General features: G+C 38.2%; 4 protein-coding genes and 1 long non-coding RNA gene across 6 annotated transcripts; 2 read left to right on the forward strand and 3 right to left on the reverse strand.

Moving 5' to 3' along the window:
* Window positions 1-1,656: 1,656 nt before the first annotated feature.
* Window positions 1,657-21,552, forward strand: usp53b (ubiquitin specific peptidase 53b). Its single transcript, XM_056372518.1, has 17 exons — window positions 1,657-2,075; window positions 3,612-3,808; window positions 4,522-4,682; window positions 5,211-5,303; window positions 5,489-5,623; window positions 6,002-6,115; window positions 6,436-6,518; window positions 7,333-7,438; window positions 8,459-8,605; window positions 8,881-9,030; window positions 9,126-9,294; window positions 12,688-12,810; window positions 12,966-13,692; window positions 14,550-14,611; window positions 16,414-16,492; window positions 16,584-17,410; window positions 17,905-21,552. Exons 2-17 carry the CDS (start codon window positions 3,709-3,711, stop codon window positions 17,979-17,981), a joined length of 3,153 nt encoding a protein of 1,050 aa, XP_056228493.1. The 5' UTR covers window positions 1,657-2,075; window positions 3,612-3,708; the 3' UTR covers window positions 17,982-21,552.
* Window positions 21,553-21,629: 77 nt separating this feature from the next.
* On the reverse strand, window positions 21,630-23,447 carry fabp2 (fatty acid binding protein 2, intestinal). Its single transcript, XM_056372519.1, has 4 exons — window positions 23,307-23,447; window positions 22,545-22,717; window positions 22,105-22,212; window positions 21,630-21,837 (listed from the first exon to the last, which is right to left on the reverse strand). Exons 1-4 carry the CDS (start codon window positions 23,371-23,373, stop codon window positions 21,787-21,789), a joined length of 399 nt encoding a protein of 132 aa, XP_056228494.1. The 5' UTR covers window positions 23,374-23,447; the 3' UTR covers window positions 21,630-21,786.
* Window positions 23,448-25,179: 1,732 nt separating this feature from the next.
* On the forward strand, window positions 25,180-44,824 carry LOC130166413 (uncharacterized). Of its 2 annotated transcripts, XR_008827140.1 has the most exons (5): window positions 25,180-25,470; window positions 34,027-34,155; window positions 37,431-37,521; window positions 42,720-42,861; window positions 44,719-44,807. It is a non-coding gene; the product is annotated as an uncharacterized LOC130166413 (long non-coding RNA). The 2 variants fall into 2 exon arrangements; XR_008827141.1 differs by lacking the exon at window positions 42,720-42,861 and having other exon boundaries at window positions 25,221-25,470; window positions 44,719-44,824.
* Window positions 26,693-42,719, reverse strand: gucy1b1 (guanylate cyclase 1 soluble subunit beta 1). Its single transcript, XM_056371996.1, has 13 exons — window positions 42,597-42,719; window positions 42,213-42,286; window positions 40,346-40,446; window positions 40,095-40,213; window positions 39,164-39,361; window positions 37,767-37,997; window positions 37,419-37,535; window positions 36,302-36,435; window positions 33,998-34,195; window positions 31,822-32,059; window positions 30,944-31,084; window positions 28,658-28,812; window positions 26,693-28,352 (listed from the first exon to the last, which is right to left on the reverse strand). Exons 1-13 carry the CDS (start codon window positions 42,597-42,599, stop codon window positions 28,205-28,207), a joined length of 1,857 nt encoding a protein of 618 aa, XP_056227971.1. The 5' UTR covers window positions 42,600-42,719; the 3' UTR covers window positions 26,693-28,204.
* Window positions 44,751-52,061, reverse strand: gucy1a1 (guanylate cyclase 1 soluble subunit alpha 1). Its single transcript, XM_056371995.1, has 8 exons — window positions 51,564-52,061; window positions 51,224-51,291; window positions 50,352-50,440; window positions 49,524-50,239; window positions 47,463-47,948; window positions 46,646-46,789; window positions 45,169-45,323; window positions 44,751-44,889 (listed from the first exon to the last, which is right to left on the reverse strand). Exons 1-8 carry the CDS (start codon window positions 51,801-51,803, stop codon window positions 44,751-44,753), a joined length of 2,037 nt encoding a protein of 678 aa, XP_056227970.1. The 5' UTR covers window positions 51,804-52,061.
* Window positions 52,062-56,437: the final 4,376 nt, after the last annotated feature.

Below are 56,437 nucleotides of genomic sequence, written 5' to 3' on the forward strand. Positions count from 1 at the left end.
CAGTCTTTGTGTGACAAAAGTCTAACAACTAGAACAAAAAAACTAACTGAACAAAAACTACCATGCAAACTCTGACTCCTAAGAGTCATTATGGTGGTAATTGAAACTACATCCTGGATATTAGAAAAGAAAGAAAACAGATACAAACAACAAACTCCAAAAATAACCTTAAGAACAGTTGAGTCTTTTTATAAATAATACCAAGAACTCTTCATGTATCCCGAGGGAGATTTCAGTGCTATTGCTAGAGCAAAGCCAGGATTAGAGTAATGCCAAATACAGTTATACCGTATGTATTCAGTATATATATATATATATATATGTTAATGAACAGAATAATTTCCCTGAGCCCAAGGTGATGTCTTCAAATAGCAAATAGCTTTTTGTATTTGATGCAAAACCCAAAGATACTTACTACAGCACAAGACTGGAAAAGGGGCAAATGTTCACACTGGAGAAGCTGGAACCATTACAAGTGTGCTTAAAAATTGACATGAACAGTTATTTGATTATCAAAATACATGCCATGTATTTTTCTTTCAATCAACTAATTGATCAATCAACTAATGGTTTCAACTCCGCGTTACAGTGCATCACTGAATTGTTTTCTCCATGACTGTAATAGAAGAAGTGCCTGCTGAGTATCACTGAAACAGATTTCCTTTTGGACTCAGAATCAGTGAGAACCTCTCCGTGTAACAACACATGAAGAGTGTTTTCCATTGTTTTTCACAGGCTAACCCACACGCTGTGGACACACACACACACACACACACACACACACACACACACACACACACACACACATATACAGTACTGTAAATAATCTACTGGGATCCCCTGTGCACACTATATTTACAGGGAGTGAGAATAGCAGCAGCTGATGAACACTCGGCATGAGGCATGCTGATGGTAAACACTGTGTTAAGATCACTGCGTCACCAAATCACTAATTTTATCCTGGATTTGTTACAAATCTGAGACTTTTTTTTGTTTTTTTTGTTTTTTTTTTTGTTTTGAAAAAATGTATGGGTTTACTGTATAATGAAAACATCTCAACTGTTTTCTTTGTCAGACTGGGACAGATCTACAAAAAACTTGTGTAGAAAAAACTGGGAGAGAGACACACCAATTAGTGAGTATAATTTTTGCTGACGCTGGCTCGCATGCACCATCAGCCTCTTTTAGTCGTCCTGTCTACTCTTAAAACCTGCTCAGCTCTGCAGGCTTTCCCCTGCCAGGCCCTCCATCTGCCCCGATTTTTGTCATTCCATGTCCTGTTCACTGCAGCGTCAGCGTCACAGATAGAAATGGTGGATTTAGAGAATGTCTGTGATGTTATCAGATAACACTAATGCTTATATTATGTGTTATTTGCGTCACGACTGATAAGAAAGAATCACAGCCTCTCTGTGGCATGTAAAGATAATCATGGCATATTTACACATTTGGTATTGCAGTTGGACTCCAAACAAAAAACATAAAACAGTGTTCTGTTCTGGTATTTGACATTTACGAAACACAGGCAGGGTTCAGTCCCCACAGTGCTGCGTGATTATGAAACCAGTGCAGTCATGTGATGTCTTCTCTCATCATCATCATGACAAGTTGGAAGTCTGACCTTCCGCCAGCACACAGTTTGCCATGCAGGGATTGAAGACTGCAATACAGCAGCAGTGGACTTGAGGCTACACTAGGGGCGGAGTTTGACCTCTCAAGTCTCAAAACATCACTAATCCGCGTCGGACATTCTGGCACAGGCCATCACCAGCCCCACTTGTACAAGAAAGGGACACATTTTCACCGGAGAAAAAACAAAACAAAAACACTGTCCGGACCGGGTCTGTGTGGCATCAAACACAGACTCGGGCTGCCGCCTGTGTGCGCGTCGGAGGGATTGGTAATGCTGCACTATGACAGATAGTGCGTTACATGCGTCTGGACATATCTGCAGTCATTTCTAGCCAGTTTTATTCGCAGGATTCGGCGAGAAGTCGTGGGATTTGCGCGTTGACAGCTGGACCGCCCTGCGCCTTCATTGGAGGCGAGCAGCCAAGGAACCGCTTCCCTTTAAGGTGAGTCTGCAGAGCACTTGTTTTCTCAACGCCTGAATGCAAGTTGCGGCATATTTATGCTACTGTAGCTGACCGGGCGCCGTTCCCGTATACAGTTGACTGAGAGGCTGGTGGAGCACTGGCAGCACGCCTCCTGCTGTGGAAACGCGCTCGACGAAGATTGCGAGGTTTTCAAGGCAGGAAAACAAAGGATTGTTTAAAAAAACACAAAAAAAAATCAGTTCAATAAAGGATTTATGTCCTCGTTATGAACCCTTCTGCAAAGATGGGTGCTTAAGTGAGACCGTATAGGCCTATACAAGCGTCACATGGTGTTCAGAGAGGTTGGTGCAGAAACACATGTGGGCACTTGTAAGCAAATGTAAGCTTTAAATAGGATTTTTAAATATGAAAAATGTTTGAATATTTATGCAATTTTGTGGTAGAAATGACGACATACAAACATACAATCAGTAATGTTTTGAACATATAAATTAAAGGCACATTTACAAATATGCCTCTAACAATATAAAACATAGTATATGCCTGTTCAACATCAAAAATAAGAATTTTTTCCTTGTCATGTGATCGTAAGTGAAAATATTGATATCTCTCCACCTATGTATGAATATTACAAATGTACCCTAAACAAACTAGAAGAGCATCAGATGAGGAAAAAAGTGTCTTCAGCTCTGTGTTTTCATTTTATGGTGTTGGGTTGAGCTTTTGGTCCTAAAATTTAATGTAATGGAATTTCAAGACAAAGCTACTGTTTATATTTATTATTACACCCCTAAAGTTTTATTTATTATTTATTTTTATTATAATTGCACATTATCATATTCATAAGAAAATAGTATTTCAGGGCAAAGCCGAACTGTACACTATCCTTGCAAATTTGAATTTAAGCAAGACTGCAGCATTTTGAGTTTAAAAATAGCCTAGCATTTGTATTACGTTTAAAAAAAAAAGTAGTATTGATAAAATGTAACAATAACAATCCAATAAGTGTAATGTTTAGGATTCATTGTAATGTTACCCCTTGCATTATTATTCTGTTACTCTACTTATGTATATTTAATTTTTACTGCAAACAATGTATAAGTGATGAAGCAATGGCTGGGTGAAAAATACAATTCAAAACACATCTAAAGGTAACAGAACATTTGTAAGTCTTAAAAGTTGAATGGGGTTTGTCGTTTCTATATAAGCCGTTGTAAAGTATTAAAAACAGTTCAGATGTTGTCATGTTCTTGCATCAGCCGTTGTGGTGGTCAGATTGGAGATTGTGGAGGGTTGTGAAGGCGGCTGATCATAGAGGTGGTGCCGAACTCAAAGCTCAGGTCTTATCTCTGTGGTTCTCAGATATGATATTCACAATTCATAGTTTCAGAATGAACTGCATGCATTGTTAATTTTAGTTTTTATCTGCTATATTGAGTAGGAGTGTTTGATCTAATGAAGAAAAGTGTATTATTACATTATGTCTTCCAAGCTGCACTGTTGACTTGTGTAACTACATTTATGGTGTGCCTCGCCCTTTCTTCCTTCGCCCAGATTTTATCGAGTTGCCATTCAATGTCCAGTAGCACATGGCTGAAACTGCCCTGTGGCTGATCCTGACAATGCTTTCAACAAACCGCTCTGGAGGTGCATGGGGATGAAATGGATGGAGCCCATGGCCAGACCAACGCACCAGCTCCCACCTCCCAGCATGTCCAACTGCAGCAAGTCTCCTCCAAACTCTGGAGAAGGTAGATGACACAATTCATCTGTCATCTCACCAAATAAGTCATTTGGATTAGTGATGTAATGAAAACTGTGTCCAAGATGAACTCAGTTTTTATCCATGGCTGCTTATTTTATCTCCACGGTGCCATGCAGTAATAATCCTATTTGAACCATCGGTACATCAGTGCAAACTAAAACAAAATGAGAATGCACTGAAGTTTACAAGAATGAATATGTCCTGTATGTTTAGTTTGTATGATTTCGTTAAATCAAGTTTAGATTACTCAAGAAGAACAATATATAATGGGATATACATGGCATGTAAATGACCCAAAAGAATTCAGTTCAATTCAATTCAACTTTACTTGTATAGCACCAAATCACAACATTCATTGTCTCAAGGCACTTTACAGGGTAAGATCAAGACCTGTCAATATGAGAGAAATCCAACAGTTTCCACAATCAGCAAACAGTTGGCAACAGTGGAGAGGAAAAAACAAAATTTTATCAGGAGGAAACCTCCAACAGAACCAGACCTAGGGTGGGTGGCCATCTGCCTCGACTGGTTGGGTTGAGACATAAAGAAACAGACAAGCACCCTCTATGTGAAACACAAAATATACGATACGATACGATACGATACGATACGATACGATACTTTATTGTCCCCATGGGAAAATTTGTCATGGACTTCAGTGCAGCATACATGTCAAAACATGAGGATTTGTTTCATCAGTTGCAGGCTCTAACTCCATGGCATGGGTGAAGATGTTCAAAAAACCTGGAGGAGGCCTGAAGAAGTCCTACCAGCCTGGGAGCATGCTGTCTCTCGCGCTCACCAAAGGCCTGCTGAATGAGCCGGGGCAGAATAGCTGTTTTCTAAACAGTGCTGTTCAGGTGAGAACCATTTTCTACCAACTCTTAATTACTGAAAATAAACTTAAATTTTATTATATTACTTACTTACACTGAAATAATTACAAAACTATGTCAATGCTCAAACAAACAATACATTCTTCTTGTAACATTTCTGCACTTAGTTTGAAGCACCACACTGAAAAGCAGCATACACAGCATTTTTGATCTCCAGAGGGCAGAAGTACACCACAAAACCAACTCCGCAAACTGTAAAACTACAGCACACAACAAACATCTTGTTTATTTGGCAAACATTTTAGGAGAAGTCTGGACTCAGCCACATGGATCAGCAAACCAAAATAATGAGCTGAAAATGATTAAAAGCTGTGAAAAGTTGCAGAGTCCAGTGTTAATTTTCAGTTTTCACTAGCAACCCTTTTTAATTACACAAAGGCATTTAATTCAATGTTAATATCAAAAATAATTTAATCTGTCTCCGCAGTTCCAACTTCTGAAACCCTTGAATAAAATATCTCGATCTCAGCTGCTGTTGTGAATTCTTGGCAGGTGCTTTGGCAGCTGGACATCTTCAGGAGAAGTTTGAGGCAGCTCTCAGGTCACTTTTGTCTCGGTGATGCCTGCATTTTCTGTGCTTTAAAGGTTTGTAGGTTCGGTTTTTGCATTTAAAGCTAAATCAGTCTTTGTTTTGTTTTTATTAGTATTGTTTATTATGTCATATTTCTCTTTGATGATTCTGGTATTAAACATTTCCAATAATAATGGTTGTCAGGGATAGTTTTAACAATTATCATGAACTAACTAATCATTGTTTTCTTTTTATTCAGAGTATATTCAGCCAGTTTCAGCAGAGTAGAGAGCGTGTGCTCCCCTCTGACAGCCTGCGTAACGCCCTAGCTGAAACTTTTAAGGATGAGCAACGCTTTCAACTTGGCCTGATGGATGATGCTGCAGAGTGCTTTGTACGTTGACACTCAAAAGTAATAAGTCCTTTCCACAGTGACTGTTTTATTGAATAATGTTATCGTGCTTCCTCCTCTCACTTGGAGGACTCAGACTCTATTTTATCATATACAACCATTTTAAATCCGTTTGAATTTAGTTGGTTGTTACAGAATTAAATAACCATGAAGATGTAGATGTTTCAAGTGTTTCACATACATGTTTGAGTGATGACTGATTAATTCACAGTTTGTAAGGAAACACAGAATTTTTAAGGTTTTAACATAACAATTCAATCTTTGTGTTTCTAACTGTGCCATAGTGCATATGTAGCACGTGTACGTATGTGCATGTATGCAATACTGGTACTGTATCTGCTCTTACCTCTTATCTAATAGGAGAACATCCTCGAGCGAATTCATTTGCACATAGTTTCAGACACTGCAACTGATGCTTGTTCATCCAAATCCTGCATCACCCATCAGAAGTTTGCAATGATGCTTTATGAGCAGGTAACTATTATTATCAGAGCTGTTTGTCATTTCATTTGTTCAATGATGTGGAAAAAAACTGTGCAGTACTGTTCTAAGATATGCATTAATGTGAAGTACATAGAGACGATAATAAGATGCTCAGTTTTTACAGGAGGAAGAAAAATGAAGGTGATTAAGAATAACAAAGAACGACTCCTACAGCTGCCATGACTAAATGTTAGAGTTGCGTAGTGTAGTTGTAGTGAGTTGATGTTGATGGCTTTTTAATGTACATGTCATTTGCTAAAAGGTAAATACAAAATGTAATCTGTTAAATAATCTTTCCTTTTCTTTTGCAGTTTGTGTGTCGCTGTTGTGGTGCATCTTCAGACCCACACCCGTTCACAGAATTTGTTCATTATGTCTCAACCACTGCGTTATGGTGAGTGCTGAATAAATGTCAAAAGTATTAAACAAGTTTACTAGAAAATGATGTGATTGCAGTTTTCTTAGTTGAATATCTTTCCCTCACTTCAACAGCCGTAGTTTGAGTCTCTTTTTATATGTACAGTATATCGGAGTGTTTTCACTGTTAGTGTTGTGCTGCATAAATTTGTACGTTCAGGATCCTAAACTTGACCTTTAGAAGCTTGATGTGTTTTTTTGACACCTGAGTGATAAAAACGCATCACTGACATGTGCACTGTCGTGACATGTTCTGTAACACGCTCCACCATTAATCACTTGTGATACTGGATTTTAAAGATTTAGTTAAATCATCATATTACTTAACAGCCAGGGTTGATTATCATCTCTGGGTCTGCCCTGACGTTTCCCAAAAGGCTGAAGATGCCAGACGATTGTTTGGTTTTATATTTTCATAATTTCCTCAAATATGAGGCAGCACATGATGCCTGCTCAGTTCACTTTTTGCATGCATGTGTACTTGAGTCCTGCACACTGCAAAAAGTAATCGTTATTAAAGATTTGGTTTAATTCAAACCTCCTTGTCAGCGTGTACAAAAACTGAACATTATAATCTTCCTAAATGTATGAATTTGTGGAAGATCTGTGTTATTGTATTGCATTTAATTGTATAGGTGTACGGAATAAAGTGGCCAGGGAGTATATATCCCAGTTTCAAGCAGTTCTTATTGATAACAAGTTTGTTACTGCATGAGTAAAGGTTATGTGTGGAGGTTGTGGTGATTTTATTATTTATGAGCAGTCTCTGTGTTTACACGTTGTATGCACAGCCAACAGGTTGATCGCATGTTGGGGAAGAACGAGCGGCTCAGGTCAGACATGTTTGGAGAATTGCTGCAGGCAGCAAACAACACAGGTGACCTCCGAAGCTGCCCGGTATGTGATTAATTGTTAATGTTTATTTAATTGTGATGTTTTTCTTGAATGAATTAACAAATCTTTTCAAAGTGGTGACTCAATACTTTTCCCTGTTCAGCTGTTTTGTCAAAACATCTGTCTGAATTGGACCATTAAATGCTGATTTGATACAGGCAGTTATTAATGAATAATTTAGCCGTTCAGCCGAACAGTTAGCATGTTACTGTAAAATGGACACAAAAATAATTCTTGCAACTATGCAGAGTACACTCTGTGCTTTCTGCTGTGACACTGCACTTGAAGCGGCCGGAAGGAGACGGTGCCAGACTAGTGTTAGGATATAAATAGCAGTAAGGGCTTATCCACTGTTTTTCTCTCATCTGTATTTGCTGCCACTGTCTTCCTCTTCAGTGTGCATCTCTGTGGTGAAGCTGAGTGCTCTGTTCCAATGAACCCATTATTCTACCGGAAACATCAAACTGCAGTACTGACTTTACAATACTGATGTGCAGATATTACTGGCTCTCTTCCATCTTTGCAATAGTCCTGATTGTGGCATTTTGAAGTGATGAGTCACATGAGTTTTATTTCAGTCTTGTCTAAGTGTGTGTATGAGAGACAGAGAGATTAAGCCGCAAAGTAAAGGACTACTCTGACATTTAGGAAAATTTGCTCATTTATTTCTTATTGAGACTTGAAATAAAACATCAATTCACTTTTATCTCTTTGGATCCATGATCCATGTTTAGCCTTCCTTCTGCACAAAAACTGGAAGCAGGGGAACAGCTAACCTCAGCCGTGTTGTTTACACACTGACATCCTATTCTGTTTTATACGCTGCAGAGATTTTGACATTATTTCTGGTCGACTGGTTTCTGTCTTGTTTACTTTATTCCGGTATCTTTGATGACATTATCTATGTAGTGTAAAGCACTTTGTAACAATAGTTCTATTGATTTCTGTCTGACTTCAACGTTTTTCTGTTATGAATGTTGATATTATTATGGGCCTTCATATATGTTCCTACATATTTTGCAGAGTGACTGTGGCCAGAGTATCAAGATCCGCCGTGTGCTCATGAACTGTCCAGAGATTGTGACTATAGGATTTGTGTGGGATGCTGAGCAGTCTGATCTTACGGATGATGTCATTCGTTCACTTGGCCCGCGTTTGAACTTGTGTGGGGTGAGAGCATCATCTCCGTCATCATCATTGTTGTACTGTGCAGAGAGATTTGCCGGTTGAGGCTTGAAAAGATTTTACCTAAAAATTGCATATCCACAAAATTCAACCAATCACATCTCTCTTTTTTTTTTTTCCTTTTGGTTATGATATTATAAAATCAAGGTTAGGAAGAAAAGGGTTATCAAAACCACACACATGAATTTTATTCTCATAGGATTTAGCATCTGCCCCCAGAGAAATATGCAGAGATCAAACTTCAATTTGCTCTCTTTCAGCTTTTCAACCGTGTCACTGATGAAAATGCCAAACGGAGCGAGCTACATCTGGTGGGGATGATCTGTTTTTCGAGTAAACACTACTCAGCTTTTGCCTATCACACCAAATCTTCAAAATGGATGTTTTTTGATGATGCTACTGTGAAGGAGGTTAGGAACTCTGCTATTAATCTGCTTTATCCCAAAGGTCTACTACCTGTTACTGTCTGTTACAAGCTCTTATATCATACTTTTCTTTATCACAGATTGGATCCAAATGGAAAGATGTCGCCTCTAAATGTATCAGGGGACATTTCCAGCCACTTCTTTTATTTTACACTAATCCTGAGGGAAGTCCAGTGTCTAATGAAGATGCACCAAGACAAACCACGATGTGTCCCCGGTACAAAGCCCAAGTAAATGGTGACATGACAAGTAAGACAATCCTCCAGTAATCCGCACATCTTTACATCTTTATTTACATATAGAGGCTTTACAATACCTTTACTGTTATATCAAACAATGTGACAGATGCAGCTGTTCTTTGTACTGCTAACTTTGAAAAATTATATATTTCAGTGATGTAGGGGCCTATAAAAATTGTTATTGCGCCATCTTAAACAACAGGTAACCACAGGATACCTCAGGATAAATGAAAGTGGAGGAGGAGTGGAGGAGGAGTGGAGGAGGAGTGGGGGTGGAGGTTTAAACACGAGCCGCCTTCTTTCCTTTGAAAAGTGAGAATGGTAAAATCCACTCTGCTTCCAGATCATTACCTCCAATATCATTACTGCTTATTAAACACAAATTTTTGTGTTTAATATTTTGGCCACAGTCAGTTGCCAAAAAGAAATAAATCACTCATTTCCGTCCGTTGTAAGCTCTGGACCGTATGTATGACAAACAACTGCCTGTTTTTCAGATAATGAATGACTGAATTTAGAATTTGAGCTGAATCGAGATAGACATAATCCATCATAAGCTGCGTAGTCACACAAAAAAAAAAACTCTGAGAAGTTATTTTTCACAAGTGGACGTGTCAGAGTGGATTAACTTGTTTATCCCATGGCTATTGGCCTGCAATTAAAAAAAGTATGCTTTGTTTATTTTGAAAGCAGCGTCCTTTTTAATTAAAACTTTGTGTCAGGTACACACACACACACACACACACAAGGTCTTTGACCCCCCTGGGAATAAATATTGCTTTACTGCTTCACAGAATAGAACATCCACAGTCTATAAAACACTTCATTTAGAACGGCGATAAGGCCTTCACATCAGCCTGTGTATGTAGTACATGTATGCCACATTTTCCACATGCATTCTACCTCCACTGAGAAACAAGTGTGGAAAGATGATCACTTAATTTGTAAAGAGTATGCAAATAGACATCCCTAGAGAAGGAAGTGTGTGAGCGTCACTGTAACACAAGTGATTTGTGAACTTTAAGCAGCTAATATTCAAGTCATTCTTCACAATATTTAACCAATAAAATGACTTACGTGAAGGCGACTGTACACGTGCACACTCACCTTTTTATCAAAGGTGCACTTTTAATTATAAAGGTCAAGTATCTTAAGTCACCATATGCTCAATTAGGGTCTGATTAGCTTCGCCAAGGAGGTTATGTTTTCCCTCGTGTCTGTTTATTTGTCAGCAGAGTTACACAAACAGGTCAGTGCTGATTTGCACTGAACTTGGTCATTTTGGGGCAGATCTGAAACATTTACTATGAATTTGAATTTTTGTCACTAAGGTTTGGTGTATCTTGTTTGACACTGGCAGAGATCTGCGCTCTCTAACTGCACTTCTAGTTGGTGTACAGGTTATAAACAATCACACAAATGAAGAATAATTTTTGTAATGTGTCAGGTGAAATGAGACAGCAACATGGTAGTATTATTAATGACTAATAAGAGCGTGATAGGAATTACAATATTTATATTTGTCTGATAATGTATTTCCAAAAAAATCATATCTATTATAGCATTTGAACAATTTTTCTTAAAGTATCATTAAATGAAATGAAATGTCAAAAAATGCCAGTACCTATGACAATAATGATGTCACTCCAAAAAATTACAGTTATGGTTTGCATTGGGATTGAGAGAGTGTTGTTAAACCGCGGGCAGAAAGATTGTCCTGCCCTGTGTGCTGGCTTGAACTTGACATGAGGATGATGCCTCTGTTTGCACGCAGATTACCACCCACGCCTCCCTCCCTAATCCCTGCTCCTGTGGCAAAGCGCACTCATGCTCCTGCTCCACAGTTCTCACTCCTCCCCTAGACATTTCCGATGTTTGCCTCCATTAATATATCTGGTTTTTATTTTGGTTTTTTTGGCAATGGCGCCTTGCCCGTTTAGATGGATTGTTCTGCTTTAGTGTGGTGGCCAGACACTTTGACTGGCATGGGACGGCATTCTTGTTTTTATGAAAATAAGCGTAAGTAAAAGATATTTTTTTAGTATTAGAGTCAAGCATAGCTCAGATTGAAACATTTATTGTTTTTTTTTGCTATAATCTCATTTGTTAAATTATTGTTGAGGCTTACTGAAGTACTGTTAGTTTTCCCTACAGTACATAATGATAGGAGTTTTAATTTCTTCCAATTTAATTTATCCACTCCAACTACAACTAGCCAAGACAACTGCCCTGCAGCATTATACTACACTTGCATTACTAAGCTTGAGAGTGTCTCTGTAACTTCAGGCAACGTGATGAAGTGTGTATTAGTTAATTACATGGCAGTTGTCTAAATCTAGCATGCTTTTTCAGTAGAGGTCTTGTACTTATGTCAGCATTAGGCTACATGAATAAATCTGAAAATCCATAATACTACAGCTTACTCACTGCTGTTACTCACCACTGTTGTAACATCCAGCAGCCATGCACATGCACACAGCTTCATGCAGTTTTTATACCTTGTGTTTAAGAGAGCATTTCCTTCACCTGTTTCCTATTTATTATACTGTCATTATATTTTACTGTAGGTTTTCACAAAAATGTGAAGCATTGTCTTGAAGCTCAGTACTGCTTAAAAATTCAGTTATAAAGAAGGAAACAGTGCTGCAGAAAGTGATCTAACCAAGACGCAGAAAGGAGGTGTTGAGATATAAAACTGAAAGACAGTGGCAGCTGTTAGGTAAATGTGCTGATTTGGAGGCAGATGTTCGCACTTCACTGCAGCTCTGTTTCTCACAGTGACCTGCTTGCTACAGAGGCAAAGAGGCACACTACAGTGTTGGCAAATCTGTAAGCAGTAGTGTATTTTAACATGCATGATGCACTGGCATCTGTTCTTAGGTAAAGAATTTTTGTTTTGTTTTGTCTGCATTTGCAGAAAGGATGCAAGGTTACCAAAACATCTATTATAGCGGCACTGGAATTTGTAATGAGTGACAGAGTAGTTAGTAATGACCTGACTGATGAGCCTTGGTCAGAGAGTTGAGGATATAATGATGGTTTCTGAAGCTCATTGCCTGCAGTGCATAGCACACTGTAAATTAGTTTGAACCCAGAACAAGTTGCGGGGCCATCAGATGGCTAAAACACCTCAGGTTAACCTCATATTTCATGTTGTACCCCAAAACAGTCAATGATGTACACAGTCATGTCAAACACTGATTGTTTTTCAAGTTCATTGATGTCTTCTGCAGGTAAAGACAGGGCCAAATAATTATTTATTATTTGGCCCACTAATGTCAGCAGGCCTGAGAAAATGCTATTTATGCACCAATAAATAAATCACAAGTTCAAAAAACATCAAGTGCAGTTTTCTGCATTGAAGCACAGCAACTCATCTGCCATTTCATTTTTTTCCCCTCAGCAAAACATCCCCTTGGCAGTCCTAACAAATTCCAGGAACCTTTCATGGAGAATTTGCAGAGGCCAGGTGAAACGTCAAAAAAGGACAGAGGGCATCGGAGAACTGACCCATCACAACACAAAGGTAGGGCATTGTGTCAGCATCATAGGTATAGGGGGAACACTGATATTACAGAGGCAAAAACAAAGACATACAGGGGCGATACAGTGCAGATAATTGTAAGTCACAAGATGGTGGAAATAGTCATTCCACTAATGATCTGTGTCTGCTTTGTGTAGAGATGGCTCATGCAAGATCATCACCTCCTCCAGAGAATGGACTGAGGCCTCCTGCGGACCAAAAATTAAAAAGCTATCAACGCACTGAGAAGTCATCAAACCATTCAAGCAGAGGATCTCAGGAGCCACGTGGACAGTCCTTGGTCACACATGGTGGTGGGCATGGTCAGAAAAACAACACCTCCCCAAGTCGCTATGATCAAGATAGCTGTCAGGAACAATGGGAAAAAGGTGGAAGTGGAGGAAGCCGCAATAAATCTAAGTCCACGTGGAGACCCATCCGGGAGGTGTTGAATGTGGACACTGTGCTGAACGAACTGGAGCAGCGCCGGCAACAGCAGCATGACAGTCCGCGGCGCAGCAAGCCTTCCTCACAGGAAAGGGTGCACGCTGAACCAAGTCGAGACCATGAGAGGGAATATGTACGAACCAGAGACGATCGAAAGCAGAAGTGTTTAATGACGATTTATGAGGATGAGCAGAGGCTTGAGACTGAGAGCCACAGCTCTGTAGAGTCAGAGAGCAGGGCCAACCAACAGAGGGGCAGCAGGCTTAAAGGTGGCCCCAAGACGCTGCTGCGTAGTGACACCTGGACCATTCAGAGGACAGAGTCTGGCTATGAGAGTAGCGATAGACTCAGCAGTGGCTCCACCAATCCTGACTCACCTGGGGTTGATGGCTTTGCTGTTAAAGACCAGAGATCAACACCAGAGGCACCGTTGCAAAGGTAAGACACAACTGTGAAATTTTTCGGGGGACTTCTGCACAAGGACAAATGGAGGTGTGGAGTAAATACTGGATTACTGACAACTACAGATGTGGTAACAGCCTGATGTTAAGAGCCTATTCCCATTCCCAAATTTGGAAGAAACCCTTGAATTAAATAAAAACAACATGTTTGTTTTGAAAATTCATACCAGTAACAGTCCAAATTGTGGATCTTAAATACTGTCCTATAAATAATTCTCATTTGATAATTAGTCATGGCCCTACTGTACAGAAACAATGAAACTGTTTTTATGTTTCATATGTTTTCAAGTGAAGGGATTATGTTAATAGCTGATGAACCACATGCTTTTCTTCTATTTCTTCTATTTCTCAGATATTTAGTATATGTATCGAGGGGTTTGCTATTCTCATCATCATCACCCAGGAATACTTTTGATTTCCTTGGAAACTATAAATACAACACGTGTTCCCATGACATTCCCTTTTCAAATAATGTGTATAAGATCAATGTCAGGAAGATGGTTGACACTGTACTGAACTGTAACTGTCAATTTACATTCGGTATTTATTCGGTATGATTTTAAAAATAAATTGCAACATCTCATTACAAATTATTCCTTGAGATGAAAATGATTTGTCAAATTAACTAAAAATAGTTATATATATACGTATATATGATTTGGAAAAGTCTTTGTTTCTGCCAGTGTTTTTCATGGGTTTCTGTCCATTATTTGTCTTTCTTTTGTTTGTTTGTGGCTGTGCTGAGACATTTTACATTTACTGTATTAACTGATGAATCAGCTTGAAAACATAGTAGTACGTGACATGAGAGTAATTTTTGTCTCTTATTTCCAGCCAGCTGCATCAAAAGGGAGGAGATGCAAAATCAAGTATAATGTCCTCACCTTCATACAACGGTCAGTTCTGATACTTACTGAGCTTCATTAGTTTTTCCTAGCACAGTAAAAATCACAGCAGGTATTAAATGCAGTGCGTGGAATACCCACATCCAGTTACCTAGTTCTGACTATTAAATATTACATTTTTATTTAGTTTTTGGATTGTGATAAGTTAAGTAAATTTAGTTTCAATTATAATGTAGCCTGACGCAGTGTTTGACATAATGGGATGCGAATAATTATCCCCTGGCAACAAGTTCACTCAAGTGAACTTAAAAACCACAAAGCTGAAGTAAAAGGATAGACTGAGATACCAATAACAAAAGTATGAAACTTTAGAGCATAAAAGAACATGTCACTGTTTACTGTCAGTTACATCTCACTTCTAATCCTCAAACCTCCAGGAAAAGATTTGCAAAGAAAAGAATTAAGTCTTCGTAGATCCAGTATGTAATTACAAGGGACACACCCTGGGTTACACACAATGGCTTGAGTATATTAACACATGACTCTCATGTCCTATATTATTAAGTGTAAGAAAGGTTATTTCATTTTGCCCTGTGCGAGTAGGTGCCTGCCACAGGAGAGCAATTTCCAAAAGAAACTTCTCTCTGTTTACTTCTGTCTATTTTGTTAGTCTTTAAAAACAAACAGATGAAGTGTCATCCACCTCTTCTGCTGATAATGTGAGAGTAATTGAAGATTGATTAATGTCAGAGTTGATTTCTGAGCTTGTTCTGGTTTATTTAACCTCTTCACCCAGTCAGCCCTGCAGAGGCATTAATCTGATAATAATCCTACAAAGCTCGTTCAGATAGCACAGCTGGACATGGCTGCTGGCATTGTCATGAATATCTTTCTGTTTCATGCGCTGCTTTGAGTCTGCTGCACTTGATACTTTATCGAGGCTATGTGCATCTAGAGCCAGTGTTTCCAACTGGCAGCTTTTATCCTTGCATGGACCTCTCCAGGGCAACAGCAAGGGAAAAAAATAACACGTCTATTTTTAAAGGGAAGGAATTCGGCACCACACTGCTTCTCGCTGCGCTGGTGCATGGGGCGAGTGCACTGGCTGGTTCATCCAGCTGTGAGAGAGTCTAGTGAGATTAACACTCTGCTGCCACCTTGTGTCCTGAGAGGGCAACAGCTTCTTAGTCAGACGTGTCGGCCCCTTTGTCTTTGCTTAGTGTCTGCCTTTAATTAATTGTGTGTGTGTGTGTGTGTGTGCGCCTGTGGATATGCAGATGCCAACTTCATAATTAGTGAAGAAGATTAGGGCAAAGTGAAAAAAACAGTATTTAAGCTTGGATATTAATCTCAGAATTCACAGAAAAATAAATCTGAATTATGAGATTAAAGTCTAAAATCTGCGATTCAGACGAATTCTGACTTTATTCTCAGGATTCTGAATTAAATCTCAATTCTGAGAAGATTAATCTCAGTACTTAAATCTGTTTTTCACTCTATTCCTCTTCCTGAGATTGTTTTTTTTAGGGCAGATGAATTCCCATTTGTTAATATTATTAGGGATTTTTATTTTCTGTCATAGTTTAGAATATTTCTACTTGTAATCAATTGCCCTATAGGGCACAATAGTAGTTTTGTGCATTAATACATGTTCTGCATAATTTCATTCCAGAGTTAGCAAGGTCAGAAGATAAAAACACTTTTTCCAGTAATTACAGTATGTAAATAGCTACTTGTCACAGTAGTGCAGACCTGTCCAAAAGGAGGACTGCTATACAGACTGTATTCTCAATTTTTAAATTGTCTCACTTTCTGTCAATATGTTTTGATCACCTTTATTTCATATTTTATAGGTAAACATCAACCCAAACCTCAGGGAAAGAACCATGACCAAGTTTCACATTCGCATCTAAAGTGCAGTCCAAGTTCGAGGTAGTGTACATTGTATTCAAGTATTCCCATTGTACATGAATAATCACTTCCATTATTCTCTGGTATAAACAATTCTCTCTCTTTTTCGTAGACGGAAATCAAAGTACAGTTGTTGCACCTCCAGGAAAGCAGTGTCTTCAGACAGGGACTCTGCTGGTTCCGATAACAGGCAGAGTGATCAGCAGGAGCTGACAAACTGTAGAGAAAGTACAGCCCTGAGGCATATCACAAAAACCAGCAGCTCAGAATGGAACAGCTCTGATGATCTTGCTCTCTCGGAGCCCGAGGAAAGAGAAAGCACTTACCGCTCCAGCAACAGCGAGGCCGTTGCCTCTGATTCCCAGCGTCCTCATATTACCCCGCCATACCACCCTCCCAGCAATGTGACTGCAGAACCTCTTCAAGTGAACAATCAGCGTCAGCTCGGCACGACAGGGTCACCTCACCTTCGATCCACCCAGCGGATCTCTCCTCACCAAGGCGAAACAAGCCATGCCGTGTTTCGTCCGAGGATGCTTCAAGAACCCTTTCCATCATCTCCTCGCCTTTCATCCACATCCTACGTTAGTCCTCACAGGAAGCCTGACATGTCAGGCCTCCGAACCTTCTCAGATGCAAGCTCCAAGTCTGGCTCTGACCCAGAGAGGAGTACCCCATCGTCATGTGAAAGCGAGGAAAGACTGACTGGATGCAGAGTGGAGCAGGCGGTGCCAGCTCAAGAGGTTTCTCTAACAACATACTTCAATGTGGATAACTGTATGACAGAAACATACCGTCTCAAGTACCACAACCAGAGGCCTCTTGTCCTCTCTGCCACGGTGCCACGGACAGTGGTTGCAACTGAGCGAAGAGATACCAGCCACACACTCCCCGCTGACACACACTCACAAGATGTGCCAAAAGCCAGACCTGAAACAAGTGAGCCTCCATCACTATGCTTGCAAACCTGAATGTACTGTGGGGCTGTGCAGGACATAATATATGTACTGTGAGATGATTTAAATTCAACCACCAGAGATCCTGCTATACTGTTGATCCTGTAGCAGCCAGTCCTTTTAATATGTCTGGTTGTTTTATGAAGCAGGACCATTGTATGGAAGGTTTAGAATCGTATATGATTTCTGCATCAATAATGAAGCCCCTTGTTTTGTCAGGCATTTAATTAGTTGTGTCAACTCCAATCATGAACAATTTCCAAGTTAATTTTGAAAACTTTACTCTTCCACCACATGCATCAATATCGCAGTATAAAATTGCATATTACCCTAATGGAGGGTTATATTTATATCTGGAAAAGACAAAATGACAGTATTCAGTTGTCTTCTCTGTCGTGGTGTAAATGTACACAAGGGGAAGCTCCATAAAACACAATGTTAATAATATTTTTCTTCTTTTTTGTTTTTTCTTTACAGGCCATAATAGCAATAAACCCACTGCAAAATGGAACCCAGTGTCAGCCAAAGGACTGGATGATCATGGTTTTTTATGAGTGTTACTTGGTAAGTTTTGTTTACAAGGATGGACAGTGGTCAGTGGAGTACTAACTGGATGCCAAAGAGTTTAGAGAATGGAAAGATGTTCAGAAGCCCGCCATCTCCGAATAGAGCGGAATGTATTTATGCAAGGTTGTCACATAAGTTAAACCTATTTCTAAATGCTGTCATGTATTGTGTGACAGATAATCAGCTATTACATATACTGTCTTCCATTGTCCTGCAGCATTGCTGCAAGAAGATTTAGTTTTAACCAAAATCTGGACTGTTCTCAGTTTGCACAAAGAGTTTTTTGAGTCTTTTAATCACCTTATGTCAAGTTAAAAATGTTTATTTTTTTATTTGTACAGTAGTTCTGCAGAAGTGATGCAGAGTTGAAGATATATACCGATACATGTAAAGTCAGACATGAGAGATAATGGTGAGCCACCATTAGATTGATTGTACTGTGGTTTGCACAGTAATTATACAAAGATGACAGAAGGAAGTGTGATAACAAATCACAGCATGATAACATGAAAGGATATGTGAAAGATACTTTATCATAATATGATGTCATTCTATAAAAAAATAAAATAAAACCTTCCGCGGCAGGTTAAAGGTAGTTCATTTAATCACACCAAAGGAGAGTGAAGTAATAATATTGGAAAAGTTTTTTCTGGGCAGCTTACTGATTTTATGCACATTGAGGGCTTTGGGTCACCAGGGAACAGATGTTGCAACATTCACTCATATTCGGTTACTGATTATTTGTTATCATTTATCAGTTCTTTTACAACATTTATCTGTTAATGAATGACTGCAGGCTGCCCCGTGACAGCCAGCCTCCCATTGGCTGTGAAAATCTGCCGAGAAAGATAAATAAATCATTGCTTCAAATGATTTGTTCATTTTGCTGGAACATTATAGGCACATTTCATGCCATCATTCATAAAAATGTAGAGATCTTTGAGAGAAACAGACTGTGTTCAGTTTCTGTCAGTTACAAAGCCTATCATTTGTAGACTATGACGTTCTGTAGCTGGGGCAGCCCTAAGGTTATTCAGCAGGTCACTATATGCGATCATGTAAACTTGTGTATTCTACCTTCGATTGTGCTGGTTCTTGTAATCCTTTTTTGTAATTCACAGTGATGTCAAATTGTATTTTTTCAGTCTTCCTCTTCAAGTAGAAAGATTTAAACAGGTCTGTATTTGCAGGTATTTTCATAAAGATGCCAATATACTTAATATGCCTCTCTGATATTATTATTGACCATACAACACAAAAACACAAGTATTCTTGTTAATAAGATTAATGTTCTGAAACCTGCATGTGGCCTTTACAAAGTCTTACTAGCTGTGTGTACAGCATAAGCATGAGCATGAAAATATTGGACTGTGAGTCCAACAGACATAAATTCTATTGGATTTTACTGAATTGTAATAAAATACATTAATTAAACAGCATTTTGTAACAACAGTTGATTTGGAAACTTTTTAACACTTGAATGATGTTCTATTCTCTTGCTCATGCCAGAACACGTACTTTTGTTTCTGCATCCATTGTAAATATAAACGGATGATGCAAACAATATGCTGGAATTTGCCTGTCCAACACATACTATGCATTCACTAAAAGTTACTTTAAGATTACTTTAACAGCAGATTTTGGTGTTTTTTAAAGCTTTGTATTCTGTGCATCAGACATTCCTGAGAACACATAAAAATCAGTGTTACTCAATTTTCAAATATTAATATCAATTTTATTTTCTGGACATTAAATCGCCAAGTCTTTTCCTAAACATCCTGCCATTTATACATTATACATTCATGTGTGTTTTCACTTGCTTTGCATTTTTTTTGTCAAGGTATTGCTCTACTATTGTCACTGCACATACTGGCTCACATTTGCTGTTTGTGTGTGTTGTGTTTGAGTTGTCTGACATCAGAGATTTATGTGTGTGTGTGTGTGTGTGTGTGTGTGTGTGTGTGCGTGTGTGTGTGTGTGCGTGTGTGTGTGTGTGTGTGTGTGTGTGTGTGTGTATGTGTGTGTGAGTGTGGGTGTAATCACACCTAAACATGTAACCTAAGCATCTACTTGCATTTTTCACGGTTTATTTATTGACACTGTTAAAATTCAAGAAAAAGGAAGCATCTTCTAATAATGTTTCATTATTTTCACTTTCATTCATTATACAACTCATGCCTTTACAAGCTGATTGTGCTGTAGTTATTATAACTCTATTTTTTTACTGTTATTTTAAGATATCTAATATACTAAGTAGATAAAGAAATCAAAACTACTAAATCATTGGATTGGCTGAAGCTGAACTGAGTATATTAACCAGGTTATCTCAATGTTGTCTCACCTGCAAAGTGTTTTTGTGGTTTGTTATGTGACTAATGGTTCTATATTTTATCTACAGTATTTTTCCTGTTAAAATGATTTCCTGTATCTGTAAGAAAAAAATAGGAACTTTTATTTTACGTTCTGATCTGTGTGTCTTCAGTTGTATCAAGAGTGCCTTGACATTTTCAGTGTGAAGAGTGTGTGTTCGTGTGTGTGTGCGTGTGTGTGTGTGCGTGTGTGTGCATGTGTGTGCGTGTGTGTGAGAGTGAAACCACACTTATGGAATGAAGGAGATGAATGAATGGGATGGAGGAGGTCATGCAAAACTTTTGAATATGCAATGCTAATAGTGATAATAGTGACATATCTGCTGACACTCCTTTGTGTGCACCCTTGTACTGTGTTTGTGTGTGTGGGGGTGGGGTTTGGGGGGGGGGGGGGGGGGGGTTGGGTGGATTTGGTGCCAGGTCTAATCTTCCTAAAAGCCCTTTCAGACTTGGAAGCTACAGCCTCAGCGGCAAGCAGCAAACTCAGCGGTTCACTTTTCATCTAGCTGCAATTGGCAAGTTTGACATGTTCAAATGTCATCAGCAAAAAGTGGGGCAGTCAGTGCTTGTAAGTGGCAAGTACATCCCACCTCCTGGGTGGCGAAGCTGGGTGCTTCCAAGTTTGAACGAGCCTTAATGTACAAAAACAAGATTTTTTTTTCCAGTGCTTGTCCTGGGTTATTATATGTATATGTGCATCTGTGTGCTTGGAAAAGGAAGCTGATAATTGCACCAATGATCCATAGCTTTCATTTGAAGGCTTTATATACTATAGAGGCCCATTTGATGAAAGGTCTTTTTGTCCTGTGTCACATAACGTCACAGCTGGTATTGCATCAATCCGAATCTTTTATCTTGTGCTACATATACGGGGTCAGAACCTGATTACACTGTACTGCATCAACACTCGAGAACAAGAAATAACTTTCCACTTTATGTCACTGATTTTATCTGATATGGCCTGATGTGAAAGCCTCACTGAATCCTATTGTCATACCTCTGTGTGTGGTTAGGACTCAGCTTGACATTACTGCTGAATTGAGTTGTCGGTGCTTCAGTGATAGACTTCATGACTTGCGTAAGTATAGACCAATTTAAAGAAACATGTCAAATCTGTCTACACTTTATATTTTTGTAGATAATATATATTTATTTTTATTCATTGTTGAATAAAGTTTAAATTATTGTATCACTCTAAAATGAGTCATTTTAATGTGTCTTCTTTAAATTCACATTCTCACTGAAAATGAAGATTTTGACAAAGAACACAGGCAGAAAGGCTTTATTACTGCAAGTATCAAAATCCATTGTAATTCAAATATATGGCATTACAAGTAGTGCACTTTTTACAGGTTATGCTGGTATGCGTAGTTGATAAATCGAGACAATACTGTATGTAATCCTGTGGTCAAACATTTGTGGTCTAACCCCTCTTGAAAACTCTTTTTGCGTCCACACCTTCGTAGTTGTAGCTCTGTTGGAGAAAGATGGTAACAGACACAGTTATTATATCATGTCATAGTTCTGCATTTGGCGAAATAGATGCTTTACTACATTTGAGGTCCTTATCCATAACGCATTGATAAAATGTAAATCAGTATAACATACAGACATATCGTTTTGACTGCCGTATGAGTATTTGAAACATAACAGTATCTCGTGACTCAGACATAGAGAGAGAGTGGCAGCTGGAATATCAATTGTTGGTGCCCTAATTTGCATAGATACAAATTCATCCTACCTGTATGAGCTCATCTCCTTGGATGATTCTGGTTGTTGTCAGCTGTTTCCCATTGTCCTTTCTGTTGAAAACTCCCTTCATCATGTCTCCGTCCATGGTCCATGAGCCCTGCAGAGTGAAACATGAAACTTAGTCACGACATGAATACTAGGTAGAAAAAGCTCTGCAGAAGTGCTGTGCTAGTTGACAGTTTTATGTCTCTGACAGTTCGTGGTACTGGGCACAAGGATATTGATTGTTTTCTCAGCTAACAAATGACCTATCTCTTGCAGCTCAAAGATTCAAAGTGAAATACCCAGCTAAAAATAATACAAAATACACAAAAAATAAAAAATAACAACAGTCTGACTGGGGAGAAACTTGGATCTTGTAAAGCTTGGTTCTGAGTAATTGACAGGTTAATGATGGATAAAGGCCCATTAGATGCCGCTTTTGCTTACTGATAGTTCTGTTCCATCTGCAAGGCTGTACTCAAAGGTGACCCCCAGGGTGAAGTCTATTTCCAGGGTGCGGAAATTACTGGTCTCCTTGACATGAAACTTGTCTCCAGTCTGTTCGATGATTATCTTGAGGTTGTCGTGAGCAGCCAGCTTCCTCTTCACCATGTTAATTCCTATCAACAGACGACTTGAACATGTTCAATAGGCTCTGAACAATCACAGGAAATTTGTCAGGATTTAGTCACATTTCATGCGCTTGTATTACAAAGGTAGTTCCTTGGTTTGAGTATTTGTCAAGGGTAAGTATGTACAAAAGCCAAATCACAAACCTGCCAAATGTACAGGAGGTCATCATGCCACCAAGTCTTTTCAGTTGAGACCTTAGCTCCAGTTTTTGGTTCTGTTTTCTGATTTAAGTGTCTAAAGACTTGATATATTTATATAATTTATGGCTTAAATTATTACACCATTTAAAAATAATTATAAATGTGACCAGATAAAAAAAAATCTCTATTATCAGTTTGTTGCATGATTGACATTCTGACTTAGAAATCTTTATATGATGTGACTAGCTGCACTTTATCAGTGTTATATCAACTGCCTTATCAGCTCTTGATAATATTTATTGTCATCATTTTACAGAAGGAATAGATATAGTAATGAAACACACTATAGTGTCCGTAGCATTGCATCAAATACCAGCTATTTAAGAAACATCTTTAACAGTCTAAAGCAGCTTATCAGGAGTTTGATATCACTCACCCATTTGTTCCATGAATTTCTCATAGTTTTCATTGCGCTCAATTTTCCAGGAGCCGTTGAAGATCATGTTGACTGTGGGGTATGAGCTGGACAACTCTGCAGCAAGGAGTGTCTTACCCAAAGTCTGCCGCTGCTTTTAAACCACACACTTCCTTATCTCATCATCTATCTGAATGCTGATGTGGCCGTTTAAAGCTCATATTGTCTCAAGGCAATATCCAGCGCTGCAGCTGATTGGGAAACTCAGTGGTTCTGAAAAGAAAGAACTGTGCCATGCCCAGTAAACCACGCCATATGGCATATTCTTTTTGAATAACAGAACCATCCTGTTATACCTGTATCTCTGTTTACAAAGGGTGTTGGTCTTTGCTTCACACATTAACAGTACTCAGTGCAGGACTGCAGCAATGAAGCAGACAACATTTGATATAATGAGAATTATATAAAAATATATAGAAATGTTTCTAAGTTTAACTTGAAACACAACAATTTAATGTCCTGTACCTCAAGCTGAGACAAAAACATAATAAACTAAACAGACCTGTTGAAGCATATGTGAATACAATGTTTGCACTTCTTTAAATCTGACTGTCTTTGATGTAATTTTACTTCTTGTCACTCATTAGACAAGACATTATTACAGTTGATGTAATTGCTTTATACAAATAATGCAGTGATCAGTTGATATTGTGTTTCTGATGAAACCTTCAACCTTAATCTGGCCATTGTTGATAAGTGAGACCTTTGATATCTTAAGTTAATATTAAACACACACTAGTGTACACAGTCATCATTTGCAACACATTGTGTGTAATTAAGATCAGCTCAATTGATATCCTTTATAGTCTCTGGGTAAACACAAAGCTTATGCCAGTGAGAAAAGGTTTTTGTAGAGTGTCTCTTTTTGTTTTTGAGTTTGGGTTTTAGTCATTTATGGTCAATTTGTCATAACAGGATGATAGACATTAATTTACTGATACCAAGCTAACTGAGGTGTCAAAAAATGTTCATAAAATATTTCTCTCAAGCAGAAGAAAAGCAAAAAACACACACATAAAAAATGATTTATTAAATATCCCCTGCCAAATCTGACAAAGAGATGAATAAAACATGCACAGCATGTCAGTTATCTCTTATCTGAATTTCTTTTCATCAATATGTGGCACGAGAGACCTTTGCCTTACCTTCACTTCCACCTCAATGAATCTGCCGCTTATCACATGAAAGACCTTTCTACTATGACTTCAGTAATGAAATTAACAGATGTGCTTGGGACATAGTAGATTAAGACCTTCTGAGGCTAATCTTTAACACAATTATATCACACAAAGTTTGATCCCAGTTTTATTTGATGTAACACTACATGCAAAATGATAACATAGTGTATGAACTGAACACATTACTCCGCATTCAGCATCACTGCACTTGTTACTCATTTATTTTAGAATTAATTTTAAGAATTTATTGATATCTTTTGAGGATTGGTTTTAGGATTTAAGTGCTTATAAGGGCCAGGGTCGAGGTTATATTCAGAAACATAGCTACAACTATAAAGTCATTTCTTACAGTTCACATTTTGTCATATTACGACAGGAAACACATACATAGGTGCAATTAAAAACATAAATAATACAACCATAACGCCATATTATTAGTCCCATATATACATGAAAAATCCTCCAAAATGAACCAACTCCACAAACACGGCCGGAAAGTCACGTTCATTGACCCCAATTATCTGAGGTGACGCCTGGCAGACAGCTAGCAGCCTGTGACGGCACCCAACTGTCACTTATGCCCCCAATTATGCATAACTTTAAGCCTTAATAAAATGTAAATCGGTGAATTTTATAAAAAATCTCTAGAGACCACAACCCTTTTTGTACCAGGCAGTAAACATGTTTATTTCTGCTGTAAAGTTATAACGTGGGAGTCTACGGGTATTGACTAGTTTATGGAGCCGGCCTCAAGTGGTCGTTGGAGGAATTGCAGTTTTTGGCACTTCCGTATTGGCTTCATTTTTCAACCCCTGAGATGCCGCTTGACGCCAACACAATAAAGTTACAAGCTGGGTCCAGCTATGCTTATTTTTTATTTAATAGGGCAGTTATCTATGGAAAGTCCGACCAAAGGTTCCCTGGAAGAGATGAAGACACTTTGCAAGGTAAGGGGACAGGTGCACGCAGGTGTTCTTGTGGTTTTGCTGCTTAACATCATGGTCCACAGTTGCAGCAGCGGCAACGGTAAGTAAGGTAGCCTAGCTTAATGTTTTAAAACCGATAGCGCACGATTGCAACACTTTGACTGTTCATCTGAGCACAAAGATATGATGCACGTATTTAGGTTCCTTGTAACTCAGGAATATTATTATTTCTAATTTCCACAGATCTAATGTCCAGAAATCAGAGAAAACAGACGCTCCTTGTAACTGCAGAACCTGCCTGAGAATCATGAATCAAAAGTTTTCTTTATTAGCAAAGTCATTTGTTGCTAGTTGTCTGTACATCCAATGGCACACAACAAACAGGAACCGCTAATATTGAATTGGTCGTGCTTAATTGTCCAAAATGTTTGCAAATATAGGTCAAAGCGGTGGTAGCTCACATTTGGCAGAATGGCTGGGGCATGGAGTTAGCCCAGCTCTATGAAACGTCTAAGGCTAAAAAGGAAAAGGAAGACAAAGGGGTAAAAAGAGAGAAAGAAATTAACCTGAAAAGCTGAGTGGAGCTTGAAAGTTATGTCTTATGATGTGGTGATTGGGAATTTGTGCTGTGCATTTAATAAACAAACACCGAAAGAAACAAAACCTTCAGGCATTAACTAAAACTCAAGTCAGGATGCATAAAAAAAAAAAAAAATAATGCCATCAAGTTTTTATTTATCAGTTATCAAAGCAGCATGGAATCTATACTGACGAAGCTTTATTGGTTACATAACTGGTTCATGAGACAGTTGAAGGAATGACCTGTTCCAACTACTGCATGTCTTCAAAAGGGTTCAAACCAGGAGAAAAAGGCCCAGCCCAACCATTTGATATAGCAATGCAAAGCGGAGTTTATCTTGATTGGTTAATGAGAACCATAGACAAGTAAAAGACATGAAAAAAAGTTTTTTCAAAAAATCAACTTTAGTTACCATGACTACAGCAGTTGTGTCTGATAGGCACAGTCACAGGGTGGAGATGTCAAATTTATTTTTAAATACTTACTGTAATCCTCTGACTGGCCACTAGAGAGAGCACTTTGCAAAATAATCTACATTCTCAAAGTTATCAATGCTCTGTATCTAATAACACTGATGTCGCAGACTTACACTGAATAACAACACGGCCTTCAGTAAAAGTAATGACCTGTACTGTACAAAGGAAAATATCATGTAACCAACACTTCTCAAGACTATTTTTTATTAGTTAACCTCCCAACAGAAACAATATTAAAATAAAACTATCACATCTTACAACCACAGAAACGCACTCGAACAGTAAAAGAGGCATCTGTTTGTGTCTTGCACAAGAGGATTTCCTCCAGTGAGGTGTCATAATAATGACTTTGGAAAAATTAGACAAAGTACAGTACATATACGCATGTGAAATTAATCAAACACATAAAGCACATAAAGTTTTACTTTAATCATAAATATGATGGAGGCACATACAGTAGTTTCATCCATAATTAAATGTACTATATTTTTTATTTTCTAAAGGTGAACGCTACATTTAAAGTAATGAGTTCTTACAAATGAAAGAATAAATACAAAGTAACATGATGTTAACAATAAATATGTAGATCTTTAAGAATATCTCAATAATGTTCTGTAGAACTGAAAATTGCGCTCAATATTATTTCACACAAGCTGACAAAATGTGAATGTGCGCTAAGTTGAGAGGTGCAATAAATATACTAAATAAAATAGTGTATAGTGCTCATTTTTACTTATTGGAGTATTTTGTGATTTAGTGAGAGCTACATGATGGTACATGTCTACTAATGGCTCAACACTGTATCATTTGTAACTTTATAACATTAATTAAACATGAAATACATCTTTGAATTTCAACATGAATCAAGTTAGAACAATAGCTTTTGTGCCAAATAACTAATGAACATGGTGATATAAATCTATATAAATACAATACAATTTCTTATTTCTTTGAATGGTCTTGATGCCAGTGCAACATGTTCAGTGTAAAACTTTGTATATCTCACATCCAATGAACAAAAATGCCCCCCTCAAATAGTGACAGTAATATAATGGCACTAATATGATACCTAGCTGAATTATTTGTGTTTTTTTTCTTTTTAGTATAAAGCAAGCCAGAGCACATCTGTATTATACTCGTGAGTCAAATCTTTCACTTTAAATCAAGTATTTATCATTGTCATTCTGAAAGTGACAATGAGAGTGGTTAAAAAAATACTGTATTTTTTTCATCTAAAGTGAAATAAGTTATTTTGGCTGACAGAGTAAAGCCAAAAGATTCTCTGTATTTTTGGCAGGCTTCAGAACAAATACAGAATATGACAAAATTAGCAACTATAAACATTTAAGGTAGATGGAAAATGGTTTGCTTATGACATCTTGTGTGTACTTTGTCCAAAACTCTATCAAACTTGAATATACCATATACTGTATCACTAAGCATATTGTGTGTATGCTAAAAAAATATAGTGAGGTCATGACAGATCATTGTCAAGCAGAAAACAAGGAGGGAGAGAAATGAAACGGGTTCATATTCACTTTTAAAAACTGTGGTTTATATTAAAATATCTGCAGGTCTGTGGATAAATTATCACTCTTTATACATCTGATCCATCTCATCTGTGCCTCAAAATTCCCCTTGAAGGTACCAAACTGAAGCTTTCATTAGATGACACTCGTGATGTTTTAGTGTTGAATAGTTAAGTTTTAACCATGGAGGACTCTGTGTCAGTGGGCTTCCTGGACAGAAACCACACCTTCATCGGCTCCTTCTTTCCTTTCATGGTGATGGGGCCCCGATACTCCAAATGAAACTGAGGGTCGGCGTTCTCAGCAGACTGCAAACACCTGGAATACAGCATCAACACCATCGCAAATCACTCACACTGTACGGCCCTGTGTGATATCTTATCTCACTTGCTCAACAAAGAACATAAATAGTCCATGTGTAGACCTTTTAAATAGATTCCCACTTCTTCATATCTAATACTGATACTTCCTTACACACATTACAAATCTATTTTAATTCTGTTTAACTTAGTTGTAAAACTCCTTCAGACCCACCTAATTTCTCTACATGCATTGACAAAACCCAAACATAGCTTCACATGAATTAAAAAAATGGTATGAAACAAGGGAGTACTTTGACTTACCGATAAGTATATTCAGAGACATTTATTTTTCCCTTTTCACCAGTAGTTTCTGTACGACTTGTGAGGTTGACTGTATTTCCAAAAAGGCAATATCTTGGCATCCTCTGGCCAATCACCCCAGTGACCACTTCTCCTGTGTGGATCCCAATTGTAATCTGGAAAGAAAGGAGAATAAAAAAAGGAGACTAATGCTTTGTATTTGGTAATAATTTGATTAAAGCACATAAATATGCCAAATATATCCCTACTTCTTGTCAAAATACTGGCAAAATAAAGCTTAAATATTTATTTTAAGATATCCATAATATTTATCATTAGTTATCTGAGGTAAATTCATTATTTAAAGCAGCACATTAAACCTGATTTATCTATTTGAAAATACACCAACAAAAATAAAAAGCACAGTTTGAGAAAAAACTATCCTAGCATTTGAACTAAACCTCAGTCAATGTTAAATCAAGGACTAAGTAAATGATTTGTGTGCCACAGAGAGCAAGATAAAAAAAAAAAAACATGCAAGCAGCTATCCAACTGAATGCTACTCTTAGTCTGTTGGCACTAAATCTTAAAGCTATCGACTGAAAAGGTGCAACATTTGGTGGGTGGATGTAAGGTTAACTTTGCCAGAAATCACTCCATGCACAAAATTAGATTTTTTTAGGTTTCAGGTTTGCAGTAAACTAGCAATTCCAAAAGCAGCCCCAGGCAATCTGCAGACTAATATTTACACTTGAACTTGAAGGCACTTCAGTGCTTATTTTCTTCAGAACATGAACACGTGGTGAGTGTCTGGGACAAATGAGTATCTATATTTAGCCACAGGATCGTGAGATGATTTGAATCTGTTTCTGCTACTAAACCGGACTCCTCTTCAGCCAGTGCCATGTCCCAAAATAAACAGCCTTTTGTTAAGCAGACATGATTTTCCAAAGTTAGGTCTCAACAGTCATTGATACAATAACAATCTCTAACAGTCAGTTAAACAAAAGTCTGCTGTTTTTTCTCCATCTTTTCACTGCTTATTACTTCACTGTGGAAATATGTCCAGATGCACAGATATCAATCAGCAAAAAAAGCCCGAGGCTAAAGAGTTGGTCATACTAGGTTGAAGCAGTATTTGTCAGCTCCCGAAGAGGTCTGACACTCAACACTTTAATATGTGGAGTTTCAAAGCAATATTAGACATTTACAAAGCTCCAACAAGTCCAAATTCTCTTTGCCAAAATAACAGATGCATAGCTTAAAAAAAACAGCAAAATAATTAAATATATGATAGAAATATATGATAGAAAGCAGTCTGAAAATCATGACAACATGTGCCAAATACAAACAAACAGCATCACCAAAGAGAAACTATCCAACAGGGAGATAAAAGACACTTACACTACACAAGGGGCTGGAACAATCAAGAAACACCGCTAATTAGAATTCATGTACAATGCGCACACACACACACACACACACACACACACACACACACACACACACACACACAACAACTCTGCCAATATAAAGATTAAATTGTGAGGTTTTTGAGGGCAAAATTAATCTATGATACTATGTAGAGAGTTAATAAAATAAAGAATAAGTTGAAGCTTAAACTTGCTATTATCATGAAATTAAAACAACATTTACAGTGGATGATGTTGCATTAGAAAAGATTCTCGCTTTTTCGGTCAGGACCCTTTTTCTTATTTAAATTTATGTATATTTGCAAATTGTCCAGTTTTTATCCAATGTTTCAGATTTATCCCAATTTGCCACGTTAACCATGCGCCACAGTCCTCGTCACTGCTCAGTGAACTGTGGGGCACAGACAGCAATGTGCTATCTCAATAATCAGCATCATCTAAAGGAGGTAATCCACAGGATGCTCACGCTTCCCTGCCACCTCCACCCATTCAAACCAAACGTGCTGCAGCACCGTTGGCACCTTCTTTAAAACCGAAACATAAACACACTTTGAGTCACTGAATTCATTTCAAAAGGCCCTAAAGGTCTGTTTCTCCACTTGTCACCATGATAGCTGTGTTTTCCTTGCAGCTACACTCATTCCAAAAGTGTAAGAGGGGTCACCCTTATGATTAATGGCTACAGCCAAAATATAGATATAAAAATTTACTACATATGGGTAAAACTAGCTTAGCTGGCGTACCATCTGTCTAACCTACAAATGACAGTATGTATTTGACAGCCTGATTTAGCACCACTTCAATCATACACAAGTATATAGCTTTTGTATAAAATACAAAAAGTATGTTCTGAAGCCTGAGATTTATATCACACCTGTACTGGTTCATCATCCACTTTGACTTGTCCAGCAATCTCCATCATATCAAGAGCGAGGTGGCAGATTGACTTGGCGTGGTGCGTGCAAGGCTCTGGCAGGCCACTCACTGTCATGTACTTATCACCCACTGTTTCCACCTGTATGAAGAAAAACATTTTGTCATTCTTCACATGAAGGATATCATAACCACTTTTATTTTTGCTTTACTTTCATTTCATGTAAAATCAACTGTTCCCACTGTGTTACATAGAGACTTCTTGAATGCACTGTGCCGCTAGAAATAAACTAAAACACCCTGAGATAAACAGTTAAACACTTACATCAGCTTTAAGACATTCGGGGCCTCTTTGAGCCCTGCTAAAACCCGAGGACCACCAAGCCATTCAGCTTGTAGAGTAAATATTACTTCTTTTGGTGACCCAGTGCCTGAAGCCGATCCCCTGGAAGTGCCGAGGTCTGTTTGACTTCTTAAAGTGCATTCTTGTCTGAAAGCCTGGAGCGTAAATCTGCTGCACGAAGCCTATAAAATGGTGCAGTCCCTCTGTAAAACTACACTGTGTTTAGAAGTTGGTACTACTCTTATGGTGAAAAACTCAAGTCAATTGATATAAATACACTCTTGCTGACGTGTATGTGCATAATTGCATAACATGATTCACCAGAGAGTCAGGGGGCTTCACTCATGCATTTAAGCTGGAGAACCAGCTGAGAACATGGTAGATAAAAGCCCTCGAGTTCTTCATTTCAGACAATACAATTGTAGTGTCTTTTGTACTTTGTTTCAGTATCACTTTGCTGCAGAATTCCAGTCCTTACTGAGAGAAATTTACAAATATACATGATATACTGTCATGGTACAATTCTTGCTTCCCACCTTGTATACATAAGGGTTCTTGCGAGAGTCTGTCAAGATGTCAAAACGTGTGTAAACATCGTTGAGCAGGTTGACTATTTTGATGGCTCCCTCAGCCGAGGCGTGCTTGCTGCAGAAGGCATTAAACCCTACAATGCCACTAAAGAGGATGGTCACGTTGTCGTAGCGTTTTGCCGGGACGGGCCGTTTGTGTCGCAGCTCGTTGGCAACAGATGGCGGCAGAACTGAGTAGAGCAATCTAAAAGGAAAAAGAGAAATGAACATTTTGAGCGAAAAGCATAGTTATGGTGTACCCAAGCAGCAGAGTAATGGGCTGGGGCTGCCGGACTGAAGTCCATTCTTTGGATCAGCATTTTATTTGCTCACCCACTACCTTTTGGTCATTTCGCTATACAAGCTGCTCTCAGATGGGAGGGTGGTGTTTCTATGGTAACTGGTTAGATCATGGCTGCCTGTTAAAGGCAAAATACCTTCCATGGTGCATCATAATTTGAGGACACATGATACATACAGATAAGTCATTACACAAATCTACACGTGCATGTAGGGTATCTTTACCTAGTAGACAAGAGTGTACACATTTATCTAAAGCATCTTTCACGATTCACATTCAAGGGCGTAAAGAGTGTTTTCTCTAATGAGGCAGCAGCAAAAACAGCTGCTTTCGTGATCAGAAAACATAGTGTTGTAAAATGAAAATGCAACGACAGTGGAGCAACAGCTCTCTTAACTATTAAGAGAGGAGTCATGAATTCTAATCAATAGTCGGAGCCCAAAGCACTTTGAGAGCAGAGAATGGCGAGAATAATAATACAGGGATCCAACAGGAGAGTGAAAGTCTTTTCCTATGAGAAGATAGGGCTGCTACAAGCAGTCTTAATAAAGACCATGCTCCACCTCCGTGCTCCTCTCCAGCTGTCACCCACTGCTGTGCCAAATTACTATGACAGGCCCTTTTCTGAAAGCCTAAGTCAAAACTAACTAGGTGTCTTCACCATAACAGGGACTGAAGAGTAGCTTAGGCAAATATCAACTTGGGTATAACAATAGATTCTGACCCTAGGTGGTCCTACTGTGACGTAGCTTCAACACAACCTCAGCGGACTGAGACTTGCATCTTTCTTCAGTGTTTCTTGTCTAAAGTCCCATAAAAGGGAATACTTAAGGAAGAACTATCTTCACCATTTATTTTTCCAACGACAGAGAATTACAGAAGAATAACAGCAGTGTTATTACACATATATCATAGTGAGGTTGGAGTTGACTCATAACCTACAGATAATTACAGGGCTGTGGCATATAATTATACATAATTATGACGCAGTTTTCTCAGTAACTAGAAGGAATAGTTTGTAAACACTGCTAAATTCAAGTGTGAATGAAAAGCTGGGTTATTGCTTAGGGTCATGGTTCTCAACTTTGTGGTTGGGATGAGAAATCTGATGGGTGACAAGATGATAAACAAGTTAGTAAAAAAGGAAAAAATATATATTTCTGCTATATAACAGTAAGGCATTTCTCCTGTCTACATCTTTTACTTGTTAAATATTAGGTAATCTTACCTCTTCAGGCCTCTAAAAAAAGGCAAATTAAACCATATGTGTCATATGAGTAAAAATCATTCTTTGCTTGAACTGCTAATAGGTCATACAAATGTGTAAGCTTTTATGAGGGGTCGCTGACTTGTTTTAGTGGATCACAAGCCAAACATGGTGGGAATTACTGGCTGAAAGGGCTCATTTTTGGCATTCCCTACATGCTAGCAATTGTGTGAATGCTAGGGATGATCCGATTGATCGGCTGCCAATCATTATCAGCAGAAAAAAATAGGTTGTGGCATCCCTAGTGAATGCCATACGTTCAGTGGGCCAAAAGTTTACATATTAATGATGTTGAAATCTTTGATTTTGTACAGTTTGGTGACAGAAGTGTAGGATTGGCCAGGGCTGAGGTATGCACTCTACCGAGTGGCATTGTAGTTTACAAGTCTTACATTGCTTAGGTTGGTTCAAATAAATGTCTGGCAGGTTGGAAGATCATTTGTTAAGCTATTTATACGATCCAATGATGTGTATTTATAATAAATCTAGTCATGTTACCAAAAGCTAGAGTTAAAGTCTGTCTGTAGGCTAAATTAAAAAAAAGTAAATAAGAAAGAACATCTATAGAGTCAAACCTGTCTGTCTTCTTCTTCTCATCCTCCAGGGCCCGGAGTGTGTGCTGCAGACGATCTGTCAAGATTTCCAGCTCTTGGGTCAGCTTGTACTCCTCACGAAACTGCTCACCCAGCAGCACCAGGTCACGCGTTGCGTCATGTAGCGGGATGTCACTCAGGTATAGCCCCCTTCGCGTAAGATCATCAAGGTTCATGACACTAACCACAAAAAAACAGAACAAGTACACAAAGAAATTAGAAAGCACTGAAATACTAATTAATTGTTGGTGGTGTTGCAGTTAAATATTGCAGAAATTGCTGAAAACCTCTGTTTGTATCAGTAGCAGGAACACTGCAGACTAGTTTCCTATTCTTGCTCATATAAAGAATGAACATAAATTAAACAGAGCATAATGTATGAACTGCCGGCAGTGAGATCACCATATTCCTTTCAGGGCCAAGCCGACTAGCTCCAGATAAATGTTCCTCTTGTAGCATGAGGCCAGACACACCGTGTTGTATGAGACCTCTCTGGTCAGGTGAATGAGTATGCTCCTCTGTTTCAGCCCCTGTTATTTTCTGTCAGGCAGCAACCTTTTGTGAAAACACGGATCTTGTCCCCTGCAAAGTCTTTTCAATCTGTGAGGACAAGATCTCTTGAACCCTGCTCTCCTGCGTCAGATATTTCACTGGAAATGTCTGATCGATTATATTAGGGCCACAAAGGCTAATGGAGGTTACAACAGAAGAACCAATGTAATTACCAGCTCACAGGTTTTCTTTATTTCTTCATTGGGTTGTTTTGTCTTGCCTTGTCTTGTGTAAATGTACAAACACACACACACACACACACAGATATATATATATATATATATATCTGTGTGTGTGTGTGTTTGTCTATAATCTATATATATATATATATATATATATATATATATAGATTATGAACACATTTGAATTACAAGCAAGTCAGACTTTCTGTTGACATTTTTCCTATGATCCATAATCATTTTCTCTCAGTTGCAACATTTGCTGTACATGAAGAGAATACTGTGAATATGTTATCTTTTATTTTTTTATTTTAAAAGACACTTACATGCATAGCCAAAGCCTGCGTAGCCAAAGCTTGATACTGTTTATAGTAACTTATTTCTTTGTGCCATAGACCTCCATTGCTGTCCAAAAACTATTAATGGGGCACTCCACCAATTTTACACATTAATGTCAGTTTACTTATCATAAGGATTACTACTTATCTTGTGAAAACTGCCAGATAAGATGTTCTGTTTTGCTCTGTGATATGTTGCTTAGGTACTACGAACATGAGCACTGTAGTTTATTTTGGGTCCGTCACACATAAACCACCCTGCTGCCATAAATACTTGCAAAAACATATTAATCTGTGTGTGTGTGTGTGTGTGTGTGTGTGTGTGTGTGTGTGTGTGTGTGTGTGTGTGTGTGTGTGTGTGTGTGAGAGAGAGAGAGAGAGGTGGACATGATTTGACTGTGTTATGAAAAGAGTAGTCTGAACAATTAAACTGAAAGAACACAAAATTTGAATTGTTTTTGTACTAATAAATGGATATTTGACCATTTTACCCACTGATGGGTTAAGATGAAAAAGTGCTGTTACAGAATATTATGGCACGTAATGTCATACTCAGTGTTTATCGTCACATTTCTATTGTCATTTTTGTGTAACTCTAGGGCAATAGTTTCTAAATAGTACTTTTGAAGAAAAGGATGACAGTAATGTTTTGTATATGTAGTATCTATGATGACATATCCATCACATGGTCATTTTGCCGCACTGCTCTGCGACTCTGTGTGTATGCGTTTCCTGAAACTCAAAAGCAAAAAAAAATAAAAAATCTCCAGTGTCCATATGTTTTAGAAAATCGCTGAGCCTTTTTAAAATGGATATATATGTTTGTGACCCTTTTTTCTTTTTTTTTTTTATAGGTTTAGGTGTTCAGTAGGAACAACTTTTGGGCCGAACATCACAGAGTAGGGAAGAAAAAGTACTGAGATAAGCACAAACACATTGGAGATAACCTTCCAGCATATTATCAGCAAATTGTAACAGCTTCTCAATTTTACTTCAAATTGTGGTTTATGTATATAGTGGCCTGTATACATATATTATTCCTGACATTATTACATATAAGCAGAAGTGCAGTGGCATTCGTCCAAGTAAATTAAGACTTTGAATTTCAGGATTTGTATCTATGCCATCATTTCCCACTCTGTAGGTAAAAAAGAATCTGTGTTTTGGTGTGTATATTCAGTGTGTGCTTCTGTCAGGACACCGCACTGTGAATTTACCTGGGTGAGCAAAGAAAAAGGATGTTCTCCGCCTCTGGCAAGTAAATCATCTGTCCTTTCAATCTCAGACAGCTGATCTCCACCCCCGTCAGCTCATCCTCGTTCTCTACAGTCTCCACATTCAGCAGGCCCTCCTGTCAGGATTACATCACACTTATGAATATTTCATTACATGTTCTTCTCTAAATCTGTCTCAAAATTGGGCACCAGTTCAGCTCATTCTTTATTTTTAAACCGGTATGTTTTTTTGCTTTAAGTGCATCATTTACCACTGGGGAGCATGAGTTCAAAATTTGAACTCATGTGTAACTCTTCTTTTCTTCTATCATGGCTCATGTAGCAAGTACAAAAATTCAACTGTTTTCTATTCTTACTATATGTTTCCAACCTGAGTTTCCATCTAATTTCTCACTGAGATCTTTGCTTCTCATGAAATTTGCTTCGCCTTTCTACTCTGTCCTTTCAGTTTCTCATTTTGACATTTAGACCCTTGCACTCTGTATTCCATGCATAAACATCAATATAGAGTTCTACATATAAATTTCTTTGATTAATTGGTCACGTGCTGAATAATCTCAATAATTGGGTGGCTGTGGATCAGGAGGTAGAGCGGGTCGTCCACTACTTTAGAAGGTCAGTGGTTCGATCCCCGGCTCCTCCAGGCCGTTTGTCGAAGTATCCTTGGGCAAGATACTGAACCCCACATTGACCCTGATGGCTGTTCGTGTGATGTATGAATTTGAGTGAATGGGTGAATGTGGCAAGTATCGTAAAGCGCTTTGAGTGGTCAGTAAGGCTAGAAAAGTGCTGTATAAGTGCAAGTCCATTTACCATTTACAATCTCTGCACGCAAACAATTTCATCCTTGTAACAGTGCTGATGAAACTCAGAGTCAAAATATTATGCAGCTTCTAAAAATATCAGTGAGCTCATCAATATTAATATATAAAACTATAAACACATCCTGTCATGTACAATCAAACCATGTTTTGATCATTAAGACTTGTGTCTGTTTTAGTACTTTTTGCCTCCTGGAAAAGTATTCAAATATAACAGAAGTAGTGATGTGATCAGCCCACAGCACTGTGGTAAAAACTGCATTACATGTCATATGTACCTTGCTTCGCAGAACGAAGACAGTGTTGATGTGGGAAAGGATGCCGTGAAAACTGAAGTCAATGTGAGGACGGACCAAAGAAAAAACTGAAGGGAGGATACAGGTACCGGGCTGGAGCTGGGGAATAAAATAAAAATATGCACATTTCAGTCAAGAGATATTAGAAATTATTGTAATATTTGTTATCTGTGCAATTAATTACTGCAAGTCAGCTGCAGCCAAAAAATGCAACCCACTACTCAGTTTGAGACAAATACAAGTCCGACAAACACATCATCACTGACTTCATGAACTAAGGTTTGTGGCATGTGAAACAGACTTTAGGTATAATTGGATGTGAATGTGCACCTGTGGCAGGACTCGATAAATGGCGTTCCCACACTGTGTGAGCATCAGGTCCTTGTCAAACATGAGGTGGAACGGGAAGGCCTTGCAAAACGTGTACGGACTGATCCGAGTCTCCTGCGTTCCGTTCTCCTCAAAGCCATCCAGGTCCTCGTAGAACGCCTCCTCCTCTGAATCCTTCTCCTCGATGAGGAACTTGATGTGGTCGCACTCCTCACTTTTCGGTTGGATCATCTGTATAAAACAAAATTAAATGATTAATTGAATAATGTTGTTATTGTTACAATACAGAAATAATTAAGTTCACATTAATTTAAACTTGCCATTTATTGTGGCACATGGTTGCGGCCATTTTTTATTGAATATTTCATCTTTGAAATATTCATGTCATTAATATTATCCCATTAATATTATTATTAATCTCAAGTGTGCTATTCTAAAATTAGGAGGGTATAAAATGACATTATTCTGTGGGTTTATGGGCATAAGGCATGCTGACGTCAAGCTGCCGTCTCTGCACCCTGTTGCCACAGCAACAGTGGCTAATATTTCCAGAAATTGGGTGTCACATTTGGAGCGTCTGCCATTTTCTGTTCTTTCATTACACACACAATTGCTGAAAAATATTATCCTGTCTGTACAATGTGATTAGGTTTGGGAGAAAATGTCACTCGCTTATGAAACAATGAAAAAAACTCCAGCCAAAGTACAGTAGATGTCTGAGGAGCACAGCATACTGCAGTTACTGGTGTAGATTACAGACTGTGATTTGTGGGCTGAACATTATCGTACAAATATAAATACCAATGACAGTTTATGACATCTTGCTGTTACAATTCTTCCTCCTAGTTTAAACACAATCAGATAAGTGTGGTCGAGTAAATGAGCCATGTTAAAAAACATAGAATAAAAAAAAATCAAGGTTAATTATCTATTAAATATGCAGTTGATGGCCGATTTAAATTCAAGAAACAAAAGTTAAAATAAATCCATGGAAGAAAAAACTCCCCAAAAGACTCCAGACACCTCCAAGCTAGAGACTCTATAACTTAGATCTAAAAATATCCTCTGACGCACAGACATTAGCCAAAAACTCACTGCTGAACTGCAGTTGTCACGGCACAGCACTGTTCCCGTTTTGGATATTTTGGAACTTTCTGTTGTTTAATCTCCACTATAACCTTTTCAATTATATTCCAAGACACAAACTTACACATCCTGACACAAAGCATCACAAGGACTAAAAGGCTTCATTGAATGTTGTACCATAAATTAGAGAGGAACTGGCAAAAAAAAAAGAAAAAGTTGAAGTCATCTTCATTCATCAGTGGGAGCAGAGAGAGCCATTAGAGCTGTGAGTTCACTGTGCACGAAAAGGGAACAAAAACAGCGAAGCAAACCTTCATCTCTATCTCTGTTCCGTGGATTTGTTGAGCGACAGTTTTAATGATGCCGATCACAATGTCTTGCAAGCCTTCTCGCTCTGAGTAGTAGTGAAGAATCAGATTGTTTCCCTTCTCGGCATCAGTGCAGCGAAATGAGGGAGCCCTCATCCCGGGATAAATAGTTCCCAGGTGGTCATGTAGAGCATCCAAATTCTGAAAATTTAGATTAAAGATGAAATATGTAACAGTCAATCACGGCACATTTAATTAAAACCTGGCTTAGGTAAAATGAGTTAGGGGATAATGTTGTGAAAAATACATTAAACATTAAAAGAGCACTACTATTTTTTAGTATTGCACTTCCATAACGATGGGGGACTTGTGAGAAGTAGACTTAAAAATGAATGTTTAAAACAGAAGCAGTAGAAGGTGCAACATCCTGACTTTTAGTTCCTCGTATGGGTCAAGCTCCAAAAACACTGGATCCTAGATTTCCCATAATGCAATACAACAGCATCTGTACTGTGACCCTCATGCACAATTAATGCTCATGTCGTTTCAAATGAAAAAGAGTATGGAATTAGAAGGAAGTGAGTTCACTAGATCTCTGTAACCCACTCCCCATCTCTGCTTGAGAGTAACGCCTCACGGCAACACACACCCGGTTCTCCAGTTGAACTGTCATCAATTCACGTGCATTGTGGGCAATTTAGACACCAGGTTTTAACAAAGAAGAATAATGCATAGAATAAAAAAGACGATATCTCTGATTCTGCTGCACAAAGTTTTATCTTTTTTTTTTTTTCTAAATTGTCCATCATGAGTCTGACAATGTTATAGGAATGCAATGATAAATGGGTAGAGTCCTTGTAAATACCACAATTTTATAATTTTGCAGTTAGTGTTACCCTCCAGCTCTGCTACGGGCAAAGAAGAGAGAGCCTACCTGCAGGAATTCACGAACGTTTGATCCTAACACTCGCAAGATGGTGTCATATCCTGACTCTTGGCAAAATTCAAAAAACATTTTCCCAAACATCTGCAAGATGTCTCCAGCATCGATCTCTGAAATACAGAAAAGAGCTTATTAAGATCTCTGCTTGCGATAGAGGTGGCACTTGTGTCATGAAGCTCCATATGTTACATATATCGCATATGTTTTCATTTACAATAATTAAAAAAAATACTGTCACTTACTGAGAACTTTACTGGCAGCCGCAACTAGATCGTATGTTTTGGCATCTTCATATATGATTCTAACAAGAAACTGACCCTCAATATCAAGCTGAGCCTCCCTCCTGAAAACAAAGTGAAGATGTTACTCATGAGCCACAGCAAATGTTACAGTAGAAGTAAACAGTCATTGTAGGCAACTTGTTCAGGCAACCAATGGCTCTGCCTTTTTTTGAACTGCTTTTCTATTGTTGCTTAATTCACAGAGGGACTTTTGTTTACAGGAACAAGTCAATAACAGCTACTGAGTCTTATTTGTGGCCAGTCAGTGTGAGCTGTCTTGATCTAAAAAGGTTTCCATACTGGTTTGAAGTGGTTATGTGGTTTCAAAACTAGACTGTGAAACAAGTACAGATGATCAGATTTGGATCTACTGCAGATCCTTTGGCAAGCACTCAAAGCACGGAGTGCACTTTGCTATTTATACATTTGACAATCCATTTTTTTTAAGTCCAAAATCTTAATGAGGGTCTGATTACTACTGTTTAACTGAAAAAACAGAAATGATTTACAGGCCTGACCAGCGAGCGCCATTTTATCAGAACCTGTAACAGCTGGGAAAACATACCAAGCCTTGAAAGGTTTTGGAAAGAAAATAAGAATTCATTTCTAAATCACTCAGCTCATCAAGTCTGAAAACAGACCAAACATGATAAATTGTGCATGAAATAACAATGAGTTACATTTGGAGATGCTGCACAACAGTATAGTTTTTTTTGTGGTGGCAGAAAGACCCCTTTCAAAACATTTACATGAGGCAGCTGCTGCTGTTTTTTTTCCCTCTTTCTTTTTCAGGCAGGGTCAGGTCGAGGGCAGTTAAGACTACAGATGAAAAATAAACTAAGATTGGGCCAAACATTTTAACATGCTGAAAAAATGACATGTTAACATTACACCAGGGAATGGAATTACATTCATCCACTAAGTTGAAACTGTAACTAAAAATCACTGTAAATAAACACATTTTAAGTGGGATCTGCTCCATGAGGGGATTTTTTTTACTTTTTATTGGACTGTGATGTGCAACATTCTCCCTCTAAGTTATACATATGAAGTACAATATCTCCTAAATATAAACTACATTTTTCATGAGTTGAGGAAAACAAATCCTGCTTTCAGCTTTGTGACGCTGTATTTTTATATTATAATAATAAAGAATTTTGAATTGTTGATATAACTTAAGAAATACAATAACTTTGCCAATCCATTGTCATCTTTTATTTTATGCTATTTTGTTCTTCTACTCCACTACATTTCAGAAGGAAATATTGTACTTTTTCAATCCACTACATTTATCTAACAGCAGTCAAACAACACTAGTTGACACTAGTTAGTTTGCAAAATATTTTTTTTACAAAAAAATATTATAACCATTCTATATAATATGATACATGGTTGTACAAAAAAACACCCTACAATATATAACCAAAAAATGAGTTCCACCTCCACCAGCTACAACATTAAAATGTTAGTTTTACATTGCTGCATTAACAGTAATCAAATAATATAACATAATGCTCGCAGAGTATTTTGAGTGATTGAGTAAAAGATGAGTTGCTGTGGGAAAGAATTTTAAACGTGAATTTTAATTTTATTTTACCAACTTAGTTGAGAGTTTCAGTGTGAGCCTGCAGAGAATGGCGATTAATCATTAAAGTAAAAGAAAACGTCTATATCCCTGCTGGCAACACAGTGACAAAGTGTGAGCTGAAAGTGAGCTAGCTGTACAGTAGGCCTGTCTTGTATCCTTGTTGTGGTCTGGTTGGTCGCTGTGTAACCTATGATACCAACCAACAGGGCCGAATAGTAAACACATGATCCACAAACTCACTTGATGTCTTCCCACACTTCCGGGCCATAATTCCTTAAAACGAGGAGCTCCAAGGCGTGATTCACAAAACCATACTGTAAATTCATGGAAAACACGAGCAACGTGAATATTATTTCATGCAAACTGACAGTTCTTCCTCAAACATACATGATGCTGGTTTTTAAACGTTATATCCAATGTTCAAACCTTATCGTTTGCTTAAAATAACTCCGCATGCCAGAGTTAGTTCACCTGTTAGGCTATTATACAGTACACTATATACATATTATTGTGTAACGGCTACATAGTTGTCTACTAGCAGGAAATGTCAAATGCATCGCGTCACGCCACAAACATCCTATTTCACCAGCACGTAAATATAATATAAACTCGGTAATTACATACCATGATGACCGCCGTTCTTCTTTTTCCCCTATTTTAAAGCAAAAACCGTTTAATCTGACACAACCTTCATCGTTTGCTACAGATGCTGAGTGTCTCTGCGTCCATTCCCCCCTTTCCCCTCAGAGAGTGACTGACAGCGAGTCTGGCCAATAGCAGATCAGAGACGGTCTTACGTAAGCCATTTGTGACCAATAAGGACGAAGATGCCGTTGTCCAACTGATGCTGGAGAAGCTGAAATCTCCGCAGGCAAATACACAGTTACTGGTATTTAATAGCATGTTTTATTCTATGAACTTTACAGCTCATATTATCTGCGTATTGTGACAGTAAATAAGCAGAAAACAGGCTATTCCTTTAAAAATATATCCTATATCATATATTTTTACTTACTTAAGTCACAGCAGCAAATCACAATGTAAAACTATAGTACTATATACTTAAAGTATTAACTACAAAGTAGTTAAGTAGGCTATCAAAAGTACAAGTCGTCACCATGCAGAAATATTACCGGCAAATATTAAAATGTACATATAATATAAATAGAAAATATATTTTTATACATATGTATTTATATTATTATATTATTGTTATAATTGATGCTTTAACATCTTAATAGCAATTCAATAATGTGGCAGGTCATAAGGGAGCTAATTTTAACAACTTTATATGCTTTATGGGTCATTTAATCACTAACAATTAACCCATTGATTAAACTGAATGTGTTCTTTTTTCTTTTTTTTTATTATGAATAATCATAGTCTCAAAAGTAACCAGTAACTGCTGTCACATAATTGTATGTATTAGATTAAAATTTGCAATATTTTACTCTGTGAAATGCATAACATAACATAAATGTACTTTGTTACTTTCCACCGTTGTATATCTTATAACATTATATAATATATATATATATTATAAACATTAGTTTGTGATCAACATTGTAAATCTTTTATATTGTAGAGCATTCTACTGTACTGTAAAGGCAGTCACTTACATCTGTTAATGTCAATATTTATTGCACTTTGATTACAATAATGATTAAAGCACATCATTATGAGTGAAAGTAGAACATTCATTGTATTCTTGTGTCGTATGCCCTCTGTAAGGGAAAGGAGTGCTATGAAACTCATGTAATAAATACAGTATAAACATGTGTACAGTGAAAAAAAAGTAAAAATACGTTACTTATATTAGGAAAATTGAATCTTGGAATGCTTTATGTCTAATAAATGGAGGTTTAAGTTGCATATTATTACAAATATATACTGATTTAGAACCACATACCTCTGGAAGAAATTACTGACATGTAAATTCATATTGAACTATATCTAAAGAAAAAACAGCTGGTGAAAATAACAAAAAAAAAACCCAAAAGAAAACAGTTTGACACACTAACATCTGTGATCCTGCCTGTATAGTTCCCGTAAGGCACCTGAATCTACCCTGCATCACTTCATTAAATATTTCAATATTTGTTACAGCTTTTCCATATTGTTTGTCATGAAATTCTCTTCCACTGAAACACACAAAGCCAATTCAGTTTTAATCTTGATTTCCTCTGCCATCCCAACAGACCAATGTGCTTTTGCAGGTACCTGGACAGATGTGAATGGATCAGTCAGATGTTTAAGACAACAACCTTGACGAAAGGAACCACTCAGTTTAACAACATCACATTGAGAATCAACATCCAGAATGTATTTCTGTATCATATCTATATTAAGCAAGATGATATATTTAAATGTACTCTCAGAAATCTGCAAATCAAAGACGGCAAACTCGTTTAAAATATATGTCCTTTTGGCCTAAAGTCTTAAATTATATATTTAAAAAAAACGTCTCAAAATTTTTCATTAACGGTCCGTAGTGGGAGCTTGAAAACAATTCAGAGAGATGACTCACTCTGGAAGAAAAATTAGGGAAGTGAGTGTTTCTTTTCACTATTACTGTACAAACAGATAATTGCACAGAGACAAGACTCATGTTTGACAGCAAACTGACATCTCTGTAAGCTCCAAGAGTTTGACTGATAGACAACATCATTAATATCTAAACGACCCAAACCAAAAAATACAGGGTGTTTGTGCTGTATTCACTAAATATGCTTATATTTCTTTACAGCTAACATTTGTGGGCTGTGCAGCAGCTTGACTTCATTTCAGAGTCAGTTTTGAAGTTTTGAAGGAGGCCTCCAAAAAGTAACAAACACCAGGGATGTCTTCTGGGAAGTTGGCCGGAAGCTCCTGTCTGCTCCTGGGAACAAAGACAAACTCTGGGCGATCCTTCAGCAATCTGGGACAAAGTGCACACAAATAAAACATGAATCTAAAAACAATGTGGCAAATTATTTGACACAAGAAGAAACACAGCGATGTTCTAAAAGTTACGTTTCCTGACCAGAGCACTTTGTTTTGTTTCTCTGCAACAGCCACTACTACTTTTTTTTTAGAGTTAGATCATATGTTTTGAGAGGGTTATGAAGAGTTATTATTGAAGTATAATCCTCAGTGTGATGATAATGATAAAACCACAACAATCACTTATAACTTATAACTTGCAGAGTTACATCACCTGTGGGTTGTAGGGCTGATATTGATTTTTCTAGGTTGGCTGCAGGATTCAAACTTGTTGGCCAATGTGACATTGTTCCCAAAAAGGCAGTAGCGTGGCATCTTCACCCCTACTACACCAGCCAGAACTGAACCAGTGTGGAGGCCGATACGCATCTGGAAAAAATATTCAGCATGAATCACGCTTCCGCATGTCTTTTATTAATCAACAGAACTAAACTAAAATGTCTTACAGTGTATGAGCGTAGAGTTGGTATTGGTATCAGTATATCTCCTGAGTAACGCTGCTGTGCACTTAATTTAAATCAATACTTTTAAAGGTTAACTCTGGTGATAATCCATATTTTTTTTATAGTCAACAAATCTCACAAAAAGGTAAAATTCAACATTAAATTGATTCTTTAAGCAACACAAACACTGCCCTGCTGCTATAAATACTCACCAGCACACAAAATCTGCAGTTGAAAATAGTCACAAATGAATGCATAATTTACTGTTTAAAGGTGTCCTGTGAGGTTTTTGACCACTATAGTGCTATGCAGTGACGCTTTTATGAGTAGGGCCCTGTTTTGATTGTATCGGGCACATACATGAGGACGCACACAAATGTGCACAAGGTTGCAGGCAGTGCAGTTATTGGCAGTAATGTGTGAATAAACGCAGTGAAGAAGACTAATAGCAACTACATCAACAACATGGGAGCACAGTAAACGATGCATGATTTAAAACATGAGGAAGGAAATGCTGGTTAAGATTTATGTCATTAGTGGGAGCTAATGGATTTGGGAATGGGAGCCTCTGACAGGGCAGAGAAGTCAGAGAGTATTACAGTAATATACAGACCAACATGTTGGTTTTGGTCTTTTCATGGGCCTTTTCATTTTTTTTTTTGACAATAACAAAAATATAGAAATTTTCCTTGAAACTTTTCAAGTAAGACAAAATATTTTTTCAATCATACATTATACACATTTCTATCATACACATTGTATACATATTATTATATTTAATTAAGCCAGGCACCTCATCAATTGTTTTCCATTTGATGAATTGTCTGGCTAAATTAATCAGTTCTGATGAACTGATTCAGCTCTAAGTTCTGATTTCTTTTAAAATCTCTGATTTCTAAATAGTGCACATATCTTAATATTTCATAAAGTATTTTGATTTGTGATAACTAAAATGATTTGTTCACATGTTAGTTTTTAAGAAGGTCTCTACAGATGAAGATAATTTCAACAATTGAACAATGTTGTGTCTTGAAATTAATCAATCAGTATATTAAAATCATACCATCGATCAAGACCATAACTCCTTTGTAGGCAAAGGTCGACAACTTTAATAATGATAAATAATAAACTTTAGAGAAGGCACATTTCTTTTTAAATAAAAGGCCTTCATACCAAAACTCTCTTAGGTTGTTGAAGTTATATAATTACACTGAATGAGGAGTACAGTATGCAGTACTTGACCCTCACCTGTATTGGGTCTCCAGTTGGTGTCATGACTTCGTCTGAGAGCTCCATCATCTTTAAGGCCATGAGTGCAATTTGGACAGCGTGAGTCCCACTCTCCTTGTGTAAGCCGCCAGCTACACAATACGCATCACCAATGGTCTCCACCTGAACACAGTGGAGGATCATTACAATGAGTTCTAACCTGGCAAAGTGAGACAGGAAAAAGAAGCTGTTTGTGTCTCCTTCCACCCAAAGTCAAGGGCTCCCTTAACTGTATTAAATATGTACTGTGCCGTGAAGACAATGGACCTTGAACAGAATGACAAATGTGAAGTGGATATTCATCAAAATCTCTTTGATTAAGAATCTGACTTGCTCTTCATCTTGCAGTAAAAGACAGAGGGCAAGAAACAAGGAGTAATAAAACTTAAATAGTAATAGTACTTGATCCCTGGCCATATTAAAAAGTCCAGAAGCGTTTTGTCTTCTTCTTCTTCGCCTTTGTACGTGTAAATCTGGACGGCAGAGCACTCAGCAGCTATGTGGCAGAGACAAAGTGAAACTATTTTTAGACTCATACATGTGGAGTGGAAACAGGGTCCTGAAGGAACCTCTGACTTCCTAGCGTTTTACGAGATATTTGTCAAACATGCTGCTCTGTCTGTTATGCTTCCATGACACTTTGATTACATTATCCAACCTCCCTGTAGATTAACAGCCTCTGGCAGACACTAGGGTTGTTGGTTGAGCTACAGTCGGTCCTTTCAGTCCTTTGGAATTTGTAAAGCAAAATTGTTAAACATTTTGTTCGGAATTTCCAAAAGTTTCATTAACCTACCTTATAAACATCAAGCTCTCCACACTGGTGGTCAAACCTGGTGTACAACTCATTGAGCATGGTGATCACTTGCATTGGGGTACAGAGGGAGCAAACAGCCGTGAAGCCCACAATGTCAGAGAAGAGCATGGTAACCCTGTCAAACTTCTTGGCCTGGACTGTTTGTCCCTGCCACAACTGCTGTGCCACCGTGCCAGGGAAAATGGAGAAGAGGAGGTCCACTGTCTTCTTCTTCTCCTCCTCCAGCGCTTGGTGAGCATGCTCCAAGGCTGCCTTGGCCTTCCCCAGACGCTTCTTCAAACCGTCCTGGGCTTTGGCCTGTTCACCAACCAGAACGACGTCACGCAGCGCATTATGGATAGGGATGTCTGACAAGTAGAGGCCACGGCCTGTTAGCTCCTCTAGCTTGTCCACACATGGTGAGCCTAGGAACAAAATGGCATTGGACTCTGACACGTAGATCATCTGACCTTTAAGGTCCATGAGCTGAAAGAGAAGATCATATGATGAGAAAAGTTAATCTACTGGATGTGGTAAAGCTAGTTTGAATTGGAGACTAACTGTCCTCACACCTCAATGAAAAACAACTAAATGTGTAAAGATGTTTTTCCTTGTGTGGCATCTGTGCATTTTAAAATAAGTAATGTTTACATACATAAACTCCCTCGAGACGAATAGGAATAACAATTTAAACATTAGAGAAAAGAAAAGCAAACTGGCCATTTGCATGGTATTTATGAAACAGCAGCTGTATGCAGCTGTCCCTCAGCTGCAGCGGTAAACAACACCAAAAGGTTTATTTATGTTCCAGTGGAGCACAAATTCAAGAAACCGAAAAATCTAGCTCAAGTACATTTGTATTAGTCACAGTAGCAGCATGCCTCTAGGGATGTCAGTGTCAGTCGGTTGGTCAAGTCCACAACTTTGGACCGGACTAAAATATCTCAACAACTATGAGATGGATTGCCATGGTATTTGGTACACACATTCATTGCTCCAAGAGGATGATTTCTAGCGACTCTTGTGACCCCTGACCTTTCATCTAGCGCCACAATGAGATTAATATTTGCAATTCAGAGTGAAACATCTCAGCAACTGTTGAATGAATTGGCATTCATTTTGGCATAGTTACTCATGGTTTGTGTTGGTGATCCCTTGACTTTTCATCTAGCACCATCAATCAAGTCAAAATTTTAATGGCAACAAAGCCTTTACCTATTATAACTGTGCTATATTTATTATTATTATTATTATTATTGTTGTTATTTTATAGTCTGACACAGTTTACTTGATTGTGTCTGCTAAAGGTCGAAAACAAATTTTCGAACTCAACTTTTCAATCTGTTAGAGTTTTTCATATTACCGCCTCACAGAGCTGAGACTGTGGCCGTAGACCCAGAGTCTCCTTCACTGTTATAACAACAGTAGCTATAGGGAGAAATACAGCCACAGAAGTAGTTTGAAGACTGTAACATAATTCATGTTGAATGTGCCACTTCTGTTGACATTTCAGTCATGTTTGTGTATAGTGGACTTGTCAGCGGAGTAATACATTATCATCCCCAGATGGACGAGAATGAGACACTTGCTTTCTGCTCACCCACTTACTGATTTTTTTTTTAACCTGTTTTAACTGGTCCGTGTGGTCAGTAAAGGTAAAGGTAAAGCTACCACTGGAGGACTAGTGTTATAGTAAGTGGAAGCATCTCTGACTGAATGTCATTAGTCATTACACCACTGTCATGTTTACTCAATGACACTTTTTTTCTTGTCGTGGCGACCAATTGCTGTGCACCCTTACATAAATAGCGTGAGCATGGCTGTGCCTTTGATGGATGAAATGGTTTGACATTTGCTTCTGATCTCCACTGGGGGTATAATCTTGATCTCTACCTCAGGCCAAGTACACCACTAATAAGCCTGAGCGCTTATAAACAGCCTGATTTTTTTACCCTCTATCTTACTCGATTTAATATTAACACGATGACCGGAAGACCTTTTCTGCCTCATTAGTCGGTGATGTCACTGGTCAATTTATATCCTGCAGACATGACGACATACCTTCCCTGTGATGTCTGTGGTGTAGACTCCATGCTTGATCCGAATGATAAACTGTGTGTTTAGCATGGTCAGAATACCTTGAAAGGTACATTTGATCTGGGGAGAGACAATAGAGAAGTGTTCTTGGAAGGTAGCAGACCGCCTCAGTCCATCCTTTCTGGTCAGTCTCTTCCTGAGCCCATGTCCTATTTGAACCAGAACCAAGTCCTGGTCCAGGATCAGATGGAAAGGGAAAATGGTGGAGAACAGAGTGGTAGGAAGGGTCCCAGCTGAGGTAGCCCGCAGCGGGCTGGGGCTCAGATTTTTTGCATCCTTAACAACAACTGTGTACAGAAGACTGGCCTGTGGGCTGGACTGCAAGATGCTGTCTTTAGCACTGGGGGGGTCCATCAACACATCCACAGTGGTGTGATACAGCAAGCGGGCAGCAGCTTTGATGACTCCGGGGAAAAAGAGCTGAGTGGTCGGGCGGGGGTTGAAGAAATAGACAGTAAGCAGACCCGGATCCTTGTCTAAGCACAGCACCGATGGTTCGTTTACATAATCCTCTCTGTCCGGGTTGGGCAGCGTGCTGCTCTGCTTCAACAAGACATTGAAGCTGTTGAGGAAGTCGTGGAGAGCTCCCCCCACCACCCTCAAAATGTGTCCGTCCTCCTCATAACACATGTTGAAAAGCTCCTCGCCAAGAGCAACTTTCAAAGCTTCCATCGGGATTGCTGCCAGATACATGAAGGGAAACAGGTGAAGATGGGCACACAGCCCACAATACCCAGAATTTTAAAATGAAAATGACATGTTTTTGACAATAAGTTTCAGATTTCACATTACCTGTTTTGGTTGAGTAAATGTTTATCATCTCCACTAAATGCTCTGGTTCATCACTGCAACTCTGATTGTCTGTGCAGCAAATTCCTGGACTGGTGAGACAATAAATATCAAAGTCAAAGACACACAAACCAGTGCTTGATGGACCATACATTTACTGTTCAGTTACTGGAAAATATAAGACTACAGTTGCAGCTCCCTATTATTTTCATGACCTGATAATCTGCCAAATGTTTTCTTAATGAATCGATTAAGAATTTAGTCTGAAAAAAAGTGAAAAATGTTTTTTAGAATTTCCCAGCCCAGGCTGACATCTTCAGATGATTTCTTTTTGTCTGACTAACAGTCCAAAACCCAAAGATATGCAGTTTACTGTCATATGACCAAAAAGAATCGACAAATTATCACATTTAAGAAGCTGCAACCAACGAATATTTGGATATTAGCTTAAAAAAAATAAGATTAAACAAATGAATCGATTATGAAAATAGTTTCTGATGACTTTTTTTTATTTTAGCTCTCCATGGCTATAGTAATGTGTTCTCAGCAGATGCGTAAGTGTTTTCTCTCTATCTCCAGGTATCCATAGCAGCCTGAGTCTGCATTACGCCTTATTGTTGTTCTCATCATTAGCATCAGTCTAGTAGATAGAGTGGCAGGAGAAATTGGTAAGAAATCTTCAGGTAAACAGAGGGTCAAATGAGGCTGTAACATCTTAGCATCATTACAGTTATTATAAGAATACATGTTGTGGTGTAGTAGCCTAGTGATAGTATAGGCCTGTGATTTACAGTGGCTGTGGTGGTAATTGTGGCAGTGCAGGAGGAGTAGAGTAGTTGTTATTGATGTCTAATAAAATAAAAAACACACGTTACCTTTCAGAGTCCCTGGTGTGATCTGATAGTCTCATCATTCGGTGCAGGGCAGTATGCAGCCTCTGAAACTGTGTGACAAAGTGTTCACCAAGTTAAAGGTCATCCTCTGGTGAGACTTGAAAGCAGCTTTAATTACAGAGACAGCATTGACATAAAGAAAGCAGGATTACCATATCTTTATCTCAAGTGAATAAACAGACATGCGTAAAGACAGACATGCGACAAACCCAACTGCAGAGTCAAATTAATGTCATTTATTTATTTTTCATAATTTACGTAAATAGAGCATGTTTGTTGCATGAAGTATATATTAATATATGTATTTTTTTTTCTTACTCACCTCAGGACATGCCAATTTTCGGATGCTCTCCCCAAGTGTATGCAGGTTAACTTTGGCTCTGCTTGTCTTCTGTCGAGGTAGATCCTCACCTATTTTTCCGTGCACGTCCTTAGAAATAGGCAATAAATCCGCGTCGTCAGCTGAGCGCTCCTCTAAGTCTCCGAGCTCATTATTTTTGGCGCTGCTGGAGAATGGACATTCTCCGGATATCTTCAGTTCTTTCAGCTTAGCGCAGAACATCTTGCCCGCTGTAATCTCTGCTGCCTCTTCTCTCTTATCTAATTTCGGAGGGAGACAGTCCTGGTCGAGCAGCTGCGGTCTGTGGGAGAAATTCCATCATCTGGTGTGCTCATCCAGGATATACCTCTCCCCCCCTCGCAAACCGCTGATTCAAATGATCAACACCAAAGCAAGCCAGAGACCACATACAAAATTCATTGAAAAATGCATGGGCAACTGTCATGACCTAAAGCCAATGAGAAACTGGAGAAAAAAAGAGCACCAGGCCAATCCATGCGCAAGTGGGGCTGGTGTAGCTGAACAACCTATCAGCAATGAGAAATTATTTCCAGGCGACTCCACGCATGCAACGGACTTTTTTTATTTAGATCAGCCTTTGGACTGAGTCCCGTCATATGAAAGTGGTCCCCCAAACTCTAATAATGACGTTGCTATTATATTCACATACTGACTTCAAGTGTAGGCTACGTGCCTGTAGTGCCAAGTGTGTGTTCTAGTTCTGTGTTCCTATAAAAATACTAATAATTAATGTTTTCATTTTACATTATTTATTCTTATTATTTAATATTACAGATATTCTCTCTCTCTCTCTCTCTCTCTCTCTTTCTCTCTCTCTCACTTTCTCTCTCTCTCTCTCTTTAGCAGACACACACACACACACACACACACACACAAATACCTACGTTACAACTTCCCTCCTTCATTCCCCCCACGAAAAACCTGTAAATTGACGCCTCTGTGGTGTTTAACATTAAGTTGCAAGGTTCCCTCTCAACCTAGTGCTTCTTCTGAAGATCTCTAATAACGCTAGATTTCATTGACAATCAATTTGTTGAATATTTTGTCAATCGACCAGTTGTTTGATTGATAAAATATCAAGAAACTGAAAAAGGACCATCCCCAGAGCCTCAGATAATGTCGTCAGATTACTTGTTTTGTCCAAACAACAGTTCTAAACCCAAAGACACTAAGTTCTATTGTATAAGACAAAGAAAAGCAGGAAATCTTCACAATTTAGAAGCAACAAGCAAACAACAAGCAAATATTTGGTATTTTTCTTTTAAATGTGATGTTAGTTTAATTCAGTAATGGGATATTCCAAGTGATGACACTTGAGACAGTGCTGGTCCCGCCTGAAGACTACCAGACCTCTGTAGCCCACTCCTCATCTCTACTTGAGGTTAGCAGCTCCAGGCTGCATTACCTGCTACTTTTATAGCACACCTGAATATCCAACCAAATGTTGGCAGTGGTTTTGTGTTGTGGGTAATGAAGGCAGCAGGCTCTGACAAAGAAGAAGAATGTTTGGAGTACAAACAGAAGATATCTCTAATTTAGCATTTTTAAAAACTGTCTATCGTCTTCTGTCGATTGATTAATCAACCAATCATTATTATCATTATTTTGATGGCTTGCTGCCAACCTGTCCCAGGTCCTTTTCCTGCAGTTGCCAGATGTTCTGCTTTGCATAATGTATGGGCATATTTGTCAGTATCTTATGAGCATTATGATATTATTACGCACAGTTGTGTCTCATAACTCATGCTTTGTTTACTGTGTCATATTAGCATTTTATAAACTTCAAAGTTACTTCTGTTATTCATATTAATGTTATGTTTCAGAAATAAGTCTATATCATATTGTGTCATGCTGCTCTGCATGGCTAATGTGTGTAAAATGCAGTTGTTGACATTATTGTTAATTTGTGCTTTGTTACTTCATGTTCAGGTTACAAATACTGAATAATGAATGTTTTATTATTTTATTGCTTCAACATTGTACTGTTTCCTGCTGCTCTTCAAAGCTCTTGCACAATCTGAATGCTGATTTTGTTGTTCTTGCTGTCCACTCTGTGTGTATGTATTTCTTCAAGTGTTGCTGGATTGGTTTTAGAATAGCGACTATCCTGACCAGAAATTAGCCATGTGATTGTTTTTGACACGCTTCAATGAGTGGATGTCCAGATAATATTCACTGTTGGATGAAGTTTTCATTTAATCAAGATTTCAGTTTACAGTAAATTACTCCTATATTGCAAACTAAAGTGTGGTGGTATTATGGCAGGTTTGGCTTTTTGGTGTGCCCTGTTGTTAGAGCGGTAGAAACCGTGAGATCTCCCTGTCACCCACCTATCAGTAGCCGGTCTGTTGCACCTGTGCCACATATAGACTCCACCTGTCACATTACTCCACCAGTGGTTAATTTTATATTTTATATTTCACATATAAAGAACCATAAATACACAGACAGAATAGATGGCTCCTACACTGCTTGTTGGTCTTGTTTGGTCTGAAAAAGATTTCATTGTCTAACAGAATAAATCCATTTCGGAGCTTAAATAATGAACAGCTTTGTCACTCAGGAGTTGGAGTAATTTCTCGCAGGATAACTCTGGACTGGCACACTGCTTACTTTGGCTGTCTTTCAACAACAAGGCCGAAGATGCTGCTACTACATAAAAATATAAAGTCCATAGTTTAGATACTAAAGGAAGAACCCTTTCATTTGGCACCAGGTGTGGACAGGACCATGTTATTCATTAAACTGCAATTTAAAAATTTGTCTTTTTAATGCATGTGTGTATGTTATTTTACCTTTTATGGTGTGTTATGTTCAATCTTGTCCCCAAAGACTGAATTAGAAAGGTCTAACTTGTTTGATTTATTCATCACAGTCTTAGTAGAAATGATATATGTTCTGACCTGAGCAGAAACTTCTGTATACCAATTACAATTTTGAGGAGTAAGGACTGAAACTGAGTAACGCAATGCAATTCAACCTGTTTTGATCTCATTGTCTCAACGAGAGAGCTATAGCTTTACTGTATCCAGATGTAAGACCTTGCCAAAAAAGTCTACTTTTAAAGGCCAGCTCACTGAACTGATATTTTCGAGGACAAGTTTAAGGAGACTTTTTACAAGCACATTTACTTAAAAGCACACACTGATGTAAACCAAATAAATAAGATGAATTAGGCAGTCAATTTTATTTATATAGCCCAATAACACATAAAAATAACAATAAAACTAATCAAAAATATGTAATGGGAGGAAAAATGGGAGAAACTTCAGGAAGAACTACAGACAAATGAGATCGAAATATTCAAATTACAACATAAAAAAAATCAACAACACCTGTGTGCCACCAAACAAATAGGACCTGAGCCACATGACTTCTGATATCGTCTTTGCTTTTCTGAGAATTCCACCAATACCAAGATCAATGACAAGTTGAATTATTTTGGAAATTAATGAAAAAAATAAACAGATTCTAAATCACACGTGTCTTTAAATTTGACAAGAAGCAAATGCAAATGAACTGCACAGATTCTACAGGCCATCCTCAGGTCTCAGTGACCCATCTGCCACCACAGAGGTGACAGCTGTTGCTGCCGCCTCTCACCAGGACCCAGAGGAGATAGCACCAACTGCACTGGCATGAACAAACCTCTTTGTCATGATTATCTACAACATGGACCTTATGATCTGTGCCAAGGTGAGACAGTGAATTAAGATTCAGGACCGAAAAGTCTTGCAGTCGTAGTCCTGGCTCTGCGTTGCTTTGAGTCCTATTGTTGTACCCTTTCAGAGCTGAAGACTACAGTGCAACTGGAGTTGAAGGAGAAGATGATGAGCTCTGAAGCATCTACTGTTCAAAATGAGGAGCACTGACCCACAGGAATGGGCACAGGCCACGTCTCTTGAACCATTTCTCTCTTTCTTGGTCCTCAAAGAACATTTCAGTTTAGGGAAGGAGAGAAGGCAGTAAATATGACTGATGGACAGATTAGGAGAAAATGGGCCCCTGCGCAGACAGGTGAAAGACCCCGCACTCCTCTATTACAAGACCACCAGACTGAGGGAGACATCAAATGACTACAAATCACATTTTGTCATTTTTCATCTCTTTATTGTCATTTTTGTCTTTTGTGGTCATGTTAAAGGTGATCAGTTTGTGTCTTTGTAGTCATTTTTTGTCTCTTTTTAGTGGTTTTGTGTCTCTTTGTAGTCATTTTTTGTCTCTTTTTAGTGGTTTTGTGTCTCTTTGTAGTCATTTTGAGTATTTGTTTTCATCATTTTGTGTGTTCTTGTAGTTGTTTTGTGTATCTTTTTTGTCATTTTGTGTTTCTTTGTGTGCTACAATCTAAAAATACCCTGTTACATCTAAAAGTCATGCATTCAAAATGAGTTAAGCAAAAGCACACAACTATTATCAGGAAAATATAAAAGTAAAAGTATTCATTATGCAGAAGAATTGCACCTCTCAGTGTTATTGTATATTGTATTACTGGATTAGTATTATTGATGTATTAGTGTGTAAGCAGCATTTTGTTGTTGGGAAGGTTAATCTGTAAAAGTGCATTATATTGTATACGCTGATCATATCGTACGTATGTACTAGTACGTCTGCAATGCAGCAGAGTAGAAGCATAAAGTAAAAGACAAGTACCTCGCAATCGTGATTAACTACGGTACTCCAGTGAATAAAGCTACTTATCTTCATTCCAATGGTTGAATCAGGCAAAAATGTTGGACTCTCTTCCTGTTTCCTTCATCTATTTGTCTCTCAGCGGTTGTCCCAGGGTGAACCCATTAGCAATGGGGAATGACTGAGGGCCAGGATCCAGAGCTCAT

The sequence above is a fragment of the Seriola aureovittata genome, chromosome 3, assembly GCF_021018895.1.
Source record: "Seriola aureovittata isolate HTS-2021-v1 ecotype China chromosome 3, ASM2101889v1, whole genome shotgun sequence".
Classification (NCBI taxonomy): domain Eukaryota; kingdom Metazoa; phylum Chordata; class Actinopteri; order Carangiformes; family Carangidae; genus Seriola; species Seriola aureovittata.

What these genes read in the sequence shown, in the direction of transcription:
- gucy1b1 (XM_056371996.1), bottom strand. An exon ending in ACGTTCGTGAATTCCTGCAG is followed by an intron (nt 39,362 to 40,094) that starts GTAGGCTCTCTC and finishes CTAAATTTTCAG; the next exon opens with AATTTGGATGCTCTACATGA. An exon ending in GTCTCTGAATATACTTATCG is followed by an intron (nt 28,353 to 28,657) that starts GTAAGTCAAAGT and finishes GCTGTATTCCAG; the next exon opens with GTGTTTGCAGTCTGCTGAGA.
- gucy1a1 (XM_056371995.1), bottom strand. Translation starts at nt 51,803, where the DNA reads ATGTTCTGCGCTAAGCTGAAAGAACTGAAGATATCCGGAGAATGTCCA. An exon ending in CACACCAGGGACTCTGAAAG is followed by an intron (nt 50,441 to 51,223) that starts GTAACGTGTGTT and finishes TTGTCTCACCAG; the next exon opens with TCCAGGAATTTGCTGCACAG. An exon ending in ATCAGCCCTACAACCCACAG is followed by an intron (nt 44,890 to 45,168) that starts GTGATGTAACTC and finishes ACTTTGTCCCAG; the next exon opens with ATTGCTGAAGGATCGCCCAG.
- usp53b (XM_056372518.1), top strand. Translation starts at nt 3,709, where the DNA reads ATGGGGATGAAATGGATGGAGCCCATGGCCAGACCAACGCACCAGCTC. An exon ending in GTGACCTCCGAAGCTGCCCG is followed by an intron (nt 7,439 to 8,458) that starts GTATGTGATTAA and finishes CATATTTTGCAG; the next exon opens with AGTGACTGTGGCCAGAGTAT. An exon ending in TGACCCATCACAACACAAAG is followed by an intron (nt 12,811 to 12,965) that starts GTAGGGCATTGT and finishes TGCTTTGTGTAG; the next exon opens with AGATGGCTCATGCAAGATCA.
- fabp2 (XM_056372519.1), bottom strand. Translation starts at nt 23,373, where the DNA reads ATGATCTTCAACGGCTCCTGGAAAATTGAGCGCAATGAAAACTATGAG. An exon ending in CAGATGGAACAGAACTATCA is followed by an intron (nt 22,213 to 22,544) that starts GTAAGCAAAAGC and finishes TTCACTCTGCAG; the next exon opens with GGCTCATGGACCATGGACGG. An exon ending in AAGGAGATGAGCTCATACAG is followed by an intron (nt 21,838 to 22,104) that starts GTAGGATGAATT and finishes TTTCTCCAACAG; the next exon opens with AGCTACAACTACGAAGGTGT.